We start from the raw sequence: 72,089 nt of genomic DNA, 5'->3' as shown, positions 1-72,089 counted from the left end.
TTCTCATCAATTGATGGGCATATGTTATAATTTATTTTGATTCTTCTTTTTTTATTATGTATAATATTGAAAATAAGAATACTGTATTCTTCACATATATAATAATTCACATTTCATTTTGACCAACATGTATAAAGCAATGCCACTTACATCAAAGCCATGTTAACGTGTATGCGCAATTCCATTTTCGCGATCATTGCGCAATGATTCAAAGCGGAATTACGCATCCGTCATTTGACCAACATGTATAAAGCAATGCCACTTACAGCAAAGCCATGTTAACGTGTATGCGCAATTCCATTTTCGCGATCATTGCGCAATGATTCAAAGCGGAATTACGCATCCGTCATTTGACCAACATGTATAAAGCAATGCCACTTACAGCAAAGCCATGTTAACGTGTATGCGAAATTCCATTTTCGCGATCATTGCGCAATGATTCAAAGCGGAATTACGCATCTGTCATTTGACCAACATGTATAAAGCAATGCCACTTACAGCAAAGCCATGTTAATGTGTATGCGAAATTCCATTTTCGCGATCATTGCGCAATGATTCAAAGTGGAATTACGCATCCGTCATTTGACCAATATGTATAAAGCAATGCCACTTACAGCAAAGCCATGTTAACGTGTATGCGAAATTCCATTTTCGCGATCATTGCGCAATGATTCAAAGCGGAATTACGCATCCGTCATTTGACCAACATGTATAAAGCAATGCCACTTACAGCAAAGCCATGTTAACGTGTATGCGAAATTCCATTTTCGCGATCATTGCGCAATGATTCAAAGTGGAATTACGCATCCGTCATTTGACCAACATGTATAAAGCAATGCCACTTACAGCTAACCCATGTTAACGTGTATGCGAAATTCCATTTTCGCTCTGTGACGCATATTCTGTAGAGCGCAAGACACATCATTCCTATTTCATGTGTCACTAATCTAAAATCAGATATCTAAACATCATATGTAGTGTATGTTGTGAGATCTGTATAGGTTTAGTATCTGACTATATACACATTTATTGATTAAAAAAAAAAAAAAAAGATATTATATGAAGTTGGATAATTACCTGGTTCAGATTCTCCATCTCCTCCCAGGCCACCGGACGGAGAAGCAGCTGCCCTGGCCCCCGCGTCAGGACTTTCAGATCCCGCAGCTGGGAGGGAAGAAGAGGAGGCTGAGGATGGCGAGGATCTGAATCTTTTGGGGACCCGGAGATTGAGGAGCTCGCATAAAGTCACCTCATAAGGGAGTAGGTACAGTTTCCGCTGGGCCTTTCTTTTGCCACCTCTTTTACGGGCTTGTACCCAGTCCCTTATGAGGTTGACTTTTTTTGTTAACCGCAACCTCATATCTCCGAATCTCCTCATGATCTGATCCTGGGTCCTCTGGACGTCACACACCAATCTAACCGCATTGGTGATAGACTCCCAGAGGGCCTTCTTAACAGGCGCATCTGTCAACCTCCTCTTGTTCCCAAACAGCTGGGGATAAAAGTCCTTGACGGCGTGGACCAGTGCAGCGCTCTCCTCCTTGGTGAACCTGGGAGCTGACATGCCTGCTGGGTTGTCCAATAAATATATTATAATAATAATAATATAAACTGCCTGCAGGCATTAGAGAACTGACAAAGATGGCAACGTGTAATGGACTTTTATATGGTGAAGTAAACATGAGATGCACCATGGGACAAGTTATCTGTACATCTGATTGGATAAAAGTTTGAAATATTGTTAGAATGTCTGTGAGACCATCCTGACTCAAGTTGTGTTTGTGTGATGAACTCTGATTGGCCGTTCCTTAATGTTTCATATCTTAGTAACTTCCTTACACATACCTCATGGTGGTGCTGTTACTTCATTTTTCATGTAGACTTATTTGTAACTCATGGGCCTGTCATGCGGATATGTGTGACGCAGATTTAATATCCGTGATCCGTTAAATATTAATGATTAAATTCTCTTTAACATCTAATACTGTCACATTATTAAATGTTGTAGACATTTCTCGGTTTAATAACGGTCTGTTTCTTTAATACAAATACACATTTAATATTGTATGTCTTTATTGTTCATAAAATCCATTTATTGACTTATTGTGAAGTATTGATATTGCTCTATTAAATGTATTTCATAATGCACATTGATTGTGTGCTATTGCGTGACATTAGACTCTAATGTTTAAAGATGCTAATCTGGTGTTTCAAGATGCGTTTCCCACGCAATATTTCTGAATGTTCAAATTCAGGTTATAAGGTCAGTAACTTGGATAATCTGTTTATAAATGTTAAACTACAGGTTTGTTTGTTATTAGTAAATAAACCTCGAGCTTGTATTTGTCTGAAGTGCTCATATATGTTATTGTGCAATGGCGTCTTTATTTTTAAATAGACATTACAAACAAACAATTGTATCAAATGATCTGTAGAGATAGAAGATTGTTTAGACTTTAAAATGTAAATCAATTTATCTTAGTATTTAGATATCCTCAACAGAAGAAATTTAAATGCACATGGTTGAGACAATCACATAAGGCATCTCTGTGCATCCACCAATCTTCATCTACTGAGCCTATCTCGATATGCTTTTCAAGCAAAGTATGTCAAGATAGGAAGAGAAGTAAATACACTCTTTAAATCTCTTAAAGGGACACTGTCCAAACAAATTTAGCATTGGTGATTCAGATTGAGCATGAAATGTTAATCAACGTTATAATTTAATCCGATTCTCAAATGTTAACAATTATCTTGTTATCTTTCTTTGCAAATCAATAATGATATTTGAGATTACGGACAATTGTTTCAAAAAACCTGGGTTGTCCTTGATGATTGTTGGATAAATTAATCCACCACAAAAAACCAAGTTCAGTCCAGAGTAATGAAGCAAATAAATTATCTATTTTATGCATTATTTTTAAAGTAATGATAGCAACATCACAAGGAGCATTCATAATATGAGACAATTTTTAAAGTTGCTTAAAATAGAATACTCATTCAGAATGTATAAATCATTAATTTTTTAACTGTCTCCCTTTAAGTATATTTTTATTTCATGTCCCTTTAAATAAACATTTCACAATAATGCTTGAAATATCAGAAACCTAGGCACCTTCCTTTTGATAAATTAGTATAACATATGAGTATATAAAATTTAGATTAACTTCTGGATTGTTTTACACACTGACTGAAATATATATTGTAAAGGAGGTATTTCAGAGTCTTCAGCTTAGAGGGACATTAAGCTATATGTTATGTATGCATTTTGGATAAGATTATAATATTTGAACAACTTAATATGTTTTGGTATTCAATTATTAGATTGTAATTATATATATTTTTGGATTAAATACATATCTACATAGGCTATTTTGATGCTGATTGTTGGTTGCACATAGATACCTTATGTAATTGACTAAGATATGTGCATTGATGTTTTTTTTTTCAAAGTATATTTAAAGACTGAATGTAATTCTATAGTACTTTCTAAATATGTTTAAATTCTTTTATGAATTATTTAAAAATCAATACACAATATACTTTGTGAATGTCCCTTTAAGGACAAAAACATTTGTAATGTTGATTGAACATTGTCAAAATAAACTAAAGGGGAATGAAAATTATATATAGATATGTGATGTCTAACCCAAGAGGTAAGATTTTAAAAACTACATAATATTATTAACTATAGTTAAATGACTCCACTAGAAAATCAAATCGATTAACCTGCCATCCAATAACTAGCTTGTGAAAAATATCAAGTTAAATGACCTACCATTTATAAATGTAAAAGGAAGATACAAGATCTTATAAAATTAATTTTATATTCAATAACACTGTCACTTTAATGTAATTGAACCACTTCCCCTTCTTAAAAGTGAAAAAAAATAATTTTTGAGAAATTGACTACATATCCGAAATTATTTTAACATCTAAGAATTTCAAAAGAAAAGCATTGATGGATCTCACTCCCCAATGAATGTTAAAAAAGATAGTTTAATGTAATATTCTCGGAATCAGTGCATTTTCCACAATTAATGCATTATTTGATCTTATGCATGTGCTTGTCAAATAGACAACTACCAGTCATGGGAGTCAAATTGTTTTTTATTGACAGATTATATGGATATTTATTATAATCTGTTCCAAAGAGTGTATTTAATACTAAAATGTTTATTATTACCATTTTAAAATTTAATAGTTTCTGAACCAAAAAGAAAAAAATATTCCTGGAAGTCATCAGATGCCAATCTGAAATGTAAAATTTTTTTTTACAAAAGTTAATACACACGTAGTCAAAGATTCATAAAATACATTTACAATCATCTTGTGTCTATGCTCTAACTTTGTTCAACATTTTTTAAAGATATTTATTAATTATATTTAAAAAAAAATAAAAAATACATTATATTGTGTAATAAAATAAAAAAAAACAAAATCTGATTTTCGAATTATACATAAAAATGTATATCACATTTCAATAATATATATGTTGAACATAAATGTCATATTTCATGTCCATTCAAATACCTCTATATCAACTATAATATCTATTCCTTTTTATGATTGTGATCCCTAAATATCTAATGATGAAATATGTATGACTAATGTATGTAAGCTACCAATAATCAACATTCTTCCTGTGATTCTTAACTAGCATTCATTGGTACACCAACCTGGATAATGCATGGTCTTTGAAAGTCAATTCAGGGGTAAACAGTTGATCTTCAATAGGTGTCTTATTCATCATTTCAAAAATAGAGGACTGAAATCCCATCTAAAAATTAGAAATTCATCTAAGTGTCTGATTGTGATCCCTAAATATCTAATTAAGAACTAAATATGACTAATGTATGTAAGCTACTAATATTCAACATTCTTCCTGTGATTCTTAACTAGCATGCATTGGTACACCAACCTGGATAATGCATGGTCTTTGAAAGTCAATTCAGGGGTAAAAAGTTGATCTTCAATAGGTGTCTTATTCATCATTTCAAAAATAGAGGACTGTGAAATACCATCTAAAAAGTTGAAAATCATCTAAGTGTCTCTAATAGGATGCCCCAACAGCCTTATTCTATTAAATAGTTGGCACTTACCATGTGAACATGTCTTTGTATGGTTTTCAAGGTCAACAGATTTGAAAGATAATGCCAGACATGATCCCATTGGTATACTTCAATTTCAATCTTGGCTTTTTCCACTGTCAGTCTGGGCAATCTTCACTGTCAGGCTTCTAATTCTTCCCTTTCAGTCTTTAGATTAAGTCAGCTCCCTAATGGCATAAAAATTTTATTCAAAATTACTACAAGTGTGTGAATCATTTCTGTAGCCCTCTCCCACCCCCCATTTCATAAGAAATTTCTGTCACTAGCTTACTGTGTAGCATCTTGTGTTATGTTCTATCAAGTGTGAAGATGAGTCATATTGAGCAGAACAAACCTCTAATGTGTGACATTGAACCATAGTCATGCTAGAGGATCCCTTTCTGAGTATTTTCATTTTAAGTAATGTGTAAACTAAATACTAGTTTATAAAATGTATGCCATATGATGTATTTGTGTACAATTCATGCCAGCAACAGTCCAGACATTTATATTTACCAGCTGATGTCCTCTTTAAAAACCAGGTGGCAAAGACTCGCTACAGGACCCAATGGCCAGAGCATCACCTATATTAATAAATGAAACACATTTTTAGCATTTGATGAACAATCCTAACATGTTTGCACAATTCTCTACTTGTCATTTCCCTAGAGTTCACATGTATTGATAATACTCCAGTCTAACTTCTATTCTTTACTGTCTAAAGTTGCGGTTGATGATGTCTGCTCTGACATTGAGCCCCTCGTCCCGGAATGGCCCCTCTAGAACAGGATCATCCTCCTCATCTCTGAGGAGGTTTCTGTCCGGCCGGACGGCCTGCAGCATCCCAGCCCGCTGTGCAATATTATGCAGGACGCTACAGGCTACAACGATCTTAGCCACCTTCTTTGGGTTGTACTGGAGGGCTCCTCCCGACCTGTCCAGGCACCTGAACCTCATCTTCAGGAGCCCGAACATCCGTTCAACCACCGCCCTGGTTCTCTTATGAGCCCTATTGTAGCGCTCCTCAGACACATCAGTCGGGCTACGCAAGGGGGTAATGAGCCAAGGCCGGCTCATGTACCCAGAATCACCTATAAACTATGAACAGAACATAATTCCAACAGAATCCTCAAAATAGTATTTGTAGTACAATAAAAAGTTTTGTACACGATAATCCATTAACAAATGTTTATTTTAACTTTAAAATATCTAGTTCAATATTATTCTCTATCTTCCCATTTCAGCTAAGACATGCTACATATGCGTATTTCTCCTAAATCAAGCCTTGTGTAAAATGCTAACTACATGGTTACATTACATTCTCTATCTGAGCATTTAAGGTAAGACATGCTACATATCTGCATTGAACTAAAAGACATTTGCGGAAAGAGACAATGACATGGTTAAATTGCATTAGCTAATATTTTCCCATTTCAGCTAAGACATGCTACATATGCGTATTTCTCCTAAATCAAGGCTTGTGTAAAATGCTAACTACATGGTTACATTACATTCTCTATCTGAGCATTTAAGGTAAGACATGCTACATATCTGCATTGAACTAAAAGACATTTGCGGAAAGAGACAATGACATGGTTAAATTGCATTAGCTAATATCTTCCCATTTCAGCTAAGACATGCTACATATGCGTATTTCTCCTAAATCAAGCCTTGTGTAAAATGCTAACTACATGGTTACATTACATTCTCTATCTGAGCATTTAAGGTAAGACATGCTACATATCTGCATTGAACTAAAAGACATTTGCTGAAAGAGACAATGACATGGTTAAATTGCATTAGCTAATATCTTCCCATTTCAGCTAAGACATGCTACATATGCGTATTTCTCCTAAATCAAGCCTTGTGTAAAATGCTAACTACATGGTTACATTACATTCTCTATCTGAGCATTTAAGGTAAGACATGCTACATATCTGCATTGAACTAAAAGACATTTGCTGAAAGAGACAATGACATGGTTAAATTGCATTAGCTAATATCTTCCCATTTCAGCTAAGACATGCTACATATGCGTATTTCTCCTAAATCAAGCCTTGTGTAAAATGCTAACTACATGGTTACATTACATTCTCTATCTGAGCATTTAAGGTAAGACATGCTACATATCTGCATTGAACTAAAAGACATTTGCTGAAAGAGACAATGACATGGTTAAATTGCATTAGCTAATATCTTTCCATTTCAGCTAAGACATGCTACATATGCGTATTTCTCCTAAATCAAGCCTTGTGTAAAATGCTAACTACATGGTTACATTACATTCTCTATCTGAGCATTTAAGGTAACACATGCTACATATCTGCATTGAACTAAAAGTAGACATTAGCGGGGGGAAAATATATGGTTAAATTGCATCCTATAGCTGAACATTACGCTAACATTTTAAAACTACAGTGGCAATTGTCAAACTAATTAACCATGTTGTGCACAAATACTCACCAACGAGATAACCAGGGGGCATTTGTCTTTCCTCAAACTGTCTCCACAGGGACGACAGAGAGAGGATGCGGGCATCATGACAAGCCCCTCCAAAATTTGCACACACATGCATAATCCTCATCTGTGCATCACAAACATACTGCACGTTGAGGCTATGAAAATGTTTGCGATTTCTGAAGGGCGAGTCATCAATTGGAGCACGCAGCGCAATGTGGGTACAATCTATGGCTCCCAAGACATTGGGCATTTGAGCAATATCAAAGAATTCCCGCTTCAGGCGCCTCCAATCACCATCATTCTGTGGGAATCCTATGTATTGCTTACTGATACGTACCATGGCGTCCAGAAAGTTATCAAACACCCCAGAGAATGTACCTTGAGCCAGGCCATGCATTTACAGTTCTCCGGATTGAAAACTCCCGGAGGCCAGGACGTATAGACAGCTTAGCATCTTACTCATGGCGGGAACAGCAGTCCTTATTCTTATACGTGGCTCCAAATGAGGTTTAAGAAGATCGTAAAGGCCAATGAGCTGTTCGCGATCGAGCCGATACTTATCAAAAACCTCAAAGTCGCTCATGTTTTCCAAGGTGGGTCTCACCCTGTAGACACGAGGACCTCGAACCAGATGACCCCTTCGTCTCAGTCTGAGCCGCCGAGGCTGCCTGATTCGACCAACAGCTAGTTCGCCAATAGCAGCACCAGCAGCGTCTACCATGTCATCGTCATCCATCTTTCAAAACAGCGTAACAAGGTAAGCACTTGATCTGATGTGGATCACAAGTGATGCATTGGCCATGTTGTTTGGGGGATTTATAGTACAATTAGTCCAATGGTAGTGAGTTTGTAATGATTGCTGATTGTATTCACCTGTTTGTATGTGAGCGGCGCGAATGCTTTCACAGTGGGTGTTTATTTGTTGTTTGCTGAAATATTATTTTCAAACAATGAATCTCAATGTGAAAGTGTCAAATATCACACATACAGTGCATGTTTGTAATGTTTGTTCATATGCGTAATCAATATTTCTTAAACGCGATCTTATAGTAACAAGCACACGTCCAGGCTAACATGAATGAAAGTGCATAGTTGTGTATAATGTGCATCGAATGTGATCGATCAATGTTGCTGCAATATGGTTTGTAAACGATAAAGTAACATCTGCCATCTGTAGTATTGTATATATAAGTGATTGCCGAGCAGTCAATATTGTATGCGTCCCTTTAAAATCGCAATAATAATTCCGAACTTCCCGTCTGCCATCTGTAGTATTGTATATATAAGTGATTGCCGAGATGTGAATATTGTATGCGTCCCTTTAAAATCGCAATAATAATTCCGAACTTCCCGTCTGCCATCTGTAGTATTGTATATATAAGTGATTGCCGAGCTGTCAATATTGTATGCGTCCCTTTAAAATCGCACTAATACTGAATAACTTCCGGCTGTCATCTGTAGTATTGTATATATAAGTGATTGCCGAGATGTGAATATTGTATGCGTCCCTTTAAAATCGCAATAATAATTCCGAACTTCCCGTCTGCCATCTGTAGTATTGTATATATAAGTGATTGCCGAGCTGTCAATATTGTATGCGTCCCTTTAAAATCGCAATAAGAATTCCGAACTTCCCGTCTGCCATCTGTAGTATTGTATATATAAGTGATTGCCGAGCTGTCAATATTGTATGCGTCCCTTTAAAATCGCAATAATAATTCCGAAATTCCCGTCTGCCATCTGTAGTATTGTATATATAAGTGATTGCCGAGCTGTCAATATTGTATGCGTCCCTTTCAAATGGCACTAATACGGAATAACTTCCGGCTGTCCTCTGTAGTATTGTATATATAAGTGATTGCCGAGCTGTCAATATTGTATGCGTCCCTTTAAAATGGCAATAATAATTCAGAACTTCCCGTCTGCCATCTGTAGTATTGTATATATAAGTGATTGCCGAGCTGTCAATATTGTATGCGTCCCTTTCAAATGGCACTAATACGGAATAACTTCCGGCTGTCATCTGTAGTATTGTATATATAAGTGATTGCCGAGCTGTCAATATTGTATGCGTCCCTTTCAAATCGCAGTAATACTGAATAACTTCCGGCTGTCATCTGTAGTATTGTGTATATATAAGTGATTGCCGAGATGTCAATATTGTATGCGTCCCAGTCAAATGGCACTAATGCTGAATAACTTCCGGCTGTCATCTGTAGTATTGTATATATAAGTGATTGCCGAGATGTAAATATTGTATGCGTCCCATTCAAATGGCACTAATACTGAATAACTTCCGGCTGTCATCTGTAGTATTATATATATAAGTGATTTGCGATCTGACAATATTTATTAATTGTCCCATTGAAATCGCCCTAATAATGCTGTTCCAAACTGTTGTTTACGTATATGTTGTATTGTAGTATTGAGTGTTAAAGTTCAGAAAGGGGCGGTACAGTGGTGAATCTGTGATGTGTATGGTTGAATCTTCTAATGACGTCATGATATTATTAACCTGCCTATGTAGTTCTGAAATTTTCATTGTGTTGTTGTATTTGACTACATTGTTATTGTGTGCTGAATAAAATCTAAATGTGTGCTTTGTGGTTGCGTGATGGGTGATGCGTGTTATGTACATGTACGTATATATTGTGATTGTGTCCCACATATGCTGACTTCTATATAGCGGTCTGGCATTGTTGTTCCTTCCCATAAAGTGACATCTGTAATCTGGTGTAATGATGTTCTTGTTGTACGTAATTCCTAATGGTTTCTGGTGATGGAATCATGATGTTAAAAGTACAGTAAAATCCATATGTTGTGTTTTGTGATTCCTCGAGAGAATGTAATGTGTTTTTCCCCCATCATTTGAATGCACATGTATGAGTGAATGCTAAAAGTAATGTATGTGCATCCATGACTGATCATGTGTTAAGCCTATGTAGATATGCTGTTGCTGCAAGCATATGAGTTGAATAACTGAAATGCAATAATAAAGGTAAATGAGAATTGTTTCCCATTGTGTAGTGTTTGTGAATCCTGAAAAGTTGACATTATTTTTGTGTCCGTTTAAATGTAATATTTTTAAAACAAAAATGTTGTTACTAGTGATGTTGAATTGTAGTTGATGTAATATAAAAGTCTGAAACAATTTAATGGTGTTGTGAATATTCAAACAGTACAATCCATAAATCCACCATAGGGAAATAGTCATTTCTTGATCTATTTATCATAGCTGGGTCTAACGCATGAAATCATGTCTTTTCTAGCGCTGGTATTTGGAGTTTTTCTGTCTACGCTATTTGCGTGCGTTAGGGAAATGAGGGTTTCGCGTGCACGAGCACGTCTTCCCAATAGAAGTCAATGGAGGCTCTAAAATTTGTTCTTGTTTTTTTTCTAAGACTGGTTTTCCTCGTAAAGTGAGTGACGTCATGAGCTTGTGTGAAAAAGTAACTAAATTGTGTATGTCATGTGGTGTATATTGTTTGCATGCATCGATGAGTGTATGTTTGTGATAATGTTATTAGTTAGATGTAGGTATATGAGGGTCTTTTCCCGTGTGTCAATGTAAGTCAATGGGAAAATGGATTTGTGTTGTTTTTTTTCTAACACCCGAGATCTCGCAACTTTAATCCTTTGTATTTTGATGAAAAATTATTAAATCTGAAAAATAAATATAGTGTCGTGTTTGTATGAGTGTAAGTGTAGTTTGTGTAATATTTTTTTTGTGATTCGTGGATGTTTTTTTTGTCGGTATATGTTTACTACTGGGTCTGAGGTGTCGGTAGAAATTTGAGCGTTAGGTGATTTTTGAGTAATTTCACAAAAAGAACAGCACCATCCAAAGATGAGTAAAAGTGTATCTTTATTGGGACATCTCCAAACACAGCACAGAACACTGTGATGTCCCAATAAAGATACACTTTTACTTATCTTTGGATGGTGCTGTTCTTTTTGTGAAATTGGACATTATTGGAGGTCATTGGCAGGACCTGGGTACGTGCACCTCCCTGCAGATTGATGCTGTTTTCATTCTTCCATATAGGTGATTTTTGAGTGTCGGTAACTGAACTCTAAAGTCCGTAAGAAACCCGCGTTAGGAGCCTCTAACGCTGGTTTTCACGGCTAACGCCGAACTCCAAATCTAGGCCTAAGTCTTTTAACACAGAGTTTTCGTGCAAGATAATCTATTTTCTGATTTAATGTAGCAAACTGACTGTTTATTTCATTAGGATCCATAGTTCAGAAAAAAGAATATATTTTTTAGGCCTGATTACTATGTAAGGCTCTCACCTTCACAATAATTAAATATATAGTTTTGAATTTATGGTTTTGTAGCTAGCTAAGCAATCCCAGATAAAATGTAAATACATCTGGGTGATACTTGTATAGCAAAATACTAAATTGTAGTATGTTGAAGTATACTGAAATATATCAGTTAAATATGTCCAATATAAATGTAACAAGTCTGAAGGCAGAGAACATGTTCTACTAACTGTAACAGTCTGACTGTGAATCAAGATTAGTACATTTAGTATGGATAGGATGAACTTCAATGAGCTTATGGTTAAGTTCAAAAAGCAAATTTATACAAACACACTGATTATGCTGGAGCTTAGCTATGTAGAAATCGTTATGTGAAGATTAGGTGTAAAGGAAACAATTGACATACGGCAGCTGATATATTCACTCAGAGCTGGTTAATACGGTAAGTAATGTCCAAAGGTTATAAGCAAAAGTAAAGATACTTGCGGTTGCAGTGATACAAACACTATGAAGTTTATGATGTGTTGATGGATTCGAAGCAATTGGAAATGTATTCACAGATGAAGAAGGAACTCCGTAGAAGCAGCGTTCAGGTCAGAGCAGCGGAAGCATCAGGTAAGCTTCAGGAGTGAGAAGCAACTGATTCGATGTGAACAATGGTTCATAGGTCACGCAGTGGAGAGCAGCTGAGCACACAGGTGCGGTAGATCCAATAAAGAGATACTGAAGAGTAGTTCCATAGAAAGCAATACAATAACACAGCATACAAAGTATAAAGTCAATAAGTGATAAGGAGAATAAGATAAATGCTCAGAGAGACAAAAGTTATGCTTGAGTTGAAATAAGACTTCAATAATCAGGCAACATGGTAGTGTTGCTATTGGCTTTAAATAGGATGTATGTGATAATGGGAGGAGTGAGATTTAAAGAGACATGACATACAGATAGATAAAGATAGAGATATATAGATAGATATATGGGAGAGATAGAAATAGATAAAGATAGATTGATTGAGATTGATAGATAGAGATAGATTAATAGAGATAGATAGAGACAGATAGATATATAGAGAGATAGAAATAGAAAGTTTTAGATAGATAGAGATAGATATAGAAAGTGATAGAGAGGGAGCGATACTGATAGATAGAACTAGAGAGAGAAATAGACAGCGATAGATAGATAGATAGATAGATAGATAGATAGATAGATAGAGATAGAAAGATAGAGATAGATAGTGGTAGAGATAGATAGTGGTAGAGATAGATATAGAAAGAGATAGAGAGGGATAAAGCTAGATAGATAGCGATACAGATAGATAGAAAGATAGATAGAAATAGCTAGAGAAATAGACAGTAATAGAGATAGATAGACATATAGATAAAGATTGATAGATCGATAGATTGACATACAGACAGACAGATAGAGATAGATAGATTATAGATAGAGAATTATATAGAGAGATAGACATACAGAAAGATAGAGATAGATAGATTTATAGAGCGAAAGAGAAAGCTAGAGATAGAGATTTATATAGATAGATAGACGACAGAGCAATGGCGAGAGATAGATAGAGACAGATAGATAGACAGATAGAAAGATAGATACATAGATAGATAGATGGATAGATAGATAGATAGAGATATGGATTAGTTATATATATAGATATAGAGGTAGATAAAGATAGATAGAGAGAGATAAATAGATAGATAGAGATAGATAGAGAGATAGATTGATAGATAGATAGATAAAGATAGAAATGGATATAGATTGATTGAGATTGATAGAGATTGATAGATAGAGATAGATAGAGATAGATATAGAAAGAGACATAAAGAGGGATTGAGATAGATAGATAGATAGAGATACAGATAGATAGATAGATAGATAGATAGATAGATAGATAGATAGATAGATAGATAGATAGCTATAGATAATAATATATAGATAGATAGATAGATAGATAGATAGATAGATAGATAGATAGATAGATATAGATAATAATAGATAGAAAATAGACATATATATATATATATATATATATACATAGAAATATATATAAGTAAATATAGGTAGATAGAGATAGATAGGTAGATTTACAAAGAGATAGAGATGATAGATAGATCGATATATGGAAAGATAGATAAAGATAGATAGATAGAGATAGATAGGATAGAGATAGATAGATTGAAGTACATAGAGATAGAAAAATAGATTGATCAAGATGGATAGAGAGATATAGATAGAGATATAGAAAGAGATAGATAGATAGAGATGTATAGGGATGATCATAGATAGATATATAGATAGAGAGAGATAGAAATAGAGATAGATAGATAGATAGATAGACAGAGAGAGATAGATAGATGGAGATAGATAGAAATAGCTAGAGATAGAGAGATAGAGAGATAGAGATAAATAGAGATAGAGTACAGAGAAAGAGGGGGAAAGAGGGGACCCTCTACCAAGAATTCATTTTAGCACTCAGGAGTATAAGTAAATAATAAGAACAGCTCCACACAGTTTGTGTGAATAATCAACCTAAACACCGGGGGTGAGAGCACAGACAAAAGTTTAAAACATAACATTTAAGGATTGACAAAAATAAAATTAGGAAAAACTTTAAAAACACAAATGGACAATCTATGTAGAAATTATGTTAGCCTTAATATGCAAATTCAGTGTGAAAGCACATATTAGGATCTGGATGAGAATAGGTACTCTAGATTTATAGATATATGGGGGTGATAGACAGGGATAGGCACGAGCCAAGGCTGTGGTGGACATTTTCTAAAGTAAAGACCTTTAGTGAAGGACACCAAGGTACATTTACAATTAAAACTATTATTTTATAGTGCTAAATTTTATTATACTGATGCAGATACCACTGATCCTATAACCAGCCCTTGTCTGGCTATACCCATGAGCCAGTGTCACTACTGTGTCATTATATAGTGCTGGGTGTTATTATACTGATGCAGATACCACTGACCCTATAACCAGCCCTTGTCTGGCTATACACATGTGCCAGTGTCACTACTGTGTCATTATATAGTGCTGGGTGTTATTATACTGATGCAGATACCACTGATCATATAACCAGCCCTCCTCTGGCTATACACATGTGCCAGTGTCACTACTGTGTCATTATATAGTGCTGGGTGTTATTATACTGATGCAGATACCACTGATCCTATAACCAGCCCTTGTCTGGCTATACACATGTGCCAATGTCACTTCTGTGTCTTTGTATAGAGCTGGGTGTTATTATACAGATGCAGAAGATACACATCCAGTATTTCACTCAGGCCTTATTTATTCCATAACTTATCACCCAATATTGCTAGCAGTCTCTTGACAAGCCACTAATTTTATTCTCACTACATATTTTCCCTTTCCTATTATTTAATCAGAAAGAAAAGATATACTAAGGTTATGATTCACAACCTTACTATATCTTTTCTTTCTATTTAAATACTACTTATAATAAACCTCAGGTGCTGGTTAAAGTGCTTTACCTTTGCATATAAAGCTCCAGGGACACAGTGGCAGCTTGCTTCTTGAATCTTCCCTCTCTCTCTGTTTCACTCAGAGTCATTTTCTGGTACTAAGCGGCATCATGTGGGAGTGGCCACAACCCTGCAAAACGTGGCGCTGCATGTGTTAAGGAGGAGTCAGGACCAGTATTCATCTGTCTTACTCCTCCCTCCCCACAGCAAAATGGGCAGCGGACACTGCAAGGGCCAGTCACGGACACCAGTGTCTGTGTACGGACACCTTGCCTATCCCTGGTGATAGATCCATGTCAACAAGTGGAGCTGTTAAGTACAGCTAGTAGTACATGGTATTGCCCTTGAAGTAGCTAGACAGTTTATAATTCCCGCCCTTAATGATCGTACTATGATCACATATCATTTCTTTTTTTTTTTTTTTATAATAATTTTTATTCAAGGTTTGTTGCAAGGCATACATACATAGGTCTTAAGGTAACAACATAGTAGTATTAAAAGACAATTGTGAGACAAAATGTTATATGAACATAAACAAATAAAGAGCATACATAAATTAGCTGCCCAATGTACTATATACCTTAGGAGTGATACAAAAGGCCATTTTTGGACCTCGTCTATGAAAGTTCAGAAGTTAGAAGGTATTACCAGCTAAAAAGATCACTTTTGGATCTTAATGACAAACCTTTTTTTATCTTTATATTAAGAGCTATAAAACATGCGTGAGTAAATACTTTTTAACGTATAGCTATGAGCAAGCAAATAGCAACTTCCTTAAAACAAATAAGGTATTTAGAGTGTAAATACAAATATACATAATGCAATGTAATATATATTATGATATTCACCTCCTATAATGATAAATAGAATCTGAAATGAAATATTGAAACTAGCACCTCAATAGGGACAACCAAGAACTATGGTAAGAATATATGTTATCACATATCATTTCAAGTTCAACATAAGTTCTTTGTACAGCGTGGCATCATTAGATTGTGGCCTCTTTAGCTTTGATCTATTACAGTGATGATATTCATTGTTTTCATCACAGTTATTTGTGTTTTTTATTTAAGCATTATTGCCTAGTAGGGCTATATGAGGATGTTATAGCTCTCAGGTTTCAATCTTGTTATGGATGTACAGATTGTTTTTAACATTGTTTTTAATTTATATATATATTTTTATAATTGTTATATATGATAGGTTTTCATGGCACAGATATATATTTCCCATGGCGTGGGAGTGATCTATCCAGGAGTGTATCCGTATGAGAGGGTTGTCATTACTTTTTATACTCAAGATTGGCATTATCTCTGAGTGAAAGTTACTAGTTAATTGGCAATGAGATTTTTATTATGAGTTGGATGCCTTCTGTCCTCTTATCATAGAACTCTCAGCATTATTAAGGACATGTTCACACTGAGAGCATAGTATTAGTCTTTCTAATTTTATTATATTTCATATCACTATAGGAGCAGGGTGATTAGGTCTTTAGTTAACATTAGTGATGTCACGAACATAAAATTTTCCGTTTGCGAACGGCAAACGCGAACTTCCGCAAAAGTTCCCCAACGGGCGAACTGGGCGAACCGCCATAGACTTCAATAGGCAGGCGAATTTTAAAACCCACAGGGACTCTTTCTGGCCACAATAGTGATGGAAAAGTTGTTTCAAGGGGACTAACACCTGGACTGCGGCATGCCGGCGGGGGATCCATGGTAAATAATTTTTTTTTATTGAAATAAGTATTAACAAACAAGATTCACCTTTAGAACAATATTACATCAAAGAGAGTCTTAGATTCTCTGTAATCCAAGTTTAGTGACAAAACAGTATTAACATATAATAAGAGAGTTACGAATATTCATATTTTAACATGGTATTAGACAAAAGTGCAGGTGAAATGAAATAGAACTTCATTTTATATTATATTATTGGCAAGTGATCTCTACAGCACAATGGAAAACGCTTCATAGCATATCTGAGTCAGAGCTTCAGTCTGTGGAGAGTTAGTATGTGTGTTGGCCACTCTTGGGCCGACATATGTAGGGGGGAAGGGGATATCAGCGGGCAAAAAGCCGCTCAGATAGAAAAGGGGGAAATGGAGGGGCGGAGCCTTCTAATCAATGCGGTGGCGCTTATAATATAATTAAGTATGGGTTGGTTTCCTCTTCTGTTAAATAGACAAGTTATGCCGAGCCGTGCCTTCCCAGTTAGCACAGCCCGGCAGTATCTATAGCAACTGAGAGGTGGAATTATATATTCTAGGGTGGGACGTGGGATGGATAAGACAGCTACTGGACCTTTAAAGTCTGTCTGGAAGGAGAGGGGGAATCTTTAGTGAGTCTGGATGGGAAGTAGACTATAAATGGGTTAGTTTAATTCAGAAGAATTACTACTGAGCAATATGGAGATAACCAAACTTTACTCCAGAGACCTGTAGTCAGGGTAGTACAGGTAGGACTGGTTTGAAGTTAGATTAGTAAAAAACATAGGTGCAATACGATATATATGATTTACTAGCATTTGGGGCATCTAATCACAAATACGATATTACAGGCAGTAGAGAGTATGAAGCACTAAATAAAACTAATACTTATGGGCAATCCCAATGTTAGCTCATGTGTACCGAAAAACAGTACTGTTAACCTTTAACTATATGCTAATTGGCTTTTTCAAACAAACAGCCCTCTAAACATGTCCATAACGAAACACAGTTAGCATGGGAACAATACATCTGCTAGTTGGTTACGGTACAACTAAAATACATTGAACAGTGTTGAAGGACTTATAGCCTGACTGATACTAGGTAACATCCTATATTATGTTGGGTTTATACCATAGATGAGATTGTGCCTAGTAATATCATACTAGTGGAGAAATGTAAGGAGGGGGTTAGTATAATGCAAGAAGGGCCCAGTTTGCTTACACTACATTTATAGGCTTGTAATCATAACATTTAAGGTATAAAATAAGTAAATAAGAGCGGGTGCGCCCAGTAATGATAGTTCTCTAAGACAGTAAATGTAAGAGAAGCACAAGAGACAGCACATTATGAAAACTTATATAACATACGTCAAGGGGAGTATGTAGGAATTAAATTTTCTGTCTCAGATCATAAATCAGTATTAGGTACAAGCCCTTAACTGGGAGAAGTTTATTAGTGTCTAGGAAAGCTAATTATGAAATCTATACGGCAAAGGGTGTGGAGTATATAAAACCAGGCATTATTGTTAAGTGTACTACAAATAGGTATAATAATATTATATAACTCTTAAAGAAATAGTGAACAATAAAATCTGATATCCATAAAGCAAACGTTTCACAACCCAATACCTAAAACTGCCCGGGCACAGGGTAAGTAAGAAACTGGGATGACATTAATATAGAAATAAGGTAACTGTCCTTATTAAAGAGCTTTAGTCCTTCAGGTCTGCAAAGATAGTTCAGACTGCCCCGATAAAGTCTAAGCTCTGGTGGTTCCTCCTGTGACCTGAACCAAGTGCAGACTGTGGGTCAGGCTGTGCATCTAGCTGAGCCCCTAAATCAGTCCTGCAACTTTAAGTATCTCAGCCGATGCCTTCTCTTCGTGAGTGGGACTGATAATTGTGGGGAATCGAATAGAGCAGGCCCCCACTGTAAAAAGCCTGTTTCCCTTTAATGGACTGCCGCACTGTAACTTTTGCTGGGCTATGCTCCTGCTTATGTAAAGAGTGCCCTTCTTGCTGCTTGGGATCCGTGTTAATGGAGGAGGGTTGTTGGGCGTTGCGCTGCTTAGAAAAACATATTGGTACTGACATCTTATATTGTGTGGTCTGACTTATCTTGAGCTCCTCCTCGGCTTCCTTATGTACCCCAGGTGGCGGAAATATGTCATCCACTGATTGCTCTCGGTGATCTCTGATTTCGCCTGGTGTCTTGGGACTTTTAGGTATTTGCGACCGGAGTAGGCTTAGGTGAGAGTGGAGAGAGGGCAGCTGGTGCCGCATAACCTTATCCTGGGGAGATCCCACTGGTTGCAAACTATCAGCAGCCATGTGAAGCGGGGTTGCTGTGTGGGATTGTTCCGAGTCCTCTCTATCAAAAGAGATATTAGTCGAACCCCATCTGGGCTGCCTTTCCTGCGGGCGGTCAGCAAAGTGTCGAGCAAGCTGTGGGTCATCAGTCTGACCAGCCGCATGGGTGTCTGAGTAGGGTAGGGAGGCGACGCCATCTTGGTTATAGAGCTCCATAAAAATAGACCGTAAGCTGTAAAATTGGCTGTCAACTCTCTCTAGCATGTCCTTCAGCAAAAGAGTAAAGTGTATGGAGGAAACCTCCATTCTGGAAGCAGGTTGAGGGAAAGATATAGGTACCTAGGGCTGCAAAAATCGAAATTCTAGAAAACAGACTTCAGGAGCTCTGTTAGAGCACGTCTTTCCTCTTAGGCAGTTGGCTCCGACCCCGCGTTTTTTTTTTTTAAATGTACACAACTGTTACAACAGATATGAGTGGTGGCACTGGTGTGACACTGTGCCCTGGCAGGCAGGCACTGAAACACACACGTGTGAAGGAAACTGACTACTATTATTTCACAGTCAAAAAAGTGTTGTTTTTTTTAAAATCTACACTACTGTTACACCAGATATGAGTGGTGGCACTGGTGTGACACTGTGCCCTGGCAGGCAGGCACTGAAACGCACACGTGTGAAGGAAATTGACTGCTATTATTTCACAGTCAAAAAAGTGTTGTTTTTTTAAAATGTACACTACTGTTACACCAGATATGAGTTCCACTGGTGTGACACTGTGCCCTGGCAGGCAGGCACTGAAACGCACTCGTGTGAAGGAAACTGCCTGCTATTATTTCACAGTCAAAAAAGTGTTTTTTTTTTTTAAATGTACACTACTGTTACACCAGATATGAGTGGTGGCACTGGTGTGACACTGTGCCCTGGCAGGCAGGCACTGAAACGCACACGTGTGAAGGAAACTGGCTGCTATTATTTCACAGTCAAAAAAGTGTTGTTTTTTTAAATGTACACTACTGTTACAACAGATATGAGTAGTGGTACTGGTGTGACACTGTGCCCTGGCAGGCAGGCACTGAAACGCACATGTGTGAAGGAAACTGACTGCTATTATTTCACAGTCAAAAAAGTGTTGTTTTTTTAAATGTACACTACTGTTACAACAGATATGAGTGGTGGCACTGGTGTGACACTGTGCCCTGGCAGGCAGGCACTGAAACGCACACGTGTGAAGGAAACTGACTGCTATTATTTCACAGTCAAAAAAGTTTTTGTTTTTTTTTAAATGTACACTACTGTTACAACAGATATGAGTGGTGGCACTGGTGTGACACTGCCCTGGCAGGCAGGCACTGAAACGCACACGTGTGAAGGAAACTGACTGCTATTATTTCACAGTCAAAAAAGTGTTGTTTTTTTAAAATGTACACTACTGTTACAACAGATATGAGTCGCACTGGTGTGACACTGTGCCCTGGCAGGCAGGCACTGAAACGCACACGTGTGAAGGAAACTGACTGCTATTATTTCACAGTCAAAAAAGTGTTTTTTTTTTAAATGAACACTACTGTTACAACATATATGAGTTGCGCTGGTGTGACACTGTGCCCTGGCAGGCAGGCACTGAAACGCACACGTGTGAAGGAAACTGACTGCTATTATTTCACAGTCAAAAAAGTGTTGTTTTTTTTTTTTTTTAAATGTACACTACTGTTACACCAGATATGAGTGGTGGCACTGGTGTGACACTGTGCCCTGGCAGGCTGGCACTGAAACGCACAAGTGTGAAGGAAACTGACTGCTATTATTTCACAGTCAAAAAAGTGTTGTTTTTTTTAAATGTACACTACTGTTACAACAGATATGGAGTTGCACTGGTGTGACACTGTGCCCTGAAAGTCAGGCACTGAAACGCACACGTGTGAAGGAAACTGACTGCTATTATTTCACAGTCAAAAAAGTGTTGTTTTTTTTAAATGTACACTACTGTTACACCAGATATGAGTTGCACTGGTGTGACACTGTGCCCTGGCAGGCAGGCACTGAAACGCACACGTCTGAAGGAAACTGACTGCTATTATTTCACAGTGAAAAAAGTGTTGTTTTTTTTTTAAATGTACACTACTGTTACACCAGATATGAGTGGTGGCACTGGTGTGACACTGTGCCCTGGCAGAGAGGCACTGAAATGCACACGTGTGAAGGAAACTGACTGCTATTATTTCACAGTGAAAAAAGTGTTGTTTTTTTAAATGTACACTACTGTTACAACAGATATGAGTGGTGGCACTGGTGTGACACTGTGCCCTGGCAGGCAGGCACTGAAACGCACACGTGTGAAGGAAACTGACTGCTATTATTTCACAGTCAAAAAAGTGGGTTTTTTTTTAAATGTACACTACTGTTACAACAGATATGAGTGGTGGCACTGGTGTGACACTGTGCCCTGGCAGGCAGGCACTGAAACGCACACGTGTGAAGGAAACTGACTGCTATTATTTCACAGTAAAAAAAGTGGGTTTTTTTTTAAATGTACACTACTGTTACAACAGATATGAGTGGTGGCACTGGTGTGACACTGTGCCCTGGCAGGCAGGCACTGAAACGCACACGTGTGAAGGAAACTGACTGCTATTATTTCACAGTCACAAAAGTGTTGTTTTTTTAAAATGTACACTACTGTTACAACAGATATGAGTTGCACTGGTGTGACACTGTGCCCTGGCAGGCAGGCACTGAAACGCACACGTGTGAAGAAAACTGACTGCTATTATTTCACAGTCAAAAAAGTGGGGTTTTTTTAAATGTACACTACTGTTACAACATATATGAGTTGCACTGGTGTGACACTGTGCCCTGGCAGGCAGGCACTGAAACGCACACGTGTGAAGGAAACTGGCTGCTATTATTTCACAGTCAAAAAAGTGTTGTTTTTTTTTTAAATGTACACTACTGTTACAACAGATATGAGTAGTGGTACTGGTGTGACACTGTGCCCTGGCAGGCAGGCACTGAAACGCACACGTGTGAAGGAAACTGACTGCTATTATTTCACAGTCAAAAAAGTGTTGTTTTTTTAAATGTACACTACTGTTACAACAGATATGAGTGGTGGCACAATTTTCTTTTTGGGATCTATGTCCGGTCATTATTTATACAATATAATTTGTATTTTCATTCTGTATCTTAGATCTCTATGACCATTGCCAGTCCTGATTCCCTTGAGTTGATGTTGCTGACTATGAAGTGATATAAGTATACTGCTAATTGTACACTGTATATGATGCATTTTTTGTTCATTGTTACATTTATCTAGCTAAGTTGATCCACTGTAGTTGTAAATTGCTGAATTGTTGCAAAATTTACCATAAATCTTGATAATAAGCATATAATAGTTCATTGAGGCCTCTTATCTGTTGTTTTTAATTTTTTCATTCACACTGATTGTGACACAAGATGGCGCTATATACAAATTTTGTGATGCTCTAAGAATGTAAGGGTTAAAACTCCCAGGTATTACCTATAAATCACAGGTGTGTAATGAGTGATGTTATCACATGATTAAGGGGCATAGCCCCGAAACGTCGTGACTTTGTTTGTTCCTGTTCCTCATGTACACAAATAAATAAGGAATATTGTAAGGAGACCACCTTGTTTGTGTTTTATACTATTGTTTGCAAGTTGGCAGCTACTTGCACCGGTCTCCTGTTTCCTGGGTTGCAGTGCTGGATACCACTGTTTTTTTTGCATGTTCTACTTGGCTGCCAGCATCCGTGCACTATTTATACCCCATGATGATTACTACAGAGGAAGTTACAGGTTCACAGACCTTTACCTATTCAGACTTTGAGGCTTCAAGGATCACCACTTTGGTACGTGGCTCTCGGAGCTTTTTACATACTGCTCCAGAGGAACTGGCTAATTTACAATATGACAAACAGACCAGAAAATTGTTGGCTTATGATCTGCATGCTAACACCCTGGTGGAATACTTTAGAGTGAAACGTATTCCCCGGGGTCTACGGATGAACACCCGCCCTAGCCTTCTCAAAGACAACCAAGAATACTGCCGAAAGTTTGAGTATATTCTAAATAAATGCTCTCTCGATATAATTGTCCTGACCGTTGAATATCTACAGATAGAAATTGATGCCTTGAAACTCACCATTGATAAACTTCAGGAAGAGATCCGGAGCTCCTTGTCAACCGAGGCATTCGATAAATTGATTCAGGAGAACAAGAGTGCCCTAGCAGATTTGCGTAAAACAATTGAGGAACGCAAAAGGGTTAAGTTTTTCCGTGATGAACAAGATTACTCGACTAATCGAGTCTACCGCTGGGTCTATGATCCACAGGGGAAGGAGCGTCAGGCCAGTTCCGGCTTCAGGCGACGCAGACGTGAGCAGCGGCACACAGACTCATCGAACACCAGCTCCGACTCAGCGGATTTTTCCAACAGCGAAGGGGAGAACGGTCCAGGCGGCGGGGCGGTCGAAAACATCACCGTCCCAAGCAAGAAGGCTCAGCAGAAAAAAGCAGGGGTCCAGCAACAACGAACAACTCGCTCGAGGAAGAAGACATAGTAATCAACATTTCGGATCACCCCCTCAGTTCAGGTGAAAGGGCTGTTTTACAAAGGGGGTTATCATTTTGCCCACAAACTGACTGTAATTTTTTCAATCTAAGGACTGATTTACAAAGGTTTTTCAGGAATGTCAGACTTAAGGTTTGGCATAATAACAATGCCAACAATTTTGTGCCTACTGTTACCTTGCCATCTAGTGTTAATTACAACAGTACTGCCAACATAGATTTATTGAACATAAAGAGTCTTGGGTTACGCAATAAGAGCAATTTCATACCCTATAATACCAATCATAGTGTTGAAACGTTTGAGAAATTAGTGTTATCTGATTTTGATAAAATGAGATCATTCAGCACTAGGCAATCCTTTAAATCTAAGGGTATGTGTAATTTTGGCACTGCTGATAGAAATGCACTCAAAAGTCTTAAGGATAATAATAATCTCATTCTGAAGCAGGCAGATAAGGGCGGGGCCACCGTTCTGTTAAATAAGTGTGATTATAGGAAAGAAATTTGTTCCCAATTGGGTGATTCACAAGTTTATAGCAGAATGTTGGGTAATCCACTGTCCCTTATCAATAAGGAGATTTCTTGTATCATTAAGACAGCCCTGACAAATGGGCTCATTGATTAAAAAACAAGTTCTTTCTTACAGGTTAAAAATCCCATTACTCCTGTTTTGCATGTACTGCCAAAAGTGCATAAGTCTATGACTGCTCCGCCAGGGAGACCAATTGTAGCTGGCACCAATTCAAGCTTTTCAAATATAGCCATTTATTTGGATAAAGTATTGCGACCCCTTGTTGAGCAGTCATCTTCCTTTATCAAGGATACCAATGATTTTTTGATTAAATTGGACAACTTACAACTACAGACGGACAAATTTATTTTGTTCAGTCTAGATGTTAGCAGTCTTTACACCTCAATACCACATGGTAGTGGCATTGGTGCAGTCAGAAATGCTTTACAATCTAAAGGTATCTATTCTACTGATAGGATTGATTTTCTTTTACAGTTATTAGAGGTTATTTTATATAACAATTATTTTTTATTTGAAGATTCTTTCTTTCTACAATTACAAGGTACCGCCATGGGCTCCAACGTCGCCCCTAATTATGCCAATATTTATATGAATTCCTATGAGGAAAAATTTGTATTTGAACACCCACTTTTTCATCGGTATGGCGCCACCTGGTGGCGCTATATTGATGATATTTTTGGAGTTTGGCTGGGCGACGTTGGGGCCCTGGAGTCTTTTGTTGCTGATCTTAACTTATCTACTTCCAACATTAAGCTTACTTTGGTCAGCAGTGAAACAAAAATGGATTTTTTGGATGTGTCTGTGATTAAGAATGGTAATGGTTTCCTTACTGACATATACACTAAGAAAACTGACCGTAATAGTCTTTTGAGTTTCAACAGCGCTCACCACCCATCTCTTGTCAAATCTTTACCACGGAGCCAAATGCTACGCGTAAAGAGAATAGTGGCTAATGATGATATTTCAAAAATAAGATTGACAGAAATGGGTGATAAATTTTTGAAACACGGGTACCCTCCAGACTTGATTACTAAAACTATTCAGGATGTTTTACCCTTGCAGAGAAAAGAACTTTTGAAATCTAAACCTCCTAGAACTGATCAAAGTAGAATGACTTTTGTCTCTGAATATTGCAGACAGAGTAAACAAATAACAAACATCATTCGCCGACATTGGGGCATTTTGAAGAGCTGCAATGCAGAGATAAAAGAATTTCAGCAATTTCCCATGCCTGCTTTTAAAAGGTCTAAAAACTTGCGTGACATTCTTGTTAAAGCTGATTTGGGTCCTAGTAAAATTTATAGGCAGACTTATATTACAAAGAAAAACCTAGGTTGTCTAGGCTGCAGCAATTGTGGGTCTATCATTAAAAGTCCTCATTTTTTGCACCCACACACTGGTTATAAATTTATCTATAGAGATTTTTTTACTTGCAATACAAAATTTGTGGTTTATTTAATCAAATGTCCATGTGGGCGTGTCTATGTGGGGGAGTCATCAAGACGCATAGGGGACCGCATTACGGAACATAAAAGCAATATTAGATGCAAGGTACTATCTGCACCCGTAGCCCACCATTTTCTATCTACAGGCCATCAGGTTAACCAACTTAGGTTCCAGGTTATCGAACAAATCCGCACCCCCAGACGTGGGGGTAATAGGGAGCAATTGCTCAAACAGCGTGAAACATTTTGGATATTTAAGCTTGATACCCTGGAACCTAAAGGCATGAATCGAGAAATAGATTGGACTCCTTTTTATTAATTATTATTTTAAAGTTATTACATTTAAAAATTTTCTTTTTGGGATCTATGTCCGGTCATTATTTATACAATATAATTTGTATTTTCATTCTGTATCTTAGATCTCTATGACCATTGCCAGTCCTGATTCCCTTGAGTTGATGTTGCTGACTATGAAGTGATATAAGTATACTGCTAATTGTACACTGTATATGATGCATTTTTTGTTCATTGTTACATTTATCTAGCTAAGTTGATCCACTGTAGTTGTAAATTGCTGAATTGTTGCAAAATTTACCATCAATCTTGATAATAAGCATATAATAGTTCATTGAGGCCTCTTATCTGTTGTTTTTAATTTTTTCATTCACACTGATTGTGACACAAGATGGCGCTATATACAAATTTTGTGATGCTCTAAGAATGTAAGGGTTAAAACTCCCAGGTATTACCTATAAATCACAGGTGTGTAATGAGTGATGTTATCACATGATTAAGGGGCATAGCCCCGAAACGTTGTGACTTTGTTTGTTCCTGTTCCTCATGTACACAAATAAATAAGGAATATTGTAAGGAGACCACCTTGTTTGTGTGTTACACTGTGCCCTGGCAGGCTGGCACTGAAACGCACAAGTGTGAAGGAAACTGACTGCTATTATTTCACAGTCAAAAAAGTGTTGTTTTTTTTAAATGTACACTACTGTTACAACAGATATGAGTAGTGGTACTGGTGTGACATTGTGCCCTGGCAGGCAGGCACTGAAACGCACACGTGTGAAGGAAACTGACTGCTATTATTTCACAGTCAAAAAAGTGTTTTTTTTTTAAATGTACACTACTGTTACAACAGATATGAGTGGTGGCACTGGTGTGACACTGTGCCCTGGCAGGCAGGCACTGAAACGCACACGTGTGAAGGAAACTGACTGCTATTATTTCACAGTCAAAAAAGTGTTGTTGTTTTTTTAAATGTACACTACTGTTACAACAGATATGAGTGGTGGCACTGGTGTGACACTGTGCCCTGGCAGTCAGGCACTGAAACGCACACGTGTGAAGGAATCTGACTGCTATTATTTCACAGTCAAAAAAGTGTTGTTTTTTTTTTTTAAATGTACACTACTGTTACAACAGATATGAGTGGTGGCACTGGTGTGACACTGTGCCCTGGCAGGCAGGCACTGAAACGCACACGTGTGAAGGAAACTGACTGCTATTATTTCACAGTCAACAAAGTGTTGTTTTTTTAAAATGTACACTACTGTTACAACAGATATGAGTTGCACTGGTGTGACACTGTGCCCTGGCAGGCAGGCACTGAAACGCACACGTGTGAAGGAAACTGACTGCTATTATTTCACAGTCAAAAAAGTGTTGTTTTTTTTAAATGTACACTACTGTTACAACATATATGAGTTGCACTGGTGTGACACTGTGCCCTGGCAGGCAGGCACTGAAACGCACACGTGTGATGGAAACTGACTGCTATTATTTCACAGTCAAAAAAGTGGTTTTTTTTTTTTTAAATGTACACTACTGTTACAACAGATATGAGTGGTGGCACTGGTGTGACACTGTGCCCTGGCAGGCAGGCACTGAAACGCACACGTCTGAAGGAAACTGACTGCTATTATTTCACAGTGAAAAAAGTGTTTTTTTTTTTTTTAAATGTACACTACTGTTACACCAGATATGAGTGGTGGCACTGGTGTGACACTGTGCCTTGGCAGGCAGGCACTGAAACGCACACGTGTGAAGGAAACTGACTGCTATTATTTCACAGTCAAAAAAGTGTTTTTTTTTTAAATGTACACTACTGTTACAACATATATGAGTTGCACTGGTGTGACACTGTGCCCTGGCAGGCAGGCACTGAAACGCACACGTGTGAAGGAAACTGACTGCTATTATTTCACAGTCAAAAAAGTGTTGTTTTTTTAAATGTACACTACTGTTACAACAGATATGAGTGGTGGCACTGGTGTGACACTGTGCCCTGGCAGGCTGGCACTGAAACGCACAAGTGTGAAGGAAACTGACTGCTATTATTTCACAGTCAAAAAAGTGTTGTTTTTTTTAAATGTACACTACTGTTACAACATATATGAGTTGCGCTGGTGTGACACTGTGCCCTGGCAGGCAGGCACTGAAACGCACACGTGTGAAGGAAACTGACTGCTATTATTTCACAGTCAAAAAAGTGTTGTTTTTTTAAATGTACACTACTGTTACAACAGATATGAGTGGTGGCACTGGTGTGACACTGTGCCCTGGCAGGCAGGCAGGCACTGAAAAGCCCACGTGTGAAGGAAACTGACTGCTATTATTTCACAGTCAAAAAAGTGGTTTTTTTTTTTAAATGTACACTACTGTTACAACAGATATGAGTGGTGGCACTGGTGTGACACTGTGCCCTGGCAGGCAGGCACTGAAACGCACACGTGTGAAGGAAACTGACTGCTATTATTTCACAGTCAAAAAAGATTTTTTTTTTTAAATGTACACTACTGTTACACCAGATATGAGTTGCACTGGGGTGACACTGTGCCCTGGCAGGCAGGCACTGAAACGCACACGTGTGAAGGAAACTGACTGCTATTATTTCACAGTCAAAAAAGTGTTGTTTTCTTTAAATGTACACTACTCTTACACCAGATATGAGTTGTACGAGTGTGACACTGTGCCCTGGCAGGCAGGCACTGAAACGTACACGTGTGAAGGAAACTGACTGCTATTATTTCACTGTCAAAAAAGTGTTGTTTTTTTAAATGTACACTACTGTTACAACAGATATGAGTGGTGGCACTGGTGTGACATTGTGCCCTGGCAGGCAGGCACTGAAACGCACACGTGTTAAGGAAACTGACTGCTATTATTTCACAGTCAAAAAAGTGTTTTTTTTTTTTAAATGTACACTACTTTTACAACAGATATGAGTGGTGGCACTGGGCAAGTGGGCACAGTATACGCTGTGAGCCTGACACACACGCTGGCAGGCAGGCAACTGCAATTAGATTACACAGGAAAAAAATAAATAAAAGCAGACTGATGTTCTAACCCTAAAATGGGCTTTTTGGGGTGCTGTCCTTACAGCAGAGATCAGATGAGTCCTTCAGGACTGTAGTGGACACTGAATACACTAGCCTAGCTATCGATTTCCCTATTAAATCAGCAGCAGCTACACTGTCCCTCCTCTCACTAAGAATGCAACTTCCGAATGAATCTAAAATGGATGCTGTCCAGGAGGTAGGAGGGTCTGGGAGGGAGGGTCTGCTGCTGATTGGCTGGAATGTGTTTGCTGACTGTGAGGTACAGGGTCAAAGTTTACTCAATGATGACAAATAGGGGGCGGATCGCCCTCCGCAGCGAACGCGAACAAGCTATGTTCGCCGGGAACTATTCACCGGCGAACAATTCGTGACATCACTAGTTAACATTTATTAGAGGTTTTATTCTTTCTACATATTTAGATTGTGTTTACTTCACACAGCGTGGTCTCTAGATATCTATTTTGTGCTGGTAGGTACTTAAGGATGTTTATACTACGCCCATATGAGGGGGTATTAAGACTGACACTAATTGTGGGATGTGTATGATATGAATGAATACAGAAGGAGATATATCCCTGCTGGGTAATTTTGCTTGTAGGGTACTTACACATACAAGTTGTTATGGGTGAGAGGTGTGTTGCCTTGCAGACTAGTTGATTGGTTAAATTGCACCTTTTTTAAAGTTCCATCTGAGAAGGGGTGCTAACCATGTCTGGTCTCTGTTATTTTTGCTTTATTTAGATTTACACTCCTTTTTTATTAGATAGTAGTAACGCCATGGGATAGATATATCCTTATACACTATTTATATGCCAGCTGGCTATTTTTTGTAATAATGTAAAACAGATATATATGATTTGTTCACAGAGTATTTGCACACTGTTTCACTTGACACTTGGTTTGGACTCATAGACAGCCCTAATTGGCTTGATTGAGGGGAGGGGTATAAGCCTATATAAGTTTGTTATTTGCAATGATTTTAGTCAGAAGAAGGGACTGTGTTAGTCCTGAAACATCACTTTAATGAAGAATATTCACAATATTTTGATGGCTGAAGTCCATTGAGTTGCATATTACTGAGCTTTATTCTACAACTACATAGCACCCTGGCAGTTGTGACACGGATAGTGAGAGTGCATACACCAATACTACTATTATATATATATATATATATATATATATATATATATATATATATATATATATATATATATATATATATATATATATATATATATATATATATATAGAGAGAGAGAGAGAGAGAGAGAGAGAGAGAGAAATAGATAGAGATAGATTGATCGAGATAGATAGATAGAGATAGATAGAAAGAGATAGATATAGAGAGAGATAGAAAGATAGAAAGTAAATGATAGATAGATAAAGATATATATAGAAAGAGATAGATAGAGAGGGATAGCGATAGAGATACATATATATATATATATATATATATATATATATATATAGATACTGTATATAGATAGAGATAGATAGAGATAGATAGAGAAATAGACAGAGATACAAAGATATAGATATATAGATGATAGATAGAAAGATAGACAGAGATAGATGATAGCTAGATAGACAGTAAGAGATATATAGAGATAGATATATAGAGAGAAAGAGATAGAGATTTTTAGATATTGATAGATAGAGATGATATATAGATAGATAGATAGATAGATAGATAGATAGATAGATAGAGAGAGATATAAATAGAGTGAGATAGATTGATCAAGATTGATAGAGACTGATAGATAGAGATAGATAGATAAAGAGAGAGATAGAGAGAGATAAAGAGAGATAGAGAGAGAGAGAAAGTTAGAGATAGAAAGTGATAGATAGATAGAGATAGCTATATAAAGAGATAGATAGAGAGGGATAGAGATAGATAGAGATACAAATAGATAATAGATAGAAAGATAGATATAGATAGATGATAGATAGATAGATAGAGAGATAGATAGATAGATTCATAGAGAGATATATAGCGAGATAGATATATATAGAGAAGAGATAGATATAGACAGAAATATATATATATATATATATATATATATATATATATATATAGAGAGAGAGAGAGAGAGAGAGATAGCAGTAGAGATAGATTGATAGATAGATAGATAGAGATAGATAGATAGATAGGGATAGATAGAAAGAGATAGATATAGTTTAATTCCGATTGGCTGATAGGATTCTATCAGCCAATCGGAATTTAAGGGACGCCATCTTGGATGACGTCATTTAAAGGATAATTCATTCTTGAAGAGCTATGCAAAGAAGAGGATGTCTTGAAGATGGAGCCACTCCGCGTCGGAAGGATGAAGATAGAAGATGCCGTCTGGATGAAGACTTCTGCCCGTTTGGTGGACCACTTCTTGCCACTTGGATGAAGACTTCTCCCGGCTTCGTTGAGGGCTTCTTGCCGCTTGGATGAAGGCTTCTCCCGGCTGGATGAGGATGTCTGGTTTTCAAAAACTGTAAGTGGATCTTCGGGGGTTAGTGTTAGGTTTTTTTAAGGGTTTATTGGGTGGGTTTTATTTTTAGCTTAGGGATTGGGCAGAAAAAGAGCTAAATGTCCTTTTAAGGGCAATGCCCATACAAATGCCCTTTTCAGTGCAATGGGGAGCTTAGTTTTTTTTAGATAGGATTTTATTTGGGGGTTTGGTTGTGTGGGTGGTGAGTTTTACTGTTGGGTGGTTCTTTGTATTATTTTTTTACAGGTAAAAGAGCTGATTTCTCCGGGGCAATGCCCCGCAGAAGGCCCTTTTAAGGGCCATTGATAGTTTATTGTAGGCTAGGGTTTTTTATTTTTATTTGGGGGGGGGGGGTTTATTTTGATAGGGCTATTAGATTAGGTGTAATTAGTTTAAATATTTGATCATTTCTTTTTTATTTTGTGTAATTTAGTGGGTTTTTTTTGTAATTTAGTTAATTGTATTTAATTAATGTAATTTATTTAATTGTAGTGTAAGGTTAGGTGTTAGTGTAACTCAGGTTAGGTTTTATTTTACAGGTAAATTTGTATTTATTTTAACTAGGTAGCTAGTAAATAGTTAATAACTATTTACTAACTAGTCTACCTAGTTAAAATAAATACAAACTTAGCTGTGAAATAAAAATAAAACCTAAGATAGCTGCAATGTAACTATTAGTTATATTGTAGCTAGCTTAGAGTTTATTTTACAGGTAAGTATTTAGTTTTAAATAGGTATTATTTAGTTAATGAAAGTAATTTTTATTTCGATTTATTTTAATTATATTAAAGTTAGTGGGTGTAAGGGTTAGGGTTAGGGGTTAATAACTTTAGTATAGTGGCGGCGACGTTGGGGGCGGCAGATTAGGGGTTAATAAGTGTAGGTAGGTAGCGGAGATGTCGGGAGCGGCAGATTAGGGGTTATTAAGTATAATGTAGGTGTTGGCGATGCTGGGGGCGGCAGATTAGGGGTGTTTAGACTCTGGGTTTATTTTAGGGTGTTAGGTTTAAACATAACTTTTCTTTCCCCATAGGAATCAATGGGGCTGTGTTACAAAGCTTTACGCTCCATTATTGCAGGTGTTAGGCTTTTTTTCAGCCGGCTCTCCCCATTGATGTCTATGGGGAAATTGTGCACGAGCCCGTAAAACCAGCTCAAAGCATTTGAGTGCGGTATGGAGCTCAATTTTGCAATATTGCCTGCTAACGCCGGGTTTATGAAAACCTGTAATAACAGCACTATAGGGAAGTGAGCGGTGGAAATAACTTGCAAGTTAGCACCGAGCCGCTCATATCGCAAAACTCGTAATCTAGCCGAGAGATAGAAAGTGATTGATATATATATATGAATAGAGATAGATAGAGATAGATAGATAAGTATTGAAAGAGATAGAGAGGGATAGCGATAGAGATATAGATAGATAGATAGATAGATAGATAGATAGATAGATAGATAGATAGATAGATAGATAGATAGATAGAGATAGAAATAGAGAAATAGACAGAGATTTATAGATATAGACAGATGATAGATAGAAAGCTAGATAGAAGATAGATAGATTGGTATAGAGATATATAGAGAGATCAGGGCCAGACTGGGAATGAAAAGCAGCCCTGGAAAATTTGGAGACCAGCCCTATTTTCTGTTGAGAAGTCTTAAAGGGACAGTCTAGTCCAAAATAAACTTTCATTTTCCAATTTACTTTTATCACCAATGTTGCTTTGTTCTCTTGGTATTCTTAGTTGAAAGCTAAACCTAGGAGGTTCATATGATAATTTCTAAGCCCTTGAAGGCCGCCTCTTCTCTCAGGGCATTTTGACAGTTTTTCACCACTAGAGGGCAGTTTAGTGTGTCATATAGATAACACTGTGCTCACGCACGTGGAATTCAGGTAAGCCAGCTCTGATTGGCTAAAATATATGTCTGTCAAAAGAACTGAAATAAGGGGGCAGTTTGCAGAGGCTTAGATACAAGGTAATCACAGAGCTAAAGGTGTATTTATATAACTGTGTTGGTTGTGCAAAACTAGGGAATCTGTAATAAAGGGATTATCTATCTTTTTCAACAATAAAAGTTCTGGTGTAGACTGTCCCTTTAAAAAAAAATGTTCTCTAAACCTTAGGGTGGGAAGGATAAGTCACTGTTGTTCTATGCTTTCCTTCATAATGCAAATTGCCATTGAAGTGGGAGCAGACGCAGTGGCACTGCCTTATCCTATGCCGGCTGAGAACTGTCACTGAGCAGCTGCCTAACTCGAGAGTCGAGTCTGCCTCTCTTTCTGCTTAAAAAGCAGGGCGGCTGCTCCCTCACCTGCTCACACATGATGTATATAAATGCCTGAATGCGCCTGTCAGTCTGTTTGATCTTCTCAAGCAGGTCAGCCGCTGCGCTCCCTCAGTCACAACACTGTGCTCTGCTCTACTGCTCATCTCCTGTCAGAATTAATCCTGTAATCGTGCACGCTTCTGATTGACAGGTGTGTGACGTCAGCGGTTCAGCTGTGAAGCCGCAATGTAACTTATGGAGACAGCAGAGGTGGAAAATAAAAGGTACAATTTTGTTCAAAAATAAAGTCTTAAAACGTACCTATTTTATCTCAATCTTGAATGATGAAGTAGTTGAGCCAGAATGGAAAGGCTTGAAGTGGAAGTTGGAGAGTGATGTAATTTGCGCTGAGGTTGGATGTATAGTGCAAATTACGAATGGTTCTAGGAGAATGCTGAATTAATCCAGAAAATTAGAGAGTCCCCAAGTAGCACACACAAATGACCTGCAGGAGTAGAAGTAGAGAATCAATTACTAAAGCAAAGCGGGTAAGAGCAAATTGGTTCAGTGTTACTCTATAGCTGAATAACAAAATACTAAGCAAGGATTGCTAAATGAGCAGGTGTTTTAAAGGAGTAGCATGAATGCTATTGGTTGAACAATAATTAAAGGCACAGACTGAACCATATTCCCTGACATGACTCCCCCCTCAAGCAAGCTGATACTCAGCTTGAGGTCTGGGACGATCTGGAAATCTCCTGTGGAATTGCGAAAACCAATTTAGGTGCATAGATGTTGGAAGCAGGTTCCCAAGTATCTTCCTCCTCTGAGTAGTTTTTCCATCTGACCAGATATTGCAACACGCCCCTAGAATATCATGAGTCAATTAACTCCTGTACATCATACACATCTGAATCCTGTATAGTGAGAGATGGAGGTAGTAGAGAAGTACTTGTTCTTGTAGGAGTATATGGCTTAAGAAGGGATACATGAAAAGTGGCATGGATTTTCATGGTTGGTGGTAAGTTAAGTGTAACTGCATTCCGGTTGATTACTTTAGATATGGTAAAAGGTCCACAGAACTTTTGAGTCAACTTCCTACTGGGTAATTGTATCTTTAAGTTCTTGGTTGATAACCAAACTTGGTCTCCAATTTGAAATTGAGGTGGTTCTCTTCACCTTAAATCATAATAGTGCTTCTGAGTATTTTGAGCCTTTATAATGTTTTCCTTAATAAATTTAAAGTTGTCCAATAGAGCGTTATTTAGTTCATCCACCAAGGGGGAATCAGAAGGAACTGAAGGAATTGCCGTGATGGCTGGATGATATCCATAATTTGCAAAAAATGGTGAAAGTTTCGTGGATGAATTTGTTAAATTATTATAAGCAAATTCTGCAAACGAAAGAAATGTTATCCAATCATGTTGTTGGTAAGAACAGAAACAACGTAAGTACTCATCCAACCATTGATTTATTCTCTCTACTTGTCCATTAGCTTGAGGGTGGAATGATGTTGTATATTGATGTTTAATACTGAGAGATTGACATAAACTTTTCCAGAACCTGGATGTGAACTGGGATCCTCTGTCTGATATCACCACGGATGGTACTCCATGTAACCTAACAACTTGTTCTATGAAAAGTGTGTCAGTTTCAGCTGAAGTTGGAAGTTTATGGAATGGTAGAAAATGAGCCATTTTTGAGAAACTGTCGACAACTACCATTATGGTAGTGTGATTTTTTGATGGCAGTAAGTCAACAATGAAATCTATACCGATTTGTTTCCATGGTCTGTCAGATACTGGTATGGGCATCAGAAGACCTTATGGAGAATTCCTTTCAGTTTTACATGTTTGACAGTTAACACACCCTTTAATATATTCGGATACAGATCTTTTCATATCTGGCCACCAATACATTCTTGTTATGAGCTCCATAGTACGTCTTTCTCCAGGGTGACCAGCTAAAGGAGAATCATGATGTTGTTTGAATATTTCCATTCGGAGTACTTCAGGTATATAGATTCTATCTTTGTAGTAGTATAATCCGTCCTTGTTAGTTAATTCCATCATAGATTCGAGGGGTGGAGTATTCGATAACTTCTTGATGTCAGATAGGAAATCTGAAGTAATACCAATGAATCATTCTGTAGGAATAATGGATGAAGGATTTTCAGATAATGGTGGAATAGGTGATTGGCGAGATAAAGCATCAGCTTTTCCGTTCTTGATTGCGAGACGGTAAATTATCTGGAAATCAAATCTTGCGAAATACAAACTCCACCTAACCTGTATAGCGTATAAGGTTTTATTGTTTTGAAGATACTGTAAGTTTTTGTGATCCGTATAAATTATGAAGGGTTTCTTTGCACCTTCCAGAAGGTGTCTCCAGAATTCTAAGGATCTACGGATGGCTAGCAGTTCCTTGTCTTAGGCTCCTCATTTTCTGCTCAGCTGAGAGTTGTATGTCAGCATCTCTGTATAACTCATCCATAGCTGAGAAAAAGTCAAATAGTGAGTTTAGGAGGGGATCATTCATTTCACATAAGTGGTCAGCCCAGATCCTGGGTTCAGACCTAGGAAAAGAAATTGTACATAAAACCCTGACCTATCCTTAGGGTAAGTTTTAGGTTTTAGATTATATAGTAGATGGCAAGCATTCTTAAACTGCCTATATAACCTTCTATCTCCAAAAAACAGTTCAGGTAGACTTACTTGAGGCTCTGGACTTGGGGTGTGTTGTTCTTTCAATTCCTTAATCAATTCTCTTAGATCCTGATTTTCAACCTGTAAATCAAGAATAGCTTGCCCCATTTGATCAACTTTTTGACTTAGATTATAAACTATTTGGGGTAATTCTGCGGGATCCATGCTAGTTATGTATCTTCTTTTTAAGGCTTAGTATTATGTCATAATTAATCCTGTATGCTTGTAGAATTTTATATAACTTACAGTCCATAAATAACTAGCGAAACATAAGTGGAAAAATATTGGTATTGTAACACTAATAACTTATGATAACACTAGGTTTTAAGTGTGATCAGTTAAATTAGTGTCTGGTTTGATAAACAGAGTATTGCATTCAATAGCCACCTTCAAGTCTTGAACTGGATATGTCTCCAAATGACCTAGTATTTCAGATCATGGGACTAAATACTTGTGAGCGAGATTCATACAAAAGTATTCTCAAGCTGTAAGTACAATACGTGAGAGAAAAAAGCTTGCTTTGAGTGTCTAGTTATGCTGAATTTGTTCCTTAGATGAAACAGGCTAATAACTAGTAGTAGAATTCAAATATCCTTCGGCAAGTATATTAAAAGTTATCATGCACAGTTTGTTGGTCTGCAGCGTAAATAACTATAGATGTAGTAACTTTATATGATGAAAGTTCATAGGCAAATGATATGTGTTTACTCACGGTAATACTTTGACCCTGAGCGGTAAACAGTTCGTTTGTCTCTGTTTGCAAAGACACTGAGAGGGGAGGAGTTTTCCTCTAGAGCGTGCACGCTTCTGATTGACAGGTGTGTGACGTCAGCGGTTCGGCTGTGAAGCCGCGATGTAACTTATGGAGACAGCAGAGGTGGAAAATAAAAGGTACAATTGTGTTCAAAAATAAAGTCTTAAAACGTACCTATTTTATCTCAATCTTGAATGCTGAAGTTAAGTAGTTGAGCCAGAATGGAAATTCTTGAAGTGGAAGTTGGAGAGTGATGTAATATCCGCTGAGATTGGATGTATTGTGCAAATTGCGAATGGTTCTAGGAGAATGCTGAATTAATCCGGACAATTAGAGAGTCCTCCAAGTAGCACACACAAATGACCTGCAGGAGTAGAAGTAGAGAATCAATTACTAAAGCAAAGCGGGTAAGAGCAAATTGGCTCAGTGTTACTCTATAGCTGAATAACAAAATACTAAGCAAGGATTGCTAAATGAGCAGGTGTTTTAAAGGAGTAGCATGAATGCTATTGGTTGAACATTAATTAAAGGCACAGACTGAACCATATTCACTGACATCTTCACACACTGCAGCTGCCGGCCCGGCCCACCATGGGCCCTATCGGCCTGGCCCACTGAGATTTTTCCCGGTATCCCGGTGGCCCAATCCGGCCCTGAGAGAGATAGATAGATAGACAGCTAGAGATAGATAGAGTTAGAAATATATAGAGAAAGCGATAGATAGAGATTTTTTAGATATTATTAGATAGAGATGATAGATATAGATAGATATGTAGAGAGAGATAGAGAGAGAGATTGATCAAGATTGATAGAGATTGACAGATAATGATTGATAGATAGATAGATAGATAGATAGATAGATAGATAAATAGATAGATAGATAGATAGATAGATAGATAGAAAGAGATAGATAGATAGATAGATAGATAGAGAGATAACGAGAGATAGATAGAAAGTTAGAGATATAAAGTGATAGATAGATAGACATAGATATATAGAAATAGAGAAATAGATCAAGAGAGAGAGAGAGAGAGAGAGAGAGAGAAACAGTTAGAATTAGATAGAGAAATAGACAGAGATATATAGATAGATAGATATAGATAGATGATAGATAGAAAGATAGATAGAGCTAGATAGATAGACAGAGAGCTAGAGATAGATAGATAGATAGGTAGATAGAGATAGATATATAGAGAGAAAGATATAGATAGATATTGATAGATAGATATAGCTAGAGAGAGATGGATGGATAGAAAGATAGATAGAGATAGATTGAGATAGATAGAGATAGACAGATAAAGATAGAGGTAGATAGAGATAGATTGATCAAGATTGATAGAGATAGATAATCAGACAGATAGATTTATATAGAGAAATAGATAGAGCTAGATATATATATAGATAGATAGGGATAGATATATAGATATAGAGAGAGATAAATAGATAGAGATAGATAAATAGAGATAGACAGAGAGAGATAGATGGAGATAGATAGAGATAGATAAATAGAGATAGACAGTGATAGATAGATAGATAGATAGATACCAGACTGTACTGTTGGTGAGACTGTGACGGGGCACCAGAATGGTACAGCAGGCACAGCTTTAGAAACAAGGTGAGCATATACAGGTATCAGGCAAGTCCGCTTGGCTTTCAGGAACCAGGTGAGCATACGCAGGTACGAGGTAAGTATGCTTTGGCTGTCAGGAATCAGAAACAAGGGAAGGCAATAACTGAGCCCAGAGTAAAGGGCTGAGTGAGCTTCTTTTTTTTTCTTTTATTCTTTTTATTGAAAAGAGACACAGTGATCCAGTAACAGATACAATCCACAAAACACAGCAATATGGTGCGCAGACCAGTATAACCTGAATAAAATCTAACAGGTGAATATATCTATATAAATATAAATATAATAGGACACGTAGAAGTCCATAAACCTGAGTTTGTATGTGCCATGTCTGCAGTAAGTTCCATTTCGCATCCAGGGATGAGATTCTGTGGACTTTTGCCCTAGTGTCCAAGATATATGTGATCACCCCGTCTCTTAGAATTATAATTTTTCCCAACATCAATAACCTAATAAATTTAACATATTAAACTTAACACATTGAACATTATAATAAAATAAAAAAATAAAAAAAAGGAGGGGGAAGGAGGATACTCTGCCTCCCATTTTCCTAGATTATATTGTCAGTCTAGTATTAGTATTAGCAGGAATCAGAAAAGCATCTCTTCAGATATCCTTCCTCCGTACGGAATTCCCAAAGGGGTACTCACATCCTGCCACTCCCCCCTCAATATGGCTGTTAACATAACCTCATGCTGTATAAATGATCTGAGAATTTGTTGTTGTATTGAAGGAGCGAAAGTGACAATCAGCGGTCGCAATTTTTTTAGAAAAGAATTTAATCTATGCCCTGTATCTAATTTAACATCATATTGTTCAATGAATAGTTGTTTTAGCAAGCTACGCTTAAATTGAGCGATGGTCGGGGGTTGTCAGTGAATCCATCTAGTTAGGATGCACCGCCTCACCAGTAACATGCACAGTGTCAGCAGTCTATGCAGACTCCTGCACGAGTCATCCCATTGGAAGAGATATACTTTGCCTATGTCTATGGTGAGGGTTATGTGGAAGTTTGATTGTATCCAGTATTGGAAGTGACCACAAAAAAGTTTGATTAACGGACAGGAGAAGAGGTAATGTTGGAAGGATGGAGAGGCTATGCTACATTTGACACATCTGTTAGGATAGTTTGTGTTCCATTTAGATAATCTGTTGGGGTTAAAATAATCCCTATGCAGTAATCTAATTTGTGCCACTCTTAATGGGATTGCTAAAGTTGCTGCTCTGGCCAATTCCAAGCTTCTCCTCAAGTCCTGTATATCAATTTGGGTTGGAATGTCAGCTCTTAATTTACCTCTTCTTTAAGTTTTAATAAGCGTTTATAAAAATCAGAGATGGTAAAGATTTCTATGTTGAATGAAGTGTGTGAGACAGCAAAGGGTGAGATGTTCCAGAACTCTGAAATACTCCTCTGGAGCTCAGAGATATAATGTCTTGCCTATAGATATGCGTAAAAATGTCTGGAATTTTGGAAAAGCACAAGGAGTTTGACCTCCTCTGGGGGCGAGGTTACCAATTAACATTCTATAATTCCAAGTGAGTCTTCAGGGTCTTCAGTCGTGACCCATTTTTTTTAACCATTTTCAGTTGGACAATCACACCGGTGGCCTATATAAATCATCAAGGGAGTACCTGCTGTCCACTGGCTATGCAGAAAGTGTCAGAGATTCTGTATTGGACAGAAAGGAATGAATGCTTCCTCTCAGCATTTCACATTCCAGAACTGAACAATTGGGACAGGGATTACTTCAGCAATCAGTTGGTTTATCAAGGAGAGTGGTCTTTTCATCAGGAAATCTTTGATCAAGATTAGTGATCAATTGGGGTCTACCGGACATAGATCTGTTGACCTCCCATTTAAATAAAAAACTTCCAATGTTTTGTGCAAAATCAAGAGATCCAAAGGCTCAAATAATAGATGCTTTGGTGTGTCCATGGAATCTTTATCTAGCGTACCTGTTTCCTCCAGTTCTACTTCAAAGAGTAATTGCTCGGATAAAAACAGGAGTCAGCTTCAGCAATCTTGATAGCTCCAGCTTGGCTCCGCATAACATGACATGTGGATCTAGTGCAGATGTTTTCTTTTCCTCCATGGCTTCTTCCTCTAAGACATGAAGACATGATCTATTTTCTAAAGGGCCTCTTTTCTATCAGGATCTCAGATCTCTTAAATGCCTAGTTTTAAAACTTAGAGAGTTCTCTGATTCAGTTATTCACACTCTGATTCAAGCCAGAAAGCCTGGTACCAAAAAAAATTATTTGGTGGGCATACTTTGAATTGTGTTCTCCCAGAGTATTTTACTGGTATTCCTTTAGGATTCCTAGAATTCTTCAGTTTTTAAAAGATGGATTGACAAGGGTTTGTCTGATAGCTCCCTAAAGGGTCAAATTTCTGCTTTATCTGTCCTCTTTTATAAAAAGTTAGCCAAACTTCCTGACATTCAGACTTTTGTCCAGACACTAGTAAGAATTAGCCCACTTGTAAGACCAATTTCTCCACCCTGGAATTTAATTTTGATCTTTCTGTTCTGCAAGATCCTCCCTTTGAACCAATGCATTCCATTGATATCAAAGTTGTATCTTGGAAAGTGTTTTTCTTGTTAGCAATTTCCTCTGTGTCTCCACTTGGAGGGATGAGTGAGTGTAGATGTCTTGGTTGCTTTGCTCTTTGGTCTTTAGGATTCCATTCAGGAGCTGAGACTCTCAGTTTGGGGTTGGAAGGTACTGGAGCTTGTGGAGTTGTGGTTTGGAGACACCATGAGGCGTGCAAGGCCATTCCCTGAGAAAGTCTAGTGATGGTATGGGTTTGATTGTCCTTGGTGACATTTTACGGGAAAGCCCCATTTATATTTAACTTTTGCAGACCTTAAAGCCGTGGTAATTGGTGAGTATAGTTTTCACTGTTGTAGAGTATGAGAAGAGAGATCTGAAAACATGAAATCGGTCTTTATATGCGAAACAATGAAAACAGACTGTAACGTCTCTTGATTTGTCCAAGGAGACTGTTCTAGGATGCAAGGTTCCGTGGGCTCTCACATTTGTCCAAGATCTGTTGTCAAATTGTCCAATGAGCTCTGTAAATAGACTCAAGAGATAATCAGACAGTTCAGGAGTCAAAACTGTTTCAGGAATTCTCCAGAATCTAATGTTGTTCTTCCTGGATCTGTTGTCTAGATCAGCAAGTTTGAATTCTAGGTGACCTATTAGCTCTGCTTGGCATTCTGAATAGGTAAGAAGGTTATTATGATACGTCATCTTGTTTATGCTCAAGAGCATCCACTCTTTCTCCAATCTTTGCTGAGCTATGCTGTATCTCCTGTGTAATAGAGGAAGTTTGTGCTGCTAAAATTTGTTTTAGAGTGTTTTCAGTAATGAAGTGTTGGGAGTGGGGGCAAGAATAAGTGCTGGATTGTGATTCTTCGTCTTGAAGATCTGGTCCCCCTGGGTTCCCCTCCACTTCAGAGGGAGAGTCCCTCCTAGTTTGACGAAAGTGATCCATAACAGTTCTCTTGATGCTGTTAGTTTTTTTTTTTTGGTATGTTTACATGATGAATGAGGCATGCTGATAAGAACCCTCCAAATATTGAAATATGAAAATATATATCCATACTTTGGAAAGCTGAATAAGAGGGAAAATCTTCTTTTTTCATATTACTGTAACTGTGTTTTGGTGGGGTGACATGTTAGACTTGAGCCTGACTGTATCAGATTTTCTATATGTCTCCTACATTAGTGGTGCTCCCATTTCAAATTAGTCCCATGAGAGTGGTACTCCGGTCCCCAAAGTGGGTTGAATTAGTGCATCATTACATGATATATTGGTGGTGTTATTTCAGCCTAGTAGATTGTGAGAGCACCTCTTTAATACAGAAAAAGGTGGGGGTCGCCACTGCTAAAATGAACTAGGTGAGAATAGCCACGCAACTAATGAAACTGTCTATTTGGAAATGGAACAGCAGGATGAGGGATGCCTCTCCTCAGGGAAGTTTTCTTAACAAGATAATATCAGGAAAATGTATAGGGGAAATGACCCAGTCAGACACACTAAGTGGGAAAGATAGAGGAGGGGAAACCAGGCTTTTAATGGCATGAGTCTTGTAGAATAAACAAGTAATAAGTCTCAATAGGCTATTGGGTTGGAAATCTCCTCTGAAGACAAGATATCTCCTTAATGAAGCTGATTGAAGGCCATGGAGGGATGGCCTAGGTCTGCCTAGGTAAGCAATGGAGTGTCACTGCTTAAAAGATATATTTCTCCAACATTGGTGTGTCCGGTCCACGGCGTCATCCTTACTTGTGGGATATTCTCTTCCCCAACAGGAAATGGCAAAGAGTCCCAGCAAAGCTGGTCACATGATCCCTCCTAGGCTCCGCCCACCCCAGTCATTCTCTTTGCCGTTGCACAGGCAACATCTCCACGGAGATGGTTAAGAGTTTTTTGGTGTTTAAATGTAGTTTTTATTCTTCTATCAAGTGTTTGTTATTTTAAAATAGTGCTGGTATGTACTATTTACTCTGAAACAGAAAAGGATGAAGATTTCTGTTTGTAAGAGGAAGATGATTTTAGCAGACAGTAACTAAAATCGATTGCTGTTTCCACATAGGACTGTTGAGATGAAGTAACTTCAGTTGGGGGAAACAGTTAGCAGACTTTTCTGCTTAAGGTATGACTAGCCATATTTCTAACAAGACTGTGTATTGCTGGAAGGCTGTCATTTCCCCTCATGGGGACCGGTAAGCCATTTTCTTAGTCAAAAACAAACAGAATAAAGGGCTTATTATGGGCTAAAAAACTGGTAGACATTTTTATGGGCTAAATCGATTGCTTTATTTGTGCATATTATTCAAATTTAGGCTAACAATTGACATTTATAATCTTGGGGAACGTTTATAAAACGGCAGGCACTGTATTGGACATCTTTTTCAGTCAGGGGGCCTTTCTAGTCATAGACTGAGCCTCATTTTCGCGCCACTAATGCGCAGTTGTTTTTTGAGAGCAGGGCATGCAGATGCATGTGTGAGGATCTAAGAATCTCTGAAAAAGCTTTTAGAAGGCATAATTTGGTATCGTATTCCCCTCAGGGCTTGGTTGGGTCTTAGCAAAGACTGTATCTGGGACTGTATAGGGGTTAAATTGAAAAACGGCTCCGTTTCCGTTATTTTAAGGGCTAAAGCTCTGAAATTTGGTGTGCAATACTTTTAAGGCTTTAAGACACTGTGGTGAAAATTTGGTAATTTTTGAACAATTCCTTCATACTTTTTCACATATTCAGTAATAAAGTGTTTCTGTTTGAAATTTAAAGTGACAGTAACGGTTTTATTTTAAAACGTTTTTTGTGCATTGTTGACAAGTTTAAGCCTGTTTAACATGTCTGTACCTTCAGATAAGCTATGTTCTATATGTATGAAAGCCAATGTGTCTCCCCATTTAAATTTATGTGATAATTGTGCCATAGCGTCCAAACAAAGTAAGGACAGTACTGCCACAAATAATGATATTGCCCAAGATGATTCCTCAAATGAGGGGAGTAAACATGATACTACATCATCTCCTACTGTGTCTACACCAGTTTTGCCCATCTAGTGCGCCAATACTTATTACCATGCAACAATTAACGGCTGTAATGGATAACTCCATAGCAAATCTTTTATCCAAAATGCCTACTTATCAGAGAAAGCGCGATTGCTCTGTTTTAAACACTGAAGAGCAAGAGGATGCTGATGATAATTGTTCTGTCATACCCTCACACCAATCTGAAGGGGCCATGAGGGAGGTTTTGTCTGAGGGAGAAATTTCAGATTCAGGAAAAATTTCTCATCAAGCTGAACCTGATGTTGTGACATTTAAATTTAAATTAGAACATCTCCGCGCACTGCTTAAGGAGGTGTTATCTACTCTGGATGATTGTGACAATTTGGTCATTCCAGAGAAATTATGCAAGATGGACAGGTTCCTAGAGGTTCCGGTGCCCCCCGACGCTTTTCCTATACCCAAGCGGGTGGCGGACATAGTAAATAAAGAGTGGGAAAAGCCCGGCATACCTTTTGTTCCTCCCCCTATATTTAAGAAATTATTTCCTATGGTCGACCCCAGAAAGGACTTATGGCAGACAGTCCCCAAGGTCGAGGGGGCAGTTTCTACTCTAAACAAACGCACTACTATTCCTATCGAAGATAGTTGTGCTTTCAAAGATCCTATGGATAAAAAATTGGAAGGTTTGCTTAAAAAGATTTTTGTACAGCAAGGCTACCTTCTACAACCAATTTCATGCATTGTTCCTGTCACTACGGCAGCGTGGTTCTGGTTCGAGGAACTAGAAAAGTCGCTCAGTAGAGAAACTCCATATGAGGAGGTTATGGACAGAGTTCACACACTTAAATTGGCTAACTCTTTTATTTTAGATGCCGCTTTGCAATTAGCAAAATTAGCGGCGAAAAATTCAGGGTTTGCTATTGTGGCGCGCAGAGCGCTTTGGCTAAAGTCTTGGTCAGCGGATGTGTCATCCAAGACAAAATTACTTAACATTCCTTTCAAAGGTAAAACTTTATTTGGACCTGATTTGAAAGAGATTATTTCAGACATCACTGGGGGAAAGGGCCACGCCCTTCCACAGGATAGGTCTTTTAAGGCTAAAAATAAGCCTCATTTTCGTCCTTTTCGCAGAAATGGACCAGCCTCTAATTCTGCATCCTCTAAGCAAGAGGGTAATGCCTCACAACCCAAACCAGCCTGGAAACCAATGCAAGGCTGGAACAAGGGTAAGCAGGCCAAGAAGCCTGCCACTGCTAACAAGACAGCATGAAGGAGTAGCCCCCGATCCGGGACCGGATCTGGTGGGGGGCAGACTCTCTCTCTTTGCTCAGGCTTGGGCAAGAGATGTTCAGGATCCTTGGGCGCTAGAAATAGTTTCTCAAGGTTATCTCCTGGAATTCAAGGAACTACCCCCAAGGGGAAGGTTCCACAAGTCTCACTTATCCTCAAACCAAATAAAGAGACAGGCATTCTTACATTGTGTAGAAGACCTGTTAAAGATGGGAGTGATACACCCAGTTCCAATAAAGGAACAAGGAATGGGATTTTATTCCAATCTGTTCGTAGTTCCCAAAAAAGAGGGAACGTTCAGACCAATTTTGGATTTGAAGATCCTAAACAAATTTCTCAGGGTACCATCGTTCAAAATGGAAACTATTCGAACGATTCTACCCACCATCCAGGAAAGTCAATTTATGACTACCGTGGATCTAAAGGATGCGTACCTACATATCCCTATCCACAAGGAACATCATCAGTTCCTAAGGTTCGCTTTTCTGGACAAACATTACCAGTTTGTGGCTCTTCCATTCGGATTAGCCACTGCTCCAAGGATTTTCACAAAGGTGCTAGGGTCCCTTCTAGCGGTTCTAAGACCAAGGGGCATTGCAGTAGTACCTTACTTGGACGACATTCTAATACAAGCGTCGTCCCTGTCAAAGGCAAAGGCTCATACGGACATCGTTCTAGCCTTTCTCACTTCTCACGGATGGAAGGTGAACAAAGAAAAGAGTTCTCTGTCCCCGTCAACAAGAGTTCCCTTCTTGGGAACAATAATAGATTCCTTAGAAATGAGGATTTTTCTGACAGAGGTCAGAAAATCAAAACTTCTAAGCTCTTGTCAAGTGCTTCATTCTGTTCCTCGTCCTTCCATAGCGCAGTGCATGGAAGTAATAGGATTGATGGTTGCAACAATGGACATAGTTCCTTTTGCACGAATTCATCTAAGACCATTACAACTGTGCATGCTCAAACAGTGGAATGGGGATTATACAGACTTGTCTCCAATGATTCAAGTAGATCAAAAGACCAGAGATTCACTCCGTTGGTGGCTGACCCTGGACCATCTGTCCCAGGGAATGAGCTTCCGCAGGCCAGAGTGGGTCATTGTCACGACCGACGTCAGTCTAGTGGGCTGGGGTGCGGTCTGGGAATCCCTGAAAGCTCAGGGTCTATGGTCTCGGGAAGAGTCTCTTCTCCCGATAAACATTCTGGAACTGAGAGCGATATTCAATGCTCTCAGAGCTTGGCCTCAACTAGCAAAGGCCAAATTCATAAGGTTCCAATCAGACAACATGACGACTGTTGCTTATATCAATCATCAAGGGGGAACAAAGAGTTCCCTGGCGATGAAAGAAGTGACCAAAATAATTCAATGGGCGGAGGATCACTCCTGCCACTTGTCTGCGATCCACATCCCAGGAGTGGAAAATTGGGAAGCGGATTTTCTGAGTCGTCAGACATTTCATCCGGGGGAGTGGGAACTCCATCCGGAAATCTTTGCCCAAATAACTCAATTATGGGGCATTCCAGACATGGATCTGATGGCATCTCGTCAGAACTTCAAGGTTCCTTGCTACGGGTCCAGATCCAGGGATCCCAAGGCGACTCTAGTAGATGCACTAGTAGCTCCTTGGACTTTCAACCTAGCTTACGTATTCCCACCGTTTCCTCTCATTCCCAGGCTGGTAGCCAGGATTAATCAGGAGAGGGCCTCGGTGATCTTGATAGCTCCTGCGTGGCCACGCAGGACTTGGTATGCAGACCTGGTGAATATGTCATCGGCTCCACCATGGAAGCTACCTTTGAGACAGGACCTTCTTGTTCAAGGTCCATTCGAACACCCAAATCTGGTCTCCCTCCAACTGACAGCTTGGAGATTGAACGCTTGATTCTATCAAAGCGTGGGTTTTCAGATTCGGTGATAGATACTCTGGTTCAGGCCAGAAAACCTGTAACTAGAAAAATTTACCATAAAATATGGAAAAAATATATCTGTTGGTGTGAATCCAAAGGATTCCCATGGAATAAGATAAAAATTCCTAAGATTCTCTCCTTTCTTCAAGAAGGTTTGGAGAAAGGATTATCTGCAAGTTCTATAAAGGGACAGATCTCTGCGTTATCTGTCTTACTACACAAAAGACTGGCAGCTGTGCCAGATGTTCAAGCATTTGTTCAGGCTCTGGTTAGGATCAAGCCTGTTTACAGACCTTTGACTCCTCCCTGGAGTCTAAATCTAGTTCTTTCAGTTCTTCAAGGGGTTCCGTTTGAACCCTTACATTCCATAGATATTAAATTACTATCTTGGAAAGTTTTGTTTTTGGTTGCAATTTCTTCTGCTAGTAGAGTTTCAGAGTTATCTGCTCTGCAGTGTTCTCCTCCTTATCTGGTGTTCCATGCAGATAAGGTGGTTTTGCGTACTAAGCCTGGTTTTCTTCCTAAAGTTGTTTCTAACAAAAATATTAACCAGGAGATAGTTGTACCTTCTTTGTGTCCGAATCCAGTTTCAAAGAAGGAACGTTTGTTACACAATTTGGACGTTGTCCGTGCTCTAAAGTTCCATTTAGAGGCTACTAAAGATTTCAGACAAACGTCTTCCTTGTTTGTTGTTTATTCTGGTAAAAGGAGAGGTCAAAAAGCGACTTCTACCTCTCTTTCCTTTTGGCTTAAAAGCATTATCCGATTGGCTTATGAGACTGCCGGACGGCAACCTCCTGACAGAATCACAGCTCACTCCACTAGGGCTGTGGCTTCCACATGGGCCTTCAAGAACGAGGCTTCTGTTGATCAGATATGTAAGGCAGCGACTTGGTCTTCACTGCACACTTTTGCCAAATTTTACAAATTTGATACTTTTGCTTCTTCGGAGGCTATTTTTGGGAGAAAAGTTTTGCAAGCTGTGGTGCCTTCCGTTTAGGTGACCTGATTTGCTCCCTCCCTTCATCCGTGTCCTAAAGCTTTGGTATTGGTTCCCACAAGTAAGGATGACGCCGTGGACCGGACACACCAATGTTGGAGAAAACAGAATTTATGCTTACCTGATAAATTACTTTCTCCAACGGTGTGTCCGGTCCACGGCCCGCCCTGGTTTTTTTAATCAGGTCTGATGAATTATTTTCTCTAACTACAGTCACCACGGTATCATATGGTTTCTCCTATATATATTCCTCCTGTCCGTCGGTCTAATGACTGGGGTGGGCGGAGCCTAGGAGGGATCATGTGACCAGCTTTGCTGGGACTCTTTGCCATTTCCTGTTGGGGAAGAGAATATCCCACAAGTAAGGATGACGCCGTGGACCGGACACACCGTTGGAGAAAGTAATTTATCAGGTAAGCATAAATTCTGTTATCAAGATAGGAGATCTGGGTGAATAGAGTAGGAACAAAAAATACAATTAAGTAGGAAGGAGAAATGTGCGCTAAGCTACTTAACCAAACTCCTAGGGCCCTAACAGATCCTCTAACAATTAGGCAAAAGATGAGTATAGTCAAAAAGAAATGTTTAGGAGTGCTAAATAGCTAAAGGTTTAAAACCACTATGAAAGGAACAAAAATAATTTATACAACACAAGCTAGTAAAAACGGTAGTTTATATATATTTCTAAAATAAGCTTGATACAAAGCACAAAAATAAGTGTAACAAGTGTTGCAATTCTATAATGGTAAAATTGTTATTGAATCAATAGCAACAATATAATAAAAAAACGGACGTCTCCGATTAATAAAAAATAAGATACTACAATATATGATTGCCACCACTAAAAAATAAGATTCAAATTTGTAGAAAAAAAGTGTGTTTTGCAACATATTAGCACCTGAGTAATAAAATAAGTTCAAGTTTCAGCCCAAATAGTCGTAGTTTATAAATCTGTATATCCAAAACTCAGAAGTGTAGACATATAAGGTCCTTATGTGTAAGTTTTAACCAAATACCTGACTTGAGAGTGTTACAGTTCAGGAACCGCAGCTATGTGTGTAGGCTGTTTGGCTTCCGTGTGTACCTTCTCAGCCGTTATACCACACGTCACTGGTCTCATCAGCTGCTCCGGTCCTATAGGACAATTTCAAACGCTCCAGGGGGGGGTTTCGGTCAGGTAACGGAAATAGTATCATGCTCTTAGTGCAACGGCACGCTGGATACTCACAGTGTATATTCTTTAGCGGACTTTGAAAAAAAATCAGATATTTCTTCTAGCACTACACCAGTGCACGGGTATAAAGTTAGCAGATTTTCAGTATATTAAACTTTGTAGGGGTAGGCAATATTAGCGCCTAAAAGTCCAATGTAAACTCTGTTGTCCACAGAGGAGTAAACACAATCAATTATAAACAATGCTGACTGCATAAAAAAATCATCAACTGGTTTCTCCCTCCATAAGGGCTTTTTCAAGATCAAAACTAGCAGTCCTAAACTTGCTTTTAAAGGTGGCCAGCCTTTTTCATTGGTCCCATTAATTAATTGAAATTTAAGGTGGTAGTGAAAAATTGCAAGTAGTAGCAATCTTAAGGTGGTAATGGCAATAAAAAGCATTCCATACTTATTTTATAAAGAGATATATTATCTCAGAACAACTAATCATAACTTAACAATAGTATGTGCAGGGTTCGCGCCACAGGAGGAATCCAAACCGGCATCAGGCGATGACATCACCTCCACATGCAGACAGGAGCCGACTCCCCCCTAGGCAACGAGTAGCAAGCACCACATCCCTAGCAACAGCTAGAGTGGCATGACATAGCCCCCCTCTCAAGGGTTACCTTCAGGGACCAGAGTCAGCCTCAAAGGATGAGCAGCATAGAATTTAGGGAACAAAGATGGAGCATGCACATCACGGGCAGGAACTCAGGAACTATCTGCCACAGAGTAACCCGTCCAATTTACCAGATACTGCAGTTGTCTGCACTTGTATCTGGAGTCCAGGATCTTATCAACCTCATATTCAGGGTCACCACGCACCAGTAGCGGATGAGGAGGAGCTCTGAGCTGGGTATATCTATTCTTGATGTAAGGCTTGAGTAGTGAGATGTGGAAGACTGGGTGTACGCACAGGGTTTTGAGCAAGGCCACTTTATAGGCAACAGGAGACAGTCTTTTCTGGACTTTGTAGGGACTGATAAACCTAGGCCCCAATTTGTGACAGGGTTGACGTAGACGAATATGTTGAGTAGAGACCCAAACACGTTCACCTACTGAGATGGCACGTACAGAAGCTCTATGATGATCAGCAAACTTTTTATATCTAGAGACAGCTGAGCGTAGCTGAGAGGGAATACTTTGCCAATGAGTGGTGAGTTCAGTAACATGTTGGTCTGCAGCAGGATCCTAAGTGGACTGAGCAGAAAGAGGGAAGATACGAGGTGGATACCCTGCTGCGCCATAAAATGGAGAACATTGAAGAGTGTCAATGAGTGTTTCTTGCCAGCTCAGCTAGGGGTAACAACTCAGACCAGTTGGTATGGAGAGCATTGGCAAAGGCTCTAAGGTAAGCTTCAAGACCCTGCTTTACTCTCTTAGTTAGTCCATTGGTCTGAGGATGGTAGCCAGAAGATAAGGAAACAGTGGTTCCAATCAACTTACAAAAGGCTCTCCAAAAGTTAGAGATGAACTATTGACCTCTGTCAGAAAACAATATTCCCAGGAGTGCCATGAAGTCATACCACATGCAAGAGAAAAAGAGATGATAATTCTTGGGCAGAAGGCAGTTTGGTTAGGGGTACAAAATGAGCCAGTCTGGAAAAGCGATCCACCACAACCCAGATAACTGTATAGTGGTCAGAAGGGGGAAGGTCCACAATGAAATCCATTGTTATGTGAGTACATAGTTGTTTGGTAATGGACAATGGTTGGAGCAAGCTGGGAGGTAAGGATCTGGGAGTTTTGTTGGCAGCACAAGTCATGCAAGCTTTCATATAATCCTGAGCATCAGACTTCATAGTAGGCCACCATACGTGTTGGGAAAGACGCTTAAAAGTCCTTGTTAAACCAGGATGTCTTGAGAGTTTACTAAAATGAGCTGAGGACAGCACAGGAGTGCATAGGTTTAGAGGTACAAAAAAGATATCGGAAGCCACGGGAACTCCAAGAGGTTTAGTAGACTGGGCATGTTGCAGTCTTTGAAGAAGGGTGGTATTCAGTTGAGCAACCACACAGGAGGAAAGTATGATGTGTTCAATAGGAGCTTCAGAGGAATCACTTGAGTGAGGAAACTGACAGGAAAGGGTGTCAGCCTTCTTATTTATGGTCCCAGGAAGATAAGAGACCACAAAGTTAAAACAGGAAAAGAACATGGCCCACCTGGCCTGTTGAGGATTGAGTAGATGAGCAGTCTCTAGGTAAGTCAAGTCTTGTGGTCAGTGAGAATCTGAATGGAATTGGTGGTGCCTTCTAACCAATGACGCCATTCAGTCAAGGCCATTTTAATATATATGTAACATACTGCATATTTTTATATTTTTATCTCATGGATCCATGGAGATTTTAGGAAGGTTTTAATTGTATTTTTATTGTAATAAATATGTTTCATTTTTAACACACCTATACTCTATACATGCCTTTTTAGCTTCTTAGCGCTCACTCTATCACACACTTTCAGTCACTTCCCAAGTTCACTATGGGACTTTTGCCAGTGAGCTTAAGGCTGTAGAATACTAGCGCTCGGTCTACTAAACACACGTTTTAAGATTAACTCCATTACCTAGTCTGTACTCTGAGCAGCAGTATCCACCCCAAAACAAATATTTAGCATCTAGATTAAGAAAGTTAAGAGGACTCACACTATATCGTATCCATATAAGGATATAGAACGTATCGAATAGCAACCCAATTCCTTTATTATAGTTATTCTGAAATTCCAGAATAAACAATATGGATCCACTAGTGACATTAAGAAGAGATATCACATTCAACATCTCAACATCAGTATCCGACACTCAGACTGATCCAGATAGCCTAGATAAAAACTTCTTACATCGGAAGTAAGATATAAAGCTGAAATATCCTACTTAAATAAATTTCTGGAATTAGAGATCATTCCTAAAGGCTTATGTGTTAAGAAAGACTGTGCATTCCAGCTAGCAGACCCACAATTTGCAGAGAAATGGGCCGAGATACTTCTGGAAAGAAGGATTTCATTCAATGATCACATACAGGATAACTACAATTATGGTAGAAGAAACAACTACTTCGAACATAGACCTAACTATGATCAGTACACGCCTATGAATCATAGGGACACATATCGGAGACCAAGTTGGAGAGAAGACCCCCCATGCATCATGGAAATCCAAGCAATACAAGACAAAGAAATAATTCTAAGGGAGAACAACGTCACAGTACCCAAACATCCCAACCTCACAAGGGCAATCAAAATTCAGCCAATACCGAAGACCTGAACATAGTGTCTACTTCTGACCAAGTTTTTTTAGGGGGAAGTGCCCAACTCCCAGAGAAAAGGAGAAGGAGAGAGCAACAATGAAGAGGAAGAACATAGAGTTAGAAGAATCAAGAAGCCCGAGTCAGAAAAGAAGACCCATCGAGGCAAGAGAGGAGGTGCGAAACTAAGAAAGATTAAAGAGAGAAAAGAAAGACAACAGATTACATCATGTCATAGTAGTACCAGCAAAGAACCGATTAGCCCAAAAAATAAAGGAATATATAATCTCAGTTCCAAACCACTGTCAGATGAAGAAGTATCAGTACTATCCTACGGTCTCAATTTCGCTCCAGCAAAAGGAATGGACAAATTCCAAACCTTTATAGGTATAAAGGAATTTGTAAGAAAGCTGACATTAAAGAGGCATTTTTCAAGAACTCCACTTGAAAGAAACATCATGCAGCAAAGGCAACTATCAGAGGATCAATACATACACACAGACCTCAAACCCAGATCCACTTTCTATCCAATAAGCAGTAAAGGCACCGCGATAGAAACTTTTGAGGCAAATGTATGTCGAGACATCAAAAATCTTAACTCAAAAAAGACAAAGCAAATTAAACATAACCTAACAAGATCTCAAATGGGAACTATAAGAAAACTTGAAAGAAATCATGAGTTGATAATTAAGCCGGCAGACAAAGGCGGTGGAATAGTCGTAATGGACAAAGAAAGGTATGAGGATGAATGTAAGAGAATTCTAGATGATGAGAAAACTTACGAAAAACTCCGGAATAACCCTGTGGAAAGATATAAAACAGAATTGGAAGTTCTACTAACAAAAGCCAAAACACAGGGGATACTGAATGACAAAGAATTTAACTACATAAAAGTATCACATCCGATTACTCCAGTATTTTATCAACTACCCAAAATTCACAAGTCCCTAGAAAACCCGCCAGGAAGACCTATCATTTCGGGTATAGGGTCCCTGTCTAGCAATCTCTCTGAGTATGTTGACAGGAACCTGCAAAAATATGTCACAAGGCTTCCATCATACCTGAGGGATTCTACTCAAGTACTATCCATATTGGACAAGATAGTGTGGGATGAGAATTACATACTAGCAACATGCGATGTGACATCGCTCTATACGAGCATTCCACATGAGGCAGGCTTAGAAGCCGTGAATTCTTTTTTAACAAAAGACCCTGAAGTACTCGATGGACAACGTCTTTTTATATTAGAAAGCATAAAATACATTCTGAGTCACAATTATTTTTGTAATAATAACAAATTCTTTAGACAAATTTGTGGGACAGCAATGGGGACCAGGTTCGCGCCTAGCTACGGTAATTTATACATGGGTCAATGGGAACAAATATTCTGGGACTCATGTCCAGCAGGCACGGACCTGGTCCTATACTCAAGATATATAGACGATATTCTAATCGTCTGGAAGGGGTCAATCGAAGATCTGAAATATACTATTGACGTGATGAACCAAAATCTGAGAAATCTCAAGTTCACATTTGAATATAGTTACAACAAAATAAATGTTCTTGATCTTACAATAGAGGTTAGAAACGGTAAAATTGGAACGTCTACTTATTTCAAGAAAGTAGACTGTAACAATTACATTCATAGTATGAGCTGCCACCACCCTACTTGGAAGGCTAATATTCCAAAAGGACAACTTTTAAGGGTAAGAAAAAATTGTTCTAATCCCAGTAAATGGGCCGAACAAGCAGACATACTAAAAGAAAGATTTCTGGAAAGGGGGTACAATAAAGAAAATCTGGTGGAAAAGATAGAGGAAGTTGGCAAAATCAACAGAAATAGCCTGATAAAGTATAAGACCAAAAACGACGATAGAAGAAGAAGACAGCAGAATAAACGTACCGATGATAACCGAATATAGTTCTAATAGGCATATTCTGGAAAGAATCATCAGAAAACACTGGGCTATTCTAAAAGAAGATGATGTGATCGGTGAAAAACTGATACCACAACCGAGATTCATCTATAGAAAGACCAATAACCTAAAAGGTATATTGGCCCCAACTGTCCTGAGGAATAGGAAAAGGACCATCACAAACTATCAGGGAAAAACGATTAAAGGCTTCTTCCCTTGCCCGAACTGCAAGGCCTGTAAGAGTGGAGTCAAAACGAACAACTTCTTTGGACATGATAAGAGGGATGAATACAAGATACAAGACCTCATCAGGTGCCAAGATAAGGGAGTCATCTATGTAATATTCTGCCCATGTGGCCTACAATATGTAGGACAGACTTCAAGAACATTAAAGGACAGATTAAGAGAACATATATTATGCATTGAAAAATTAGACAAAGATACTCCACTGTACAGACACTTTTCCATAACTCATAGAGGCAATATCAAAGACTTTAAGTTCTTTGGAATCCAAAAGATAGAGAAAAACTGGCGAGGAGGAGACCACGAGAAAAAACTGTTATTCAATGAATCCAAATGGATCTTCACATTGGATTGTCTCTTCCCTAAGGGACTAAATCATAAAGAGTATCTGTCACACTTGCTGTCCTTGAGAAAAGACTAGACAGTAAATGCTACCTCTTATAGATGGTGAACAAAGCAAATATGCCACCAAACAGCTTTATCAAATAAAAGCATATCAATGAACGCATGTGTTTTCACACTAGCTAGATTGTACGCTCTAGATTGATAGATCAGAAGACAGAACCCTCCATAAATACTAGTAGGTCCCCTGATACACTCACTAATAGACCAGACAAACCGAGAAACCAAGAGAACCAAGAGAATAAGAATAGAAATCTCCCTCATTGAGGACTATATGTAAATAACCGAACCCTCACTTTAAACATTACATACCAGATAAGTTCCTGGAATATGAGATATACTGGAAAGTCCCTCTTCTTTTAGTACACCAGCAAAATTCACTCCCACCCCCCAACACAGCTATTTTAAGATAAGATGTTTCAACTAGTTTAACAATAACAGCTCTGACTATCAGCACTCGCAATATCTAACTTATTTAAAATCCTCAGACATATTAATATCGAAGAAAACTTTTCTTACAGGTTTAACAATCCTTTATACGTTATTATACATTTTTATACTTCTTATACGCCTCTTAAAAGTCTCTGTTACCCACAAAGTTCACCCTTACCTTATGTACACTTTTATACTAGCGACACGAATTTTAAGTTTTAAGTTTTTTTTTTTTTGTTTTTTTTTTTTTTTAAATTTTTTTTTATTGAGATTCATCGTATTATACAATAAACTTGATTCAGAAAATATATAACTTTGTTTATACACACATGTACATTGACGAAACATATCTTATGTCCTAATTATCTTAGATTCCTCCCGTGCCGGGAGTGACTATATATACAAAAACATGAGATAAGACAGTTTTTCTGACTTCACCTTTTCCATACTTGAAATAATCCTTCCAAAGGGAAAGGCAAAAAATCTACTTTGCGTACACTTGATTTTGACATAGATTAAAAAAGAAGAACAAAAGAACAAAAAGAAAACCAACAATCAATCTATGTACCTCGACTGCCAGAAAATGCAGTGCTGCGGGGGAAGGGGAGAAGGGCGGCAGGGAAAGAGGGGGGAAAGAGAGAGGAGAAAAAAAAAAAAAAAAAAAAAAAAAAAAAAAGTTTATGATCAATGCACCCCCTGCTTACATTACCCTGAATCAGCAGACCCTCTCTGTTAGCCATGACCTAGGCAATATGCCGGATACCGTCAGATTTAAAAATGGTACTGCGTTCTGAAAAGGCTTTAGAAAATAACCCTGCTGCTCTGGTGACCATGAGCTGATCAGGCTTCCCCATTTTTTAAAATAATTCTTAAACTGTTTTTCTGAATCAGCCTTGAGGTTCTGCCTCTCTACCAGCATCTGTGTTTTAATGATGTTGGTAACTTCCCTCAAACAGGGAGTTTCTCTTTGTCTCCATTTTTTGAAAAGTAAACTACGTGCTATCAGTATAACTAAATTGACCAACTGTCTGTCCCCCGTAATGGCCGATTTTTTTAGAAAAAATATATGTACTGCCTGTAGCTCTATTTTACCCTGAAGATGACAGTTTAACCAGTACTGAGCTTTAGCCCAGTATTGCCTTACTTTTGGGCAACTCCAGATGCAGTGTAAAAGGTCTGCCCCTGCCTTTGTGCATTTAAAACAGCTCCCTGTCTTTGGCTCCGTCCATTTTGCTATTCTAGCTGGAGTCAAGTAAAAATTGTTTATGATTTTGCACTGTGACTCTCTCCAACTGATACTTGAAGTCGCCTCGGCCGCAAGTTTAATACTTTCTATTATATCTTCTCCTTGTAGCCTTTCAAAATATTTAATAAATTTTTCTTTGGCCAGGTTGATATGTTCCAAACCCTTATTTGTCAGAACTTTTTGATACCACCAGGCAATCGACCGTTTCCCTGCATGGTAGAGTTTTAGGCCCGGAGCTATTTGAGACCATCCCCAATCAGTTGCCACTTCTCTGTTGGCTCTTTCAATATAATGGCGTACCTGTAGGTATGCATAAAAATTATTGCTTGGGAGGTGATATTGTTCTACGAGGCTCTGAAAGGTACAGGTCTGGCCGTCCCTATCATTTTTTAACTGCGCAAAATAGCTTAGGCCTTTCTCCCTCCAATCAAAAAATACTTTTTGGTTGAGACCTGATGGGAAATCCACACAACCGATGATCGGTAAATATGGAGACACCCGATATTCCTGTCCCACTAGAGAGCAGTATTGCTGCCACCCTCTAATAATATTAACTAATGTTAACATTCCGTCCACGTTCTGGGGCAGCTTCCTGTATGGGCAATGTAGCATGGCTAGCGGGCTGAAAGGTCTGATCAGCTCCACATCTAAATTGTAGTATGTAACATATTCTGATCTCGTCAGCCAATCTAATCCAAATTTGGCCAGGGCAATTAAATTGTAATGTCTGATATTTGGGATGGCGAACCCTGCATATATTTTGGAGTTGCTCATTTTATCCATAGAAATTCTTGGTCTCTTTTTCCCCCAAATAAAGGAGGAGCAAGCTTTATTGTATCTAGATATATCTTTCCTTGTAACAAGGAGGGGTAGGTTTTGCAGCAAAAATAGGATTTTAGGGAAAATAATTGTTTTGATAATCATACATCTGGCCGATATAGACAGAAAGAATAGGTTCCACTTATTAAAGTTAATTTGAATATTATCAAAGAATTCCTTGAAATTTAGTTGGTACCATTCCCTAGGGTTCCTTGTAATCTTAATTCCTAGGTAGTTAATGGCCTTCACTTCTCTAAAGATATGGTTACAGCTTTGCCTTGTTTTGTTAACCCATAATAGCTCTGATTTTTTAGGGTTAATTTTATACCCCGAGAAGGTACTATACTCTGTGATAATTTCCAGGACACATGGAATAGAGTTAACTGTATCTTGCAGGAATAAAAGTATGTCGTCCGCATATAGAGAAATGAGTAACGTCTCCCTGCCAATCTTGACTGGTTGTATAGCTTGCCGCAGGTATGCTGCCAAGGGTTCTAAAGCGAGATCAAATAAAAGAGGAGATAATGGGCAGCCCTGCCGAGTTCCTTTCTCTAAAGTAATGTGTTGTGTTAATTCCCCGTTCACTAGCAGCTGTGACCTTGGTTTACTGTAAACCATTCTCACCAGATCGACCAGCCGGCCCGAGAACCCAAAGTTTTCAAGAGAGGTTATGAGATGATTCCATTCAATGGAATCAAAGGCTTTTTCAGCATCAATGGTAATTAACGCAAAATCTTTATTAAGAATATTATGAGACTCCCTATTGCACTGCTGGCCGATCTGGTGAAAATGGTCCACCACTGTCAATACTCTTCTCATGTTCCGAACCGAGTTCCTATGCGGGATGAAACCTGCCTGGTCTGTATGTATCAGTTTACCTATAACATTCTTCAATCTATCAGCAATAATTGCCATCAATATTTTATAGTCCTGGTTTAACAGGGAGATTGGACGGTAGGCTGATAACTCCTCTGGGTTTTTACCCTTCTTATATATCAGGGTGACGATTGAGTCTGAGAAATATGGGGATTTTAAAGCTTGTGATAGGAAATAATCGTTATATAAATTCTTTAAAGTGGTGCCAATATTGGCTGCTAGAGTTTTGTAGAATTCGATCGGGAGACCATCAGGGCCTGCTGCTTTTCCTGCTTTTGTCCTTTGTATTACTTTATCTATTTCTAGCTCTGTTATGGCCGTATTAATATGTTCTAGATCTACTGATGTTATTTTGGGTAGTTCGATTTTTTCCCAAAATTTTGCCTTAGCGCTTTCATCTATTCCGCTACTAGAGTATATGTTGTGAAAATACTTATAAAATGCGTCCCTGATCTCTGCGGGCTGCGTTATTACCTTATTGCCATCTTTTATTGTTACTATGGTGTTTTTCTTTTGTCTAAACTTGACTATTTTAACCAAATGTTTAGCTGAAACCCCCTGGTATCCTTGAAATTTGGACCTCGACTTAAGATCTTCCCCAGCCCACTTCTCTCTGAAAAAATCCTCTCTTTCATTTTTAGCGGTAATATATCTGCTCCATCTATCTTGATTCGGTGATTGGAGGTATCTGTTGTATGCATTCCTAAGCTGGTTGGCCAGTTGTAACTCTCTTGCTTTCAATTTGCGTGTTAACTTAACCATGTATCCCTTAATTTCTCCGCGCATGACCGCTTTCCCTGCCTCCCAAAAGGTTTCAGTTTTGTTAATAAATTCTTTATTCAGATCACAGTAATCTGACCATTTTAATTTTAACCAATTAGTGAACTGAATATTATGACACATATAGGCAGGAAAATGAAACGAATTCCCCGGTCTTCTAACCCTCTTGTCTGGCCAGACCCGCATACTTATAATGGCATGATCGGATAACAATATCTCTGCTATTTGGGTTTCAACTTCAAGCTTAGCTATTTGCTGACTTATCAAAAATAGATCGATACGAGAAAAGCTCCTGTGTGCTTTAGATTCGCATGTATATACCCGCTCATCCGGGTGCTGCTGTCGCCAGATATCATTCAGCTTTAATGTCTTAATGTAATTCCTAAAAAATTTGGCCTCTCTATTATTTGCTTGGCGGCTGCTAATTCTGGACCTGTCCATCTCAGGGAACAACGTGAGATTCATATCTCCCGCTATTATCAAATTCTGTTCTAAGTGTGGTGTTATTTTCTGTTGGATCCTTTGCCAAAAGTTTTTCTCCAGTTTATTTGGAGCATAGATGTTGCAAAAGGTCCAGCAGACGTCCTCTATCCGCATCTGGAGTATCATGTACCTACCCTGCTGGTCGCACTCTTGTTTAAGTATTTTATAGTTAACCTTTTTGTTTATGATAATGGCCACCCCACACTTGCGCTTGTTACATGAGGTAGCTATAATATCTGCCACCCAGTTGGCTTTTAATTTTACTATTTCATGATCCTTCAGATGCAGTTCCTGCAAAAAAATAATGTCCGCCTTCTCCCCCTTTAGCATTCTTAAAACATTTTTCCTTTTAATGGGGGAGGTTATGCCCCCCACATTCCATGACACTATCTTTAGCGGTTCTACCATTTTAGTCTAAAATAAGAGCAAAAAGGGAGAGAAAGAGAGAGAGAGAGGGAAAAAAAAAAAAAAAAAAAAAAAAAAAAAAAAAAGGGGCACCAAAAAACAACAGAAGAGAGGGGCCGCCCATTCTCCCCCCCCTCCCCTTCCACAGTCTATTATAAGATTGCATATTTTATAATTCTGGTTCGTACTTCTTGCTTTTAATAACCTTACAACGTACAACTTCCTTCTAGACCATTTGGGATTCAAATACATTCTTATTGCTTTATATGACCTTATAGAATGAGAATACCCATTCAGACTTCAATGTTATTCTCTTGACAAAAGTCTTGTGCTTCTTTTACTGAGTCTAACACAGTTCTCCCTTCCATTGTTAACACTGTTATTTTGGCTGGATAAATCAGTGCGGCTTTGAGCCCCGCCCTGATCAACCCTGAGCAGAATGGAGCCATGACCCTCCTCTTTGCGGCTGTCTCGGCCGAGAAGTCCTGAAATAACAGGACTCTTTTCCCTTCAATTGTTAATGTTTGTAATTTCCTATAGTGTTGCATAATACTAATTTTGTCCTGAAAATTCAAGTATCTAATTAAAACCATCCTGGGGCGTGTGTTTCCATCTGGGTGTGTCCTAGCACTTCCTACCCTATGCGCTCGTTCTACCTGGAATGTGTCCCTATCTGCCTGGATCCCTAATAGCGTGGGTAGTGTGGTTGCTGCAAATTTCAGAAGGTCCTGGAACTCTCTACTCTCTGGGAGTCCTACTACCCTGACATTATTCCGGCGGGATCTGTCCTCCAGATCTTCCACCTTTAGCATAAGTACCTTAATTTTGTCTGTATTTTCCTTCATTTTTATGTCTTGGATATTTAGTTTATCTTCAGCTTCTGAGACCCTCGACTCTATTTCTACCATTCTAATTGAAAACTGTCTGATCTCTTGTGATAAATCTGCAATATCCTTTTTTACTAGATCAAATTGTGGGAGTAAAAGATCCGCTAGTTGGTTTATAGTCATTTGTGTGTCTTGATTTGCAGCGGGACTTTCCAGGCTAACCTCAATGCCAGCTTCTTGACCTGTCCTCTGTTTCCTGTCTTTCCTTGGTGGCATGGCGGGGGACTTATTTTTTGTATTCGTCATGTATTTGTCCATCAGGACTGATAGGACCTATTCCTAAAGGTGACTTAGAGTATATAAACTTTTATCAGGGATAGAAATAATCTGACTTTGTTCCTCCTTCCCCCTTCCCCTTCACAGCTACTTGGCTCTGTGTCCGTTTTGTACAACACCTCTGTGTTTTAATGCTACTTTACACTTTTCTTTCACCTCTTTGAATGCGTGCCAACCCACATACGCTATTTACGTTTTAACCTGTGTGGGTCCCCAAATTGTTACCTAACAACTACCTTACACGTCATAAAATTCCAATTAATGTGTCTGTGCTTGTCTTCTATACAGTACTAGTGCCTTATAGATTTTTAGAGAAAAACAGGAAAGAGTGAAAAGAGAGAAAAAAAAAAAAAAAAAAAAAAAAAAGAAATGAAAAAGCACACAACAAAACAAAAAGGACAAAAAGAAAAAAAAAGAAAACTAAAGAAGGCAAAGCAGAGACAGAATTAATATATCTGTTCTGCAATTTTTTGTGGGTGCCTATGTGTTTAAATTTGCCGGTGCGTTTATAGTGCATACAGATATGTGATTGCCGTGTTATGCATTACTCTTCTTGCATTTAAGAGTTATATACATCAGAAAAAGGCAGAAAAGGAACCTACAAAGGCTGCAGGCAGAAAACCAGGAGAAGAGAGAAAAAGGAAGAAAACAACGTGTTTCTAGAGTGCACCTCAAACTGGTGTACCCACCTTTCTGGCTTTCTATGCCTCTTTTATTTGTAGACTTGTGGGCTTGTGTACTTTAAAATATATGGACACAATAGGAAGAAGTCTAGAATTACTTCACCTGGTTGGAAACCAACAATGTTTGTCTTATATTGACTGATGAACCTATAGACGTGTAAAAATTCTTGTGACCTCTATTGGTCTTTATACAATTTAACCAATATTTGTCTTGTTGATTATTCAGCGTGCCCTTATATGAACCTTAATCCTTTACATGTACATCCAAAAAAACAAAAAACAAAATAACAGAAAACGGGAATAACAACGGGATGCAAAAAAGAAAAAAAGAAGAAGAAGGGAGAGTAATAAAATGAAAAATTAATAAACAATAAAAAAAAAAAAAAAAAAAAATAATTTCAGATCATACACCAATAGATAAACCAGTTCACAGGTTTTACACAAACCCTACAGGGGTATCACGAACAGATAGTACTCAAAATCCTGATCCGGGCTATAAACCCCTTATCAAAACTTTCCCTTTTGCCATATATTAGAAATAGTTGGCATGGAAAGAAAAAGAGAAAAGTGTTCTCCAGAGCAGTAAAGTTAGCTGTTCAGTCCCAAGTCTGCACTCTGTTCTGCTAACAACTGGTAAGTTTGCACTTATCTTGTAAGATCTGCTTGTAGACTAGTCACTTTTTCGAGGGGATGCTATCTGGAGATCAAAAGTTCTGAACCCCGGGTTGGAGTCCACGTTTCTTAATAAACACAGTTCCAATAGGTCAGGGGGCTGCGTGTATTATCTACTTAATTCTATTTTTCAGGCGATGAGTCTGTGCCGCATATTTTAATTGGACTTTCCAGTGGCACCTTTGTTACCTTTTGACTACACAGAGGGTCCCTTCAGTTTAGGGGGAAACAAAAAACCTTCAGCACTAGGTCAACAGAAATATTCATATCAGCGGTTTGTAACCATAAAGGAATGTTACTTACTTACCCCCCACTGTCTTCACGGCATCTGTGCTGTGCTTCTGTTCATTAGCGCATCTCACTCTCTCAGGAGGGCCTCAGCCTACGTGTATTCCTTGCGGCCACGGCGTTCCAAGGCGACCAGGCGCCGACTCTCCACGAACTACCTGGCCCGCAAGTATGACGTCTGCTGTCTGTGCCGGCTTACGGAGGGGGGGTAAGAGGGTTCCGGACGCTGCTGATTCTGCAACACAAGTTCCTTCCCTTTGAAGGTAAGATCTATGCCGCTTTCCTCCAAGGCTTTCTCCCGCTTACACTGTCCACAGTGCCGATGTACCGATGGCACCGGGTTCCCTGTCCCAGCTGGGACACCTCTCTCTCGGATCGGAGCACACCGCTGACAGCTTAAATTCTGTGATGGTCCCGCACTCGGCTGTAGTAGGTCACTTATCAGGTACCGTGTAATAGCCGGCGGGTCGTGACTGAACGCGGTGAGTCCCAGAGTCTATAGCACATCAGCTCTGTGCTGCGGCTGAGTCCGGTCAGCCTAAAAAGGGAATTAGTGTGCTTCCTGATGCCACTTTCCTTCCCCCAAGCAGGGTATATCGTTTCCCCAACAATAGGGTTCAGTGGTTGGGAATCAGTTGGTTAGTTGCTCCGCAAACTGAGGAGCTGGAGCGCGCACTCCTACCTCGGCGCTCCTCCCACAGGAAGTGTGTCATTCTTAAGTTTTAAGTTTTAATATTTATTGTAACGTGTGACTCAATGATAAACATTTTTCATTTTATGTTTAAATATTTTTTATTGAGATTATAACATCATATAACATCACATCAATTTACCACCTGTGTCACGAGCAGTCTAGTGGTATGGTCATTATACAGATAGCTGGAATGAAGCTAACAATCTTGTAGTTGATCAGGTGTAATTACAGTTTGCTTTCTCAAAATAGTTTTTTTTAAAAACTTATAACATAGGGATTTACTAACATGTCTAACTATAACAGGGTAAAAACAAGAAGACCCCAAGATATATTTTGAAAGTTTTCTCTGAATCACCTTGTATCCACCTTGGGTTAAAGATATTAAGGCCACAGTGAGCCCAAAATAGAAAGTAAGAAAAAGAAAAAAAAGAAAAAAAGGAAAAGAAAAAGAGAAAAAGATTTGTTTTAGTTGCCGAGAGTTATCTCCTTGTTTGTCCCCCCCCACGGGTCAGCAGCTATCCATACCATCTCCCAATCAGCAAGGGGAAAGCTGTGTTTAAGTTGTAGGTCTGTTGTTTAGTGTCCAGTAAAACCAGATCTTCTCGAATTGTGTTTGTGTGTCCAGTACCTGTGATGCAGACTCATACATTCGATATGTAAGAGAAATTCTATTTAAAACCTCTTCCCAAGGGGGGGCCGAGACCTTCCAGTATTTTGCAATACTCACTCTGGTGACTGTGCAAATGATTTTGATGAATGTATTTATCTGTTTGTTAAGTTTGGGAAAAGGCATGTGTAACAATGCATGGGTTGGAGCCAGGCAGATAGTGTCCTCCAGGATTGAACTGAGCAGGTCAGAGGTTTTAGTCCAGATTTCCTGTATTTCCCTACATTCCCACCACATATGGTAATAGGAGCCTATTTCTCCACATCCCCTATAGCAATATTTGTTATGACTAGCGGATACATGGGCTGTTTTAATTGGGGTCAGAAACCATCTGAACATGGTCTTAATCGTGTTTTCTCTTAAATCGGTACTCAGTAGTCCTTTACAGGCTGAGTGGAACACGTCATCCCACCATCCCCTATCTTTGTAAATGTTTAGATCTGATTCCCAATTAATGAGTAGTTTAGACTTGTGTGGGTTTCCAAGTGTTTGTATCTGTATGTATAATTTGGATATGGCCCCTTTAGGTCTGTAGGAAGATTTGAGTAGGCTTTCTAACGGAGTAGTAATGTTTGGCTGAAAGTCTCTGATGTATCTACAGATCGCTGAGTTAACTTGTAGGTACTGGAACCATTGTAGCTTTACTGTATCAAGTTGTGTTTGAATCTGGTTAAATGTTTTAGGTTTTCTACCATCCATCCAGTCCGCCACTCTGTATAGTCCTTTGTTGGACCATTTATCGATTGTAGCATGTAGGTCTATAGGAGTTAGAGATCGAATTGGACGTACTAATGTTTGTTTGGATAATAAATTTTGTCGTTTAGTCAGAAAGGACCATATCTGAGAAGTATGTAATGTTACCTGTGAGCCTGGTTTGTTTGAAAGTTCTTTTGAGGGGTAATCCTTCCACAAAATATCGTCTGAGTGTGAAGAGTCTCTTAGCTTAGCCTCTAGATCAATCCAAATAATTTCCCTAGATGTGTTTCCCATTAGTGTTGTCTGGGCTAACCTCGCTGCCCTGTAATAATCTATAATGTTGGGCGCACCCACTCCACCCAATTGTCTGTGTCTCATAATGAGTGTGGATATTATCCGTGCCGTTTTGTTCCCCCTAATAAATGCTATTATGTCTTTTTGTAGTGTCTTTAGGTCTTTAAGTGGAACTTGGATGGGGAGAGTCCTAAAGAGATATAATATCTGGGGTAAGATGGTCATTTTGACAGACGCTAGTCTGCCTAACCACGAGAAGTTATATGTTTTCCATTTATGTAGTTTTTTCTTTATCTCTTTGTAAAGGGGTTCATAATTATGTTTGTATAGCTGGTCAATACGAGATGTTAGGTGTATTCCCAAATATTTGAGCGAATGGGCAACCCATCTGATTTGAAAGTTAATTTCAATATTTTTTTTGGTATGTTGTGGTAATCCTAGAGACATTGCTTCGCATTTATCCAAGTTAATTTTGTATCCTGAAATTTGAGAGAACTGGTCTAGGAGAGTGTATAAATTGGTTAGTGAGGTGAGGGGCTTGGACAAAGTCAGAAGAATGTCATCTGCAAAAAGTGTTGATTTGTATTCTTGATTTTTAATTTTTACTCCTGAAATATCTGGGTCTAATCTGATTCTTGCTGCCAGAGGCTCTATGCAGAGCGCGAATAGAAGAGGGGACAGTGGGCATCCCTGTCTCGTGCCGTTTAATATGGGGAAGATCTTAGACTTGTAACCTGAGATTGACACTTGGGCTGTTGGGTTTGAATAGATAGCATTTATAGCCGTAATAAAGGCCCCCCTGAATCCCATCTGATGTAGTACCGCCGACATGTATCTCCAATCTACTCTATCGAATGCCTTCTCTGCATCCAGCGAGAGGAGCAGAGAAGGCATCCCGGTATCTCCCACATAATCTATGATATTTAAGAGCCGTCGTACATTGTCTGGAGCTTCCCTATCTGATACAAAGCCCACTTGATCTGGGTGAACTAGTTTTGGCAGAATATGTTTTAGTCTATTAGCTAAAATTTTCGTGAAAATTTTCATGTCTTGATTAATAAGCGAAATGGGGCGATAATTCGCGCATAAGTTGTGGTTTTTGCCGGGTTTGGGAATCACTACTATTTTGGCTTGTAACATATCTTTTGGGATAGTGTGCCCCTCTAGTATTAAATTACAAAAATCTGTGAGATGCGGGACTAGTATTTCTTTGAATGATTTATAGTATTCCCCCACAAATCCATCAGGTCCTGCTGCTTTTCCTGTCTTGAGGTCCTTAATGACCCTCAGGACTTCTGCCCTAGAAATTGGTGTGTTTAGTTTGTCTAGGTCTTCTGTTGTAATTGTGTGTAAATTGGCTTCTTTTAGAAATTGCTTTGTTTGGGATTCTGTGGTGTTTGTGTAAGTGACCTTATTACCGTCGTATAACTTCCCATAGAAGTCCGCAAATGTATCCGCGATAAGTTGAGGATTTGAAACTGAAGTGCCATTTGCCGCTAATATGGAAGGGATAATAGATGCTTTGCATCGGTCTCTGAGTTTATTCGCCAACATTTTTCATTTTAAATGTTTTAAATGCTCTGAAATATTTATATCATTTATATAATTCATACATATATGGCCAAAACTGTTTTTATAGGTAAATACGAATATGTGTTAAAAAGTTAAACACCAGTCCATACACACACAATAAGGTTACTGATGGACCACTACCCCACTACATAGTCATGTAGGCTATATAGTTAAATCGCTCAAGTTGAACCGAAGCCCCAAAATAGACCCACTTCCGGCAATAGCGTAACTGGATGAGAGAAAATCTAGACTTCCGGTAATAGCGAAACCGGAAGTAACATGGGCGAAAACGGATGTTAGACTATTGATAAAGGAACCGGAAGAGCCAGTAAGTTTAACAGTCCGGAAGTGAGGCAAATACGGACAAGAAAAATTGTCTGAAATATACCAAATTAGAGCAATAAGAGACGCCAATAAATAGAAATATATACGAAAAAGAATTAGATACAAACTACCCTAAAAGAACACAATAATTACAGACAACAAAACAATAGACAAAAAGGAAAATCCTTTTTCCCATGTAACACTGGGCCAAACAGGAAAGGGCAGACCCTTCGTTTTGGCACCAAATTAGAGCCAATCACCTAAGTCATCAGGATATAAAGCTCCCAGAGACATACAGACCAGTATTGTCTTGATAAAGGCCTAGGAGGGCCAAAACGCATCGGCATACTGGTGAGCACATTTCTGATTATCTTATACTGCATCTAGACGTTATTGCACTATTGTATTTTATTTCACCCACAGGTTTAGGAGGAAGATTTTGGACCTAGTCGCCACATTATTGCATTTTTTTTTCTTCTTTTTTATGTTTCACGTTTACCACCTTTAAACACGGCTATTGGAGTTACTTTTGGAAGTTTTTTGGAAGTTTTTTTGATCAGATTGGATTTAATCATCTAGGATTCATCACACATACTGACTCACTAATTGTGGAACACTGTGAATTTTTAAGAGACATTTGTTTATTATTAATTTTTATTAAGCCACACCGGATCCATCCGGTTATTCCAAATCTATATACTTTTTTATTTTATATTTGTACATCTTTTCACGTTTATTTTGGACACTACACTTAAGATTTGCTATTTAAGAACTGTTTTATCTGTGCTCAAATTGTACCCTTGTTGATTATATACTATTATGATCCTAGACTGTTGTTGGAGCTAACAATTATACTTATCCCAACACCAGAAGGGAATTATCTTGTTACTGGATATATGTAACATACTGCATCTTTTTATATTTTTATCTCATGGATCCATGGAGATTTTAGGAAGGTTTTAATTGTATTTTTATTGTAATAAATATGTTTCATTTTTAACACACCTATACTCTATACATGCCTTTTTAGCTTCTTAGCGCTCACTCTATCACACACTTTCAGGTTTAGTAGACTGGGCATGTTGCAGTCTTTGAAGAAGGGTGGTATTCAGTTGAGCAACCACACAGGAGGAAAGTATGATGTGTTCAATAGGAGCTTCAGAGGAATCACTTGAGTGAGGAAACTGACGGGAAAGGGTGTCAGCCTTCTTATTTATGGTCCCAGGAAGATAAGAGACCACAAAGTTAAAACATGAAAAGAACATGGCCCACCTGGCCTGTTGAGGATTGAGTCGATGAGCAGTCTCTAGGTAAGTCAAGTCTTGTGGTCAGTGAGAATCTGAATGGAATTGGTGGTGCCTTCTAACCAATGACGCCATTCAGTCAAGGCCATTTTAATGCCTAAGAGTTCATGATTATCCACTTCCTCTCAGCAGGAGTAAAGCGTTTAGAGAAAAAGGCTACAGGGTGTGACTTGGAGGTTAAAGGATCTCTTTGGGTTAGAAAGCCTTTTTCAGACAAGAGAAAGCATTTATGGCTTCAGGAGGCCAATGTTTACAGTCTTTGTTCCGTTTTGTCAATTCCGAGAGAGGAGTGACTGTTTGAGAAAAGTTCTTTATAAACATGCGGTAATAATTGGAGAACCCCAAGAATCTCTGTAATTCCTTTAATGAAGTAGGTTGAGGCCATTCTAAAACTGCAGTGAGTTTAGAAGGATCCATGGCAAAACCTTCTTTCGAGATGACATAACCAAGGAACTGGATCTGAACTTGGTCAAACTCACATTTTTCTAATTTGGCTACCAAGGAATTGTCTCTGAGACATTGATGTACCTGTCTCACGTGCTTATAATGCTCCTCCAGAGTGGAAAAAAATAAGGATGTCATCCAGGTAGACAATGCGATTGAGGAGGTCACAGAAGACATCGTTGACAAATGCCTGGAAGACTGTAGGGGCTTTACACAGCCCAAAGGGCATTATGAGGTATTTGTAATGCCCTGATCTTATGTTGAAGGCGGTCTTCCATTTGTGGCCTGGGAAGATACGGATCAGATTTTATGCCCCACGTAAGTCTAGCTTGGTGAAGAAGTGAGCATTCTGGAGTGAGCCATAGAGTTCGGTGATCAAAGGATTGGGATAACGATTCTTGATAGTGATGTTGTTCAAGGCCCTGTAGTCGATGCAGGGTCTGAGCCCACCATCCTTCTTACTAACAAAATAGAAGCCTGCCCCAGCAGGAGAGGAGAAAGGGTGAATGAAACCTTTAGCTAGGTTCTCTTGGATATACTCCTCCATGGATTTGGTTTCAGCTTTGGAGAGAGGATAAGTCCTCCTTTTATGAACTGGGGCTCTGGAAAAAAAGTCAATTTTGCAGTCATAAGGAAGGTGGGGTGGCAGCACGTTGGCTGCTTTTTTCTCAAACATATCTGCAAAGTCTGCATATACTGAGGGAAGGTTTGTAGGTGTCTGTATACTGGCTATGGGGATGCGGAGCAGAGGCGTGACTTTAGCAAGGCAGGAGTGGAAACAGGAGCCCAATCAAACTGTGGATTGTGTATACGAAGCCAAGGAAGACCAAGGATGACAGGCTGTGCTTGGAAATGAATAACCTCTAACTGCAGCTGTTCAGTATGAAGGACTCCCACAGTCAGGGGTGCTGACTCAAAATGGATCAACCCCGAACCAAGGGGGGTGCCATCTAGAGTAGTTATTTTGAGACAATGCCTTTTCTGCAGAAGAGGCATGCCAGCTTGAATCATAAAACGGTGATCCAGAAAGTTTCCAACTGCCCCTGAATCAATAAAGGCTTGAGTGTGGACAGTATTCTGAAGGAAGGTAAGGGTTACAGGTACCAGAATTCCAGAAAAGTGAGGTGATTTAGTAATGATCATGCTTAGAGGTACCCCAGTGTTATCCCCTAAGCATTGGCTTTTCACGGCCAAATGTCACAATTCTTTAGTTGGTGGGTGTTTGATCCACAATAAAAGCATAGTCTCAATATCCTTCTTCTCTGTCTTTCAGACGCTAAGGGTTTGAAGGAGGAGAGATCCATAGGTTCCTCTGCTGGGGTTACTGGAGCTGTTGAAGGGGTAGAGGATACTACAGAAACCGGACAAATAGAAGGATGGGAGGGAAGGACCCTCCGAGTTCTGTCTCTCTTGGCTGATACAAAGTCCAGACTGATACAAAGCATTAAAAAGTCATCCAAAGAAGAAGAAATATCACGATAAGTGAGTTCATCTTTGATGCGTTTATGCAGACAACTCCTAAAGGGTGCCTTGGGAACAGTGCCATCCCAAGTGGTTTCAAGTGCCAAGGTGCGAAAATCGATGGCGAATGATGCCACAGTTCTATTGCCCTGGCGGAGATCCAGGAGAGAAAATTCTGCAGCAGAGGTTCGGCCAGAAGTCCCAAACACAGAAGATAATGCAGAAATGAAAGCATCAGCATCATGCAAGAGTGGAGTGTTCTGTTCCAAAAGGGGAGAGACCCAGACTAAAGCCTTGTCTTTCAGTAAGGAAATTATAAAGGTAACCCTTGATTGATAAAACTAAAAAGGTGCATGGATCGTTACAGAAGTGCAGCCTGCACTGGTTAATAAAACCCCTGAAATCAGTGGTACCTTCATATTTGTCAGGCAATGGTATCCGGGGAATGCTTCCAGAAGCAGGGGAAGAAGCAGTAGTACTAGGAGCAGAGACTTGCGGTACAACATCAGGAGTGGTATTGCCTACTGTAACTAGGGCAGAGAGTTGAGCGGTTATAGTTTCTAGTTTGGAATCCACACGCAACTGTGTGGTATGGGTTCCCAACATCTGTCCCTGAAGATAAACCGCTCTTGCTACCTCATTTGGCTCCATGACCAAGTATAATGTAATGTTGGTGGGATATTCCACTAACAGACTGAACTTGGCCAGTAGTATTGTTATCCCGGCGTTGAGCTGGAATAATAGGGAATATCCCAGAGCAGAGAAAGTTTACAAGATGAGGTAAGCGGCACTCACCACAAGCAGGATAGTACTCAGTGGTTACAGGCAGGAAATCAGGGATAGACCACCAGAAAGATCAGGCAGGCAGGGTTCGGCAAGGCAGTCCAGAGGTAAACTACTAGGATGGTCAGGCATTGTTTGGTAACAGTAAGGTACTCCAGAGGTAAACCACTAGGATG

This window comes from Bombina bombina, chromosome 1 (assembly GCF_027579735.1).
Source record: "Bombina bombina isolate aBomBom1 chromosome 1, aBomBom1.pri, whole genome shotgun sequence".
NCBI lineage: Eukaryota > Metazoa > Chordata > Amphibia > Anura > Bombinatoridae > Bombina > Bombina bombina.
This window is presented reverse-complemented; position numbering follows the sequence as displayed.